Raw genomic sequence first — 72,089 nt, forward strand, 5'->3', positions numbered from 1 at the left:
CTGAGTCGTTTTCCAAGACATATGACAGAATATATACATTACTGCTTGCCAGACTTGTCTCATTTGTAGACATACATATTTATTCTGTAATAGTTTTTGTTTATCATAACTCATCTCCTTGGTATCTTTTAAAAATGATAATAAAAATAATAATGATGATGATGATGATGATGATGATGACGACGACGACGACAACAACAACAACAACAACAACAATAATAATAATGTGCTACAGCAAATATTCTGCTCAATACCACAGATTTGCTTGTCAGTTGTTTGACCTTAACCAGTTGAGCATTTCCCTTAGTGGCTGACAATATGTGCATCTCTGATCACAAGCAGAAGTAGTGGGGGAGCATCATAGCCACGTGTTGAGAGGGATTGCTTGGGGTTAGAATAATTCACCTCTGGAAACATGGGTGTTTCATTCAACATCCTTAAACAATCCTTATTCAGGGACTTTTTGAGCGGGATGGGTTACTCGACCTGAAGAAAATTATAACTGGGCCCCACCTGCAAGGTCATGCACTGTTAATCTTGATATGAGATCACCATGTCGCACACATATGGTTGTGACGCATATGTGCCCTTATCAGATGGGTAGTCATGATGGGTATATTGGGCTGCGTATATTTTATCCCAGTGTCACTTTGATGGCATGCACTGGTCTCTCAATAATAATAATCATAATCATAATAATAGTCGACGTCGTCATCGTCGTTGTCATCATCATCATCATCACATGATCAAACCAGTGCAGTCTTCTCTTATACACAGCATCTAATGTCTCTTATACTTAGTTTTCCTCTTAAATCATTTGCACTCTTTCTTGTGTAAATACTGACATTACCCATCCAGCAGAGCTTGCCAGCTTCATTTATTTCACGACATCGCAAATCCTTTGTAGTCAAAGCCCATGTTTCACTTCCATGTAGCATAGCTTTACATACACAGGCATCCAATAATCTGCCTTTCACTCTGAGGAAGAGGCCTTTAGTTACCAGTTTTCATAAAATATGCATACATTGCATACACACTCACTTGTTTGAAAAATAAATAAATAAATAAATAAATAAATGCGCCTTTTTAAAGCCTAGCCAGGCTCATTGGCCCGGTTTCCCGGTTTCAATGGCATATGTATTCCCCAGCTGGACAGGACGCCAGTCCATTGTAGCGTTACTCATTTTTGTCAGCTGAGTGGACTGGAGCAACATGAAATGAAGTGTTTTGCTCAAGAATACAACACATCGCCCAGTCTAGGAATCGAAACCACAATCTTATGATCATGATGCTGACACCCTAACCACTAAGCCAAACACCTCCACACCACCTGTTTTTAAGTAAGGTAATAATCCTCTAGTCTACCAAACAATGAATAGCTCAGACATAAGTTATGTGGTGTGCTGGAAACAAATGACTTACTTTGAATGAATCTTTTATTTTCTGTAAGTGAACACACATGAAGATGAGAGGGGTAAAAATGAACTCTCTCTCTCTCATCATCATCATTGTTCGACCGTGGTCGAGACAATGGAATTTACTATGTTACGCCAGACTTCACGGTCCATCATAGCATTACGGAGGTCCTGTTGCTGGATGCCTGTATCCCTGGAGATTACATCAGGGTAGGAGAGTGTGCGCCCTCTGGTATTGCGAGTAGATGGCTTCCAGAGGAGAAGAGTAGAAATTACTTCTTTTTCAGCTCTACAACAATGTCCAGCAAACTGGACTCTCCTACCTTTCACAAGAGATGACACAGGTGGTAGTTTCCCATATATTTGCATTTTGGTTGGATGGCGCTTCCACGAGAGATTTTGAGCTCTCATAAGGAGGCAAGTGTAGGTTCCATCCAACCGCCTCTCAAGCTTCTTTGATAACGTCCAGGTTTCTGAGCCATATAGTAGAATTGGTTCGACTGTGGCTTTGAATATTTCAAGTTTGAAGTCTCTACTTAGATTTGATGACCAGATCTTATGCATGTCATACACACACACACACATACATGCACACACTTATATATACATACATTTGATAGAATTCTTCAGTTTTTATCTTCCACCTTCATTCACTCACAAGATATTCTTTTCTACTCTAGGCACAAGGCCCGAAATTTTTGGGGAGGGGGCCAGTCGATTAGATCGACACCAGTACATAACTGGTACTTAGTTTATCAACCTCGAAAGGATGAAAGGCAAAGTCGACCTCAACGGAATTTGAACTCAGAACATAAAGACAGGTGAAATACCGCTAAGCATTTCACCCGGCATACTAACGTTTCTGCTAGCTTGTTCCCTTTTCACTCACAAGATATTGGTTGAGCCATGGCAATTGTATAAAAGCCAACCTTGAAGACACATGGCATATTATATAAATCTGCCATATTATTGTATTGCTATAGCATGAAACTAATAGTAGCTCTTTTTTTAAATATTAAATGATATTTATGTCTCACTGGATAAAATATTTTATTTTTGTTGATCCTATTATTCTTTTGTTGATCCTACCTATAACAGAACAGTAAGCTATATAATGTGTGTGAGTGTGTTGTCAAGCAATATTTTACTGGTTGTGACATATAACTAGTCAGAATGTAACAGTCAGTCTTGTGACAAATATTGGTTTCAAGTTTTGGCACAAAGGCTAGCAATTTTGGAGGAGGGGTTAAGTCAATTAGATCAACCCCAAAATGCAACTGGTTCTTATTTTATTGACCCCTCCCCCAAAAGGATCTAAAGCAAAATCAAGCTCAGTGGCATTTGAACCCAGGATGTATGGAATACTGCTAATCATTTTGCCCAGTGTGGTAATGATTCTGCCAGCTTACCACTTTTCTTGCAAAAAATATTACCATCAGATAACATTATAACATTCTAACAAGTTATAAACAATTAGCAGTAATATATTAATTTCAAATTTGATATAGGGCCAGCAGTTCTTTCGTGGAAGGGGATAAGTCGATTACATTCACCCCAGTGTTTATTCTTTTATTCTTTCACTCGTTTCAGTCATTTGACTGTGGCCATGCTGGAAAATATAAAGTTAAGTCAAAAGAAAGCCATACTAATAAAGAGGAGATAAAAGCTGCTATAGGACTGCTTTATCTCTTAGGAGTTTTCAGAGCTATCCAAATGAATATGGAAGATGTTTGGGCAACTGATGGTACAGGAATTGAATTTTTTCTAGCAACTATATCTCTTGCAGTGATTTTTTTTCCTGCTGAGGTCTATGAGGTTTGATGACATCCACACCCGGGCTGAAAGGAGGTTAGAAGATAAGTTTTCACCTTTTAGAAAGTTCTTTGAGAAATTTGTTGATAATTGTATCTCCAATTATAATGTCTCAGAGTATGTGACAATAAATGAAATGTTGGCTGCCTTTAGAGGGGACTGCCCATTCAAGGTCTACATGCCAAGTAAATCAGCAAAATATGGCATGAAGATATTTATTTTAGCAGATGCTAAAACTTTCTATGAGTCATGTACGGAGGTAGGTCTACTTGGAGAAACAACCAGAGGGCCATTCTATAGTAGATAATTCTGGAGCAGCAGTGGTGAAAAGGTTGGTGTCTTCTATAATTGGGTCTGGAAGAAATATTACAATTGGTTTACAAGTTACGGACTTGCAGTTGATCTTTTGAAGAATTATAGATTAACATTAGTTGGCACTCTGAGAAAGAACAAGACAGAACGTTCCCCTTCAGTTTGTTGCCATAAGAGGCAGAACTGAATACACAAGCTCGTTTGGTTTCCAGAAGGAAGTTACACTGACCTCATATCTTCCCAAGAAAGATAAAAATGTTGTTCTAATGAGCACAATGTATCATGATGCTGCAATTGATGAAAGTACAAAAGAAAAAAGAAAACTAAAGATTATTACCTTCTACAACAGTACTAAAGGAAGGGTAGATACTGTGGATCAGTTGTGTTCCGTCTACAATGTTTCCAGAAATACTTGATGTTGACCACTTACAGATTTCTACACCATACTCAATGTTGCAGGAATAAATGCCTACAATATATTCGTGGTGTGTACTGCCCGGGGTGGTCCTTCAGTTTGCCACCTCAGAACCCCACAAAAAACAAATATTGCCTCCAGCAGATCCAAAAGTGGTGCCACTTTAAAAGTGCTACTCAGGTCGGACTGCTCCTACGATCCCCCTAGGCATGCTAGTAGTGGAGGACTGTATCCATCATTGCAAGACAAACTCATATTTGAGGAAAGACTTGAGAAGGAAGATTCAACATTTCTCAGTACCTAAGGAATTACCTCCAAAGATTCCATACAAAGATGGTTATTGTGCCCCAGGTCAAAAAGATCATAGGACAAGAAATTTCTGCCAGAAGTGCGATAAGCCCATCTGCTTGGAACATGCCATGCACATTTGCATTGTCTGATTTGCTCAGAATGATGAGGTTGATAGTGCAAATAATGAGTAGACAGTAAATATGAAAGTAGCACTCTCCCCACCACAAAGTAGTTTATTTTGTTTAACCTTCATTTTAAAAGACTACTCTTTTGTTTTTGTTCACATATTAAATAGATACATTATATCAGAATACGTTTTTTGGTAATATTATTGCTTAAGAACACATTTAGAATAATAAAAATTACTAAAAATAGCTAAAACTCTGAGTGGAGTTCTCCATACTCCACTCCAAAAAAAAAATGCAGAACCACACAACCAGAGGGTTAAGAACTTTCTAAAGGGAACTTTTACATATCTCACACAATTTATACTAGTTTATGAATTTTCTTTTCTCTATATGTTATAGAAATATATGTCATAATCTGACATCATACCTGTTGCTTACCTGTCTGTATTTTTGTTCTGGTATACATATACCAGCTTGATTGATACATTGACTATAAATCAAACCATCATTTAAGCAGCTACTGCATTCCTGTATTTAAAGTTGGAGTTTAGACACAAATTTGACTTGAGCTCTGATTATATTTATCTGTTATGTGTCAATAAAAATAAGTACCAGTCAAACACTGGGGTTGATGTAATTGACTAGTTCCCTCCCACTAAATTTCAGGTCTTCTGCCTATCATGTTATGTCATTTGATATGTTACCCACCCCACTATATATACATATACATATACACACATATATACATATATATATATAATATATATATAATATATATATATATATAAATAAATAAATAATACATATATATATATATATATATATATATATATATATATATATGCATTATTTATTTATTTATCTGCCCTTTTCAAGCCTAGCCAGGCTCATGGGCCCGGTTTCCTGGTTTCTTTGGCATATGTCTTCCCCTCAGCTGGACGGGCCGCCAGTCCATCGCAACGTTACCCAAGAAACAGGGAGAAAGAGCGAGAGAAAGTTGGAGCGAAAGAGTACAACAGGGATCTCCACCACCCCCTGTCGGAGCCTCATTGAGCTTTAGGTGTTTTTGCTCAATAAACACACACAACACCCAGTCTGAGAATTGAAACTGCTCCCCCAACCATGAGTCCACTGCCCTAACCACTGGGCCATTGCACCTCCACATATTTATATTTATATATATATATATATATATAGAGAGAGAGAGAGAGAAAGAGAGAGAGAGAGAGAAAGAGAGAGAGACAGAGAGAGAGAGGGAGAGAGATCAAAATAAAAACGAAAAAGAAAGACATTTAGCATCACTTGAAAAATACAGTTAATTTAAATAGAGAATATAAACATATAGAGTCTCTTAAAGTGGTTTCTAGGACAGCCAAGCTTATAGATCATGATATTGAGTAAGGATTCCCAAAGTTGATTATTCCGTCATCAGAGAGGGAGAAGTCAAAGAAAAGCTTCTTCCCAATGTCCATCAACCAAATCCATGTACAAGGTTTCTATAGCAGAAGAACACTTGCATAAGGTGCTGTGCAACGGGATAGAACATGAAAATTACATGATTGGAAAGTGTGTATCTCATCTTCTTCTGCTTTTCTTATGCCTGCTTTAATTCTAAAAATTTTCCTTTTTTGTTTTTTTTTTACATGTACACAAAAGAGAAAATGAAACATCAGAAAAATATTTGGAATTTATGGCCAGCAGTTGTATATTGTAGACATTTATCAGACATACCAATTTTATGGAAATATATAGGATAATTATCTATTGCATTATATATATATATATATATATATATATATATATATATATATATGTACTTACATACATATGCCGTGTGTGTGTGTGTGTGTGTGTGTGTGTGTGTACATGTCTGTGTGTGTATTTAGAGAGAGAGGTATGTAAATATATTAAGTTAGTGTCTTTTTGCAATAATGGCATGTTGTTATATAGATAGTGTTGTTTATTTGGGAATGACAGAAACTCAAACTAAATTTGTCAGTAGACATAAAGATTATTATTCAATAATTTAGAAGAAAAAATCTGTCTTTACTTTCTGAGTTCAAATTCCGCTGAGGTCGACTTTGCCTTTCATCCTTTCAGGGTCAATAGATTAAGTACCAGTTGCGTACAGGGGTCGATCTCATGAACTGGCCTCCTCCTCAGAAATTTTGGGCCTTGTGCCTAGAGTAGAAAAGAATAATTTGGAAGAAAATAAGCACAACCAAATTTTAAGAAAGCAGTATGTAGACAATTGATAGTATATGACCCATACCTTTAATATTTGCATTGTGTAATGTAAGGGGAGTTTTGAGTAACCAGGTAGGTTTGAAACCAGCCATACCTGGCCCAATTTATGTTCAAACTAGTCAGATCTCACCTTTCGTACCAACCCTACAATGTCAGTTTAAAAATATAGTCATATCATTGAAATCTTTAAGCTATGAGATATTGTATAATTAATTCAAAACAATGTGAATAAATAAGCATTACATTAGCCAGAGTAATCTGAATGCTGAATTACTTTAAATAGTACTTTAGATTATGTTTTAAATAGAGTAGGCTAACATTTTAGCTGCACTTAGCATACATTTCCTTTATATGTAGTAATTAGATTTTTTTGTTTAAGTAGCTTTGTACTAAAAATAATGTATTTTTGTGACATTCCAACAAAACTAATAGATAAATTCTGTCATATTGGCCCATATTATTGTTCTTGAAGCAGAACCAGTAATAGTTTAAAGTTTTGGGAAATGTTACTTTTATTGATAACATATAAATGGTAGATTTTATTGTTCATACCAAATACGATGGAACTAAGCATAAATGTGTTGTACATGGATTAAAATAAAAGAATATGGCTGCGTGGTAAGAAGTTTGCCTCCCAACCACATGGTTCTGGGTTCATTCTTATTGTGTGGCACCATGGGCAAGTGTCATCTACTCTAGCTTCAGGCTGACTGAAGCCTTGTGAGTGGATTAGGGAAACGGAAACTGAAAGAAGCCCATTTTGTGTGTGTGTGTGTGTATGTGTGTGTGTGTGTGTGTGTGTGTGTGTGTGGTGTGTGTGTGTGTGTGCGTGTGCATGTGTTTGTGCTTGTCCCCCACTATCACCTGACAACTGGTGGTGTGTGTTTACATCCCTGTAACTTAGTGGCTTGGAAAAATAGATAGAATACAATACGTACCAGACTTTTAAAAATAAGTATTGGGTGTCAATTTATTCAACTAAAAGTTTGTCAAGGTGGTGCCCCAACATGACCGTAGTCAAATGGCTGAAACAATTACAAAAAATAAAAAAGCATACTTTTTTCCCCATCTGGATAGGATGCTGGCCATTCACAGGTTTACTCATTTTTGCCAGCTAAGTGAACTGGAGTTAGCATAAAATGAAGTGTTTTGCTCAAGAACACAACACATCACCTGGTCCAGGAATCGAAACCCCAATCTTAAGATCATGAGTCCAACACCCGAACCACTAAGCCACATGCCTCCACTCAGGGTTGGAGACTGATGCAGTGAATGACCAGATTGTCTTTCTTGCCTCATCTTGCTCTCTGCACTCCACAATGTGACTCCACTGCAGCTGACTTTCCTTCTGTTGAACCGTGAAGGTTTCTTCAGTAGAGTTTGCTCGATCCAGTCTTCCTGTGCATGGGTAGATAAGCGCTAATATACTAATTAACCCAGAGCCAGGATCTCAATGAATGCTACTTCTCTGGTTCAGAGTAGCCTTGGGAACAGTAGTGGTTTGGAGATTGTTCCACACTCCTCAAAACCCTGGAACCAGGCCCCTCACTACCAACAATTTATACTGATTATGTAAAGATGGTGCAGGCAAGGCTGTGTGGCAGGTGCAAGAGTGCAGGTGCAGGAGTGGTAGGGGCAGGAGTGGCAGGAATTTGCAAACACTGGCATGATAGGTACAGGAATGACAAGTGAAGGAATGGCTGTGTGGTTAGCTTGCTTTCCAACCATGTGGTCTTAGGTTCAGTCCCACTATAAAGCATCTTAGGTGAGTGTCTTCTGCTATAGCTCTGAGAAGAGCAAAGCCTGGTAAGTAGATTTAGTAAATGGAAACTGAAAGAAGACCATCGTATATAAGTACATGTGTGTGTATTTGTGTGTGTGTGTTGCGTTTGTTGCCTACCACTGCCACTTTACAACAAGGGTAGGCTTGTTTGTGTTCTTGTAAATTTAGCAGTTTGGCAAAGAGATTGATAGAATAGGTTGTGGGATGGGGGGCTCTGAAAGGGATCTCAAAGAGTAGCATCCCTGCCTTCCTGAGTTAGTTTTCCACCATATTTCTTAAATTTCGTGGTAGAGGACTTGGTCTCAGGACCACTCATATCTAGAAACCATTGAAAATCCAGCTCTGAGAGAGCCTCCTGATAGCAAAGGAGGATGGGTACCAACCAGCCCAAAGGTTGGGGTGTACTACACCTGCCTACCTCAAAAAGAAAAGTGTAAACCTTTATCCTGAGTTGTGCAAGCACGACTTGCCTTATGATAGCTGACGGCCTGAGAAGCTTAGGGTGAGGTTGGAAAGTTGAAATGTGGCCACTTTGCGTGGAAGGGGAACTGAGGTGTGTGATGAATTGAAGAAGAGGTGGGTGGATGTGTGTTGTGTGCAGGAGGTTAGGTGGAGGGGCCAGGGTGCAAGATTTGTGGAGGTCAAGGGAAGAAGGTACAAGTTGTGGTGGTCAGGAAATAGCAAGGGGACTGGAGGTGTGAGAGTTTAAGTGAAGGATGAAATTTGTGAGAAGGTGGTGGAGGTCAGAAGAAAGAGTGACAGAGTGATGACAGTGGTGTTAGCATTTCTGGAAGAAGTGGTGAGGGTGATTTGTGGGTATCGTCCACAAAATGGAAGGGGGATCATTGAGAAAGAGCGGTTTTTTGATGAAATTGGTGAATGAGTGCAATTTACATAAGGTCGATGAATTGGTTTGGGACATGGGCGATTTTAATGAACATTCAATGGGCGATTTTAATGGACATTTAATGTCATTTTAAAAATATAGACATGTTGTTATTTGGAAGATAGGGTGGATGTAAGTGATGGATGTGAAGCATATGTCACAGCAAGAGTGAGACTTGGTTGGGTGAAGTTCAAGGAATGTGGAGTGTTATATGGGAAAAGGTTCTCTTTGAAGATGAAAGGAAGGATCTATAGAACTTGTGTGAGAGCTGCAATGCTGTATGGGAATGAGACATGATGTCTGAGGGAGAGAGAGATGGCAATTATGAAAAGGACCAAAAGAGCAATGGTGAGAGAAATGTGTGGTGTGAAGCTGTTTAATAAGAGGAGGACTGAGGACTTGATGGGGATGCTGGGGTTGGAGGAATCGGTGGAAGAGCTAGCAAGCACAAATAGAGTGCCGTGGTATGGGCCTGTGTTGAGGAAGGAAGAGGAGCATGTTCTGAGGAGGGTGCTTGAGTTTGAGGTAAATGAACCGTGAAAGTGAGGTAGACCAAGGAAAACATGGAGGGGACAGATGGAGGAAGAGATTGGGATGGTTGGCTTGAGAAGGGAGGACTTCCAAAACCAGGCAAGATGGCGAGATGGTGTGAGGGTGGTTGCTATAGCATTGAGGTAGATCCAGCCATCCCATTAATGGGGACAAATACCGGATTTAAAACACTGGATGATGATGATGATGAGGTCCTGGGGTACCAGGGCTGATTTGTTGGATTAAACCCTTTAAGGCAGTGCCCTGACATGGTTGCAGTCCAATTCTTCTTCTTCTCATCATCATCATCCTTGTTTAACATCTGCTCTCCATGCTGGCATGGGTTGGATGGTGGGACCAGAGCTGGCAAGCAGGAGAGCTGCACCAGACTCCAAACTGATTTGGCTTCATTTCTACATGCTGATACCCTTCCTAATGCCAGCCAATTAACAGAGTGTGCTGGGTGCTTTTTATACACCATCAGCATGGGTGCATTTGTGCAGCACAGGCATGGGTGCATTAATGCAGCACCAGCACAGGTTCCTTTTTAAGTGGCACCAGCACCTGAAAGGACAAGCCTGTATGGGTCGATGTGGTAGACAGTGATTTTACTTAACTTGATGTGTCTTATCCAGTATAGTGAATTATCACATATTCCAGTTGCTTGTCCTTTCCTTAGTGAGGCCCAGTATCTGATGATCCTTTCTTATCACTTTGTCCTTTGTCTTCCTGGGTCTACACCTTTCACAGGTACCTTCCACAATTAGAGCTCTGTACTTCTTTATGCTGCAGCCCTCTTCCATACACATGCAAACAAAAGAAAAAAGATTAAGAAAATCATATTTAGTATATTCTGTTGTGTCTGGGGAGAGTAATTTTCTTTTTGTGCCTTATAATGTAACACACTCACCGGTAAAATTTCCACTTATTTCTTATTTCTACTTTCCTAAAATTTTTATTGCATCTTGCAACCTTTTCAATAGTCTTAACTCTATAAGAAATAAGTGGAAATTTTACTGGTGAGTGCATTACATTATAAGGCACAAAAAGAAAATGACTCTCCCCAGACACAACAGAATATGTTCAACACACGAACTCATATAAAGAATCTTGCAAACCAAATCCAAAAACAAAATGTTTAGTATGGATAAACTAATAATTTGTCTTTTAGAATTTGATAGTAACATGGTAAAAATGCTAAATTATTTTGTTGACATCCTGAAAATGTTATAAACTTTTGAAAGAATGTGATATAATTCGTTTTTTGGACAGTGAATCACAAAGCACATTACATAAAACTATAAATAGTAAGGCCACATCCCCTGATGGAAAGGATTGATCTGTAAGAATCCTGTGCTGGTGTCACGTGAAAGGCACTTGTGTCAGTGTCACATAGAAGTGCTCATGCTGGTGCCATGTTAAAAGCACCAGCACACACTATAAAGTGGTTGGCATTAGGAAGAACATCCTATCATAGAAACCAAGCCAAATCAGATTGGAACCTGGTGAAGTTTTATATGCCAGCTATGGTCAAATCATCCAACCCATGCTAGCAGGAAAAATGGACAATAAAAGATGATGATGATGATGATGATATTGGGTTGAAAATTTTTTTTGGCTAGAGAAAGCTGAAGGTTGCCTGTAGTATAGAAAACCCACATTTGTTGATATGACCAAAGCAATCCTTTGGATTTCTCTATTTTAGAAACTTAAAAACATTCAATTTTTTTTTAATCCTAAAGTGTTTTTCAACCCAATATTTACATGCTATAAGTTGGTAGAATAATTTGCACACTGTATAGAATGCTTAGTGGGATTTTTTCTGACTTTATATTTCTGGGTTCAAATTCCACTGAGGTCAACTTTGCCTTCTATCCTTGTGAGATCAATAAAATAAGTACTAGTTGAGCACTGGGGGTCCTGAAATTGCTGGCCTTGTGCCAAAATTTGAAAGCCAATATTTACATGCTGTTGTTTATAGCTTTTTGTATGCTTTGAGATTCACTGTTCCTGAAAGGAATTACTAAATTGTTACTTGATAGGAATTTGTTCATCATGAAGTTATGTTTTTTTTTCTCTTACTTGCTCCACTTTTAACTAAAAGTGATGAGGAGTGTTCATTGTTTCACTGAAAGTACAACCCTGAACCAATGATAAGACAGGAACTTAAAATGTTTCAAGAAGCTAAAACTTTATCCTATCAACCATTGCAATTTTCCATATAAAGAATGAGCGATGTTCACTTTACCAGGTAGAATTTTGCAAGACCAATCTCAAAACACTGAGCTTTATGAAGAAGATGACAGAGAACCAAGATATGTGGCACATTGCTGTCCTCAAGAAGACTCACCCTTCACAACAGAAGTGAGATCCTAAAACCAAGGTGCCATGTAAAACGTATTGGTGCGGGTTCTGGTGTCACATAAAAAGCACTGGCTTTGGTGCTGTGTATTAAGCACTGGTTCTGGTGACCTGTAAAAAACACTGGTGATGGTGTCCTGTAAAAAGCACTGGTGGTGGTATCAGGTAGAAAGCACCTGGTGTGCTCTGTAAGGTGGTTGGCATTAGAAGGGCATCCAGTCATAGAGACCAAGCCAAAATAGACTATGGAACATGGTGTGACCCCTGGTCTTGCCCATTTCTGTCAAGCCATCCAACCCATGCTAGCATAGAAAACGGTTGTTACATGTTGATGATGATGATGATGATGATGATATGTTCAATGAAAATGTCAGCATTCAAGTGTTGAGTGGAGTCCTGCCAGAGATAAGAAAAATCAAAGAGAGAGACATAGGTTTAGGTTATCCAAACTAATCTGCAAATACTAAATTAGAAATACTCGAATACAAATACTAAATTAGATGAAGTAAGTAAGTGCAGACACACTGAAATGCCTGCAAGTAAAACAAAATGTTATTGGCAACAGGTAAGGCAAATTATATTAGTAATTATAATGAAATTAGTTTTGCTTCACTTATTTCTTTAAACAGTGAAGTGAAAACAGGAAGATGTTATGTTCATACATTCTTATTAATAATACTGTTGCTGAGACAAGGGGAAGTGGATCAAAACTGCAATTAAAATTCAATTCACTGAGAATTTAACAACACATAACGCCATATGCTGCAACAACAATGATAACAGAGTAAATTATTTATAACTTCTGACTTTTTCTCTCAAAGTTTGGAAAACAGAATTAAATTCTTTTGTTTTAAATTGTTGTACTGACTGTTTCTGGTTCATTTTCAGTTAACAGATGAAACTCTACCATTGCCATCACTGCCATCGCCCCCCCCCCCCCATTACTACTAGTGTTATTATTAAGGCAGCAAGCTGGTAGAATTGTTAGTGTGCTGGTAGAATTGCTAAGGCGGCGAGCTGGCAGAAACGTTAGCACGCCGGACGAAATGCTCAGCAGTATTTTGTCTGCCGTTACATTCTGAGTTCAAATTCCGCCAAGGTCGACTTTGCCTTTCATCCTTTCGGGGTTGATAAATTAAGTACCAGTTACGCACTGGGGTCGATGTAATCGACAATACCTATGTCTGTCCTTGTTTGTCCCCTCTATGTTTAGCCCCTTGTGGGTAATAAAGAAATAGGTATTATGTCCGCCGTCACGTTCTGAGTTCAAATTCTGCTGAGGTCGATTTTACCTTTCATCCTTTCGGTGTCAATTAAATAAGTACCAGTTACACACTGGGGTTGATGTAATCGACTTAATCCCTTTGTTTGTCCCCTCTGCATTTATCCTCTTGTGGGCAATAAAGAAATAAGAATTGTTAGTGTGCTGGACAAAATGTTAAGTATTTTGTCAGGCTTTATGTTCTGAGTTCAATTCCTCTGTGGTTGTTCTGAATTATGTTCTGAATTCCTTTAAGGTTGACATGGCCTTTCATCCATTTGAGGGTCAATAAAATAAGTACCATTTGAGCCCTGTGGGTCGATGTAATCAACTAGACCCCTCCTACTTCCAAAAAAAAAATCAATAATATTACAGCAGTAAGCTGGCAGAATTGTTAGAAGATTGGGAAAAATGCTTCGTGGTATTTTTCCCAACTCAGGTTCTGAGTTCAAATTCTGAGATTAACTTCGTTTTTCATCCCTTTACAGGCCTATAGAATAAAGTACCAGTCAAGTACTGGGGTTGATGTAACTTAGTAGTTCCCCAAGTGGGTGGTATTGCTCCCCTGAGGATGGCGGAAAGTTCCAAGGGGATGTTGAAGAAAAGTGGAGCGAAAATGGGGGAGCAATTCATGTAAAAACAACAAAATAATCGGTTCATTAGCTTAAGGTTTATTTGTTAAATACAATTGCTTTGCATTCTGTTGGTCTTTACATTTCCAAGTTCCAATTCTGCCAAGATAGACTTTGCTTTTCATCCTTTCAGAGTCAATTAAATAAGTACCAGTTGAGCACTGGGGGTCAAGCAGAAAGAATTATTATTGTTATTATCATTATTATTATTATTATTATTATTATTATTATTATTACTATTATTATTATTATTATCATTATTATTATTATTATTATTATTATTATTATTATTATTCAGTAGTTTTATTTTTATAGCGTGCTTTCACTTCACTACCGAGCGCAGCTCTGTGTGCCTTGGGTATGTGCTGTGATTTGTTGTGATGCTCTGATGGTTATTGTATGGAAAGTGTTCTGCGTAGGATGTGTGCAGTGCCTAGTAGTGCAATTTTCTGTATGTTATATGTGTTTGTAAGTCCTGGTGTTTTTGTTATGTATTTGTCTGAATATTTTTTTATCATGCCTAATGCACCTACTATGATAGGAATTGTTTCTGTTTTCAGGTTCCACATTCTAGTTACCTCTATTTCCAGGTCTTTGTATTTTGAGAGTTTCTCCATTTCTTTTAGAGACACGTTGTCATCTGCCGGTATTGATACATCAATTAGAAAGCATTTTTTTAATTATTATTATTATTATTATATTATTATTATTATTATTATTATTATTATTATTATTAATATTATTATTATTATTACTATTATTATTATTATTATTATTGAGTGAGAGAGCAGTGCATGCCATCAAAGTGACACTGGGGTAAAATAGACGAAGCCCAGTATACCCATCATGACTACCCATCTGATAAGGATACACCAGGCACATGCATCACAACCATATGTGCGCGACATGGTGATCTCATATCAAGATAAACAGTGCATGACCATGCAGGTGGGGCCCAGTTAGAATTTTCTTCAGGTTGAGTATCCCATTCCGCTCAAAAGGTCCCTGAATAAGGGTTGTTTAAGGATGTTGAACGAAACACCCATGTTTCCAGAGGTGAATTATTCAAGCTCCAAAAATCCCTCTCAACACATGGCTATGATGCTCCCCCACTACTTCTGCTCGTGATCAGAGATGCACATATTGTCATCCACTAAGGGGCATGCTCAACTGGTTAAGGTCAAACAACTGACAAGCAAATCTGTGGTATTGAGCAGAATATTTGCTGTAGCCCATCTTTTATACTAAGACAAAACAATGTACATGATAACACTTCCAATCAGTTAAGATCAGCAGCCATGAGAGCCACTGCTTGGTACTGCACCAGGGCATTTACATGAGCCACTGCCTGGTACTGCATCTGGGCATTTATTATTATTATTATCCTTATTATTATTATTATATTATTATTATTATTATTATTATTATTATTATTATTATTATTGAGTGAGAGAGCAGTGCATGCCATCAAAGTGACACTGGGGTAAAATAGACGAAGCCCAGTATACCCATCATGACTACCCATCTGATAAGGATACACCAGGCACATGCATCACAACCATATGTGCGCGACATGGTGATCTCATATCAAGATAAACAGTGCATGACCATGCAGGTGGGGCCCAGTTAGAATTTTCTTCAGGTTGAGTATCCCATTCCGCTCAAAAGGTCCCTGAATAAGGGTTGTTTAAGGATGTTGAACGAAACACCCATGTTTCCAGAGGTGAATTATTCAAGCTCCAAAAATCCCTCTCAACACATGGCTATGATGCTCCCCCACTACTTCTGCTCGTGATCAGAGATGCACATATTGTCATCCACTAAGGGGCATGCTCAACTGGTTAAGGTCAAACAACTGACAAGCAAATCTGTGGTATTGAGCAGAATATTTGCTGTAGCCCATCTTTTATACTAAGACAAAACAATGTACATGATAACACTTCCAATCAGTTAAGATCAGCAGCCATGAGAGCCACTGCTTGGTACTGCACCAGGGCATTTACATGAGCCACTGCCTGGTACTGCATCTGGGCATTTATTATTATTATTATCCTTATTATTATTATTATTATTGAGAAAGCGGCGAACTGGCAGAATCATTAGAGCGCACCAGACGAAATGCTTAGTGGTATTTCATCTGTCTTAACATTCTGAGTTCAAATATCACCTGGGTCAACTTTGCTTTTCAGGGTTGATAAACTAAGTACCAGTTATGAACTGAGATTGATGTAATCGTCTCATCCCCTCCCGCAAAATTTTAGACCCTGTGCCTATAGTAGAAAAGATTATTGTTATTACTGTGGTGGTGAGCTGGTAGAATCATAAGCACACTGGGCAAAATGCTTAGTGGCATTTCATCCATCCATACATTCTGAATTCAAACTCCACTGAGGTCAACTTTGCTTTTTATTCTTTCGGGTCAGTAAATTAAGTACCAATGAAACACTGGGGTCGATGTAATTGATTAGTCCCCTTCCCCAAAATTTCAGGCCTTGTGCCTATAGTAGAAAGGATTATTATTATTATTAAATAAAAAGGCAGCAAGCTAGCAAAATCGTTAATAGGCCAGGCAAAATGCTGCAGTTCACTCCTCTTTCATTTTGAGTGCAAATGTCACCAAATGCTGACTGCCTTTCATCCTTTTGGGGATCAATAAAATAAATACCAGTCAAGCACTGAGATTGATGTAATTGACTAGCCCCCAACCCCACTCACCCAAAATGCCAGGCAGTAGAAAGACTTATTATTATTAATTGTCTTTCATTGTTTTAGGATCAATACTATAAAGTACCAATTAAATACTAGGATCTATGTAATTGATATTACTCCTCTCCTCAAAATTGCTGGCCTTGTGCCAAAATTAGAAAGAATTATTAATATCATTATTAATATTAGGCATCCCAAGGACAGTGGATGGCAGAATTGGAAATGCTCCTTAACAATGTACCATGAGGTATGTTGTTAGGGAGTATTTGGTATACAAAGCAATGAGGGTACTCTACACACCATTAACATCATCATCATTGTTTAATGTCCGTCTTCCATGCTAACATGGGTGGGATGGCACCATAAGAGCTGGCAAGACCGAAGCCTGCACCAAACTTCTGTGACTGTTTTGGCAAGATTTTTACTGCTGGATGCCATTCCTAACACCAGCAGAGTAGACGTAGTGCTTTTTACATTGTACAAGCACAGGCAAGGTTTTTACAGCTGGATGCTCCTCCAAACACCAAGCACTTTACAGTGTGGAATGGGTACTTTTAAGTGGCACTTACACTGACAGGGTCACTATGTACTTGCAAGACAAAAAAAAATGGTTTACAAACCAATGAGGGAACTCTATGCATTTGCAGTTAGAAATAACCAAGTCCAATCTTATATTATCCAATGAAAAGATACATTGGATAATATAAGCCTAGATATTTTATTTATTTATTTATGCACCCTTTACAAGCCTAGCCAGGCTCATGGGCCCAGTTTCCCAGTTTCTGTGGAATATGTCTTCCCCTCATCTAGACGTGGAATGCCAGTCCATCGCAGCGTTATTCAAGAAACAGGAAGAAAGAGTGAGAGAAAGTTGGGGCAAAAGAGTACAACAGGGGTCACCACCACCTCCCTGCCGGAGCCTTGTGGAGCTTTAGGTGTTTTTGCTCAATAAACACACACAAATCCCGGTCTGGGAATTGAAACCGCAATCCTCTGACCGCGAGTCTACTGTCCTAACCACTGGGCCATTGCACCTCCACATAAGTCTAGATATACAAACATATATTTATTAATGATAGAGGCAGTAATGATACTGAGAGGTAATATTTATTCCCACTTGAGCATGGATGTCCTGTTAGAACAAACAATACTGAAGTAGTTACCACGAGGGAAACTCTCGTGTGGTAACTGCTGCAGTGTTGCTTGTTCTGATAGAACATCCACGATTAAGTTTAGATATACAAAGATATACACCTAGAAGGAGCAGGTACATATTGAACAGTCTAGTCCCTGATAAGAAAAAGATAGATTTCTCATGTGTAGAATATTTTTGATCATAAGTCTATTATTTTGGCAGGGATTGTTAACTTGGGGGCTTGAAATAGCAAGAAAAGAAGAAAGGACATATTGAATAATATGTTCTATGAGAGCTCAGAAAGTCATGGTTGAACTGTTTTTGATTGAAGGTTTGTTCAATCATGATTGACCTATGGCTAAACAGCATCATTGAATTATTGAAACGGTGATTTTGTGGGACTTATTTTCAGTGACTTAATTTCATGCTAGAAAAAAAGAAAAGAAAGGAAGAATAGAAACACATTGAGTAATGTAGTCTAAGAAAGCTCTAAAAGAATGGTGTGGTTCTAGCTGAATTGCTTTTGATCATTAGTTTTGTTCAGTTACAATTGACCTAGGGTTAAGCAACATCATTGTCATGAACGACTCACTGAAAGGTCAATTTTGTGAGAGTAAGACTCAAAGTAGAAGTTGAACAAGGTCAGCCACTGGTCAGTAAGTAATCTGTTGTCTTATTGATTAGAGCCAGTAATGGCATTTCAAATGCATTAACTGTCTCAGGTTTTTTTTTTAATTTGATTAAATGAATTAAATCAATAAACTGTTCTCTGTTACCAAGGTTTCTAAAACATGCAATACAAGACAGGATCATAAAATAGCCAGGGTTGAAAAATACTTCTAATTTCAGATATTGGAAATGAAGTGAAAGTATCTGCTATCTGCTAATATCTATGTAACTCGTTACATCACACAGCCATTCAGCATCACTGAGACTCTGAGTTACCATAGTAATTCTATTTTGGTAACAACATTCTGTATACAGCATATACATGTTATACATAAGCTGATCACTGGAATATGTTAGTTTTCATTTTATAAATTTAACATTCAAAAGGTTCGTGTTTGCTTTCTTTCTATTTCTTTCTTTAAATTTTATTCCTTTCTTTCATGCTTTTCTAATATTTCTCTATCTAAAGATGGTGAACTGGAATAACTGTTACTATGCTGAGCAAAATTCTTGGTGACATTTCATCTGTCTTTATGTTCAGAGTTCAGATTCAACTTTGCCTTTTGTCCTTTCAGGGTTTCTAAAATAAGTACCAGTCGAACACTGGGGTTGATGTAATCAACTTATCCCCTCCTCCGAAATTGCTGACCTTGTGCCAAAATTTGAAACCAATATTTCTTTCAAGCCTTTTAATTTTATATCTATTTTATTCACCCTCACTTTAACATGCTTTTTCTCAGCTTCACCAAAATATGTTTATCTCAAGCCTTCTTCTATATCTGTTATATTTATCTTTGACTTTATATGCTTGACTCATAATCTTTATATCTGTTTTGCTCAGCCTTGCTTTTATATCAGTTTTGCCCAGCTTGGCCTTTATATCTGTTTTGCTCATCCTTGCCTTTATATCTGTTTTTCTGAAACTTGTTTTGTATCTGCTTCATCCATCTTCAAGTTGTTTTAATGATTCATATTTTTATATCTGTTCTTAAACTTGTCTTTTATATGCTATTTTTAAAACCTTACATTTACATCTTCACAAGCTTGCTTTCATATCTCTTTTATTCATGTTACTATCTAAATTGCTTTCTTACCCCTCTTATTATATCTATTTTTTCTTACATTCATACCTCTTTTCCTTTAGCTTTTACTCTTTTCATACCGTAATATAAATTTCTTTTCTAGTTGCCCCTTTAAGTTCTTAATCCTCCATCTTTATCTTAATCTATTAGCTTTTAAACAAGCCATTTTAGCTCACATATCCTACCTGTATTATGTTCAAATTGGCCAGATACAGCCTCTCACAAACTCTACAATGTCATACAAATATTAGGTTGTCCGGAAAGTTTGTGCTAATTTTTGAAGGAAAGAAAAAGGTCAATAAATACTTGCCATTACATTTTTAATCAACCAAATATACACCATTTTGTTGCACAATGCGTCTCCATCTTTCCTTTAACTTGAAAATACCCTCTTCCCAGAATTGAAGTGCCTGGGATGATAAGTCGAAAGGTAAGCTACTATAAATCGACACAAACTTTCCAGACAACCCAATATATCATCAAAATTTCAAAGCTATGTGATAATGCCCAATTAATTCAAAACCATGTACAGTAAGTGAATAAGCATTACTTTTGACAGAGTGATATGATTTCTTAAGGGTTAATATGCTTTTTAATTCTTTTTAAAATAATGGTTATATTCTACTTCAACTCTGTTTTCTTTTACCTTTTATCCTTAGATATTTATATTTATATGTTTTCCTTCTTCCATTAATAGCTATTTCCTAATTTTTCTATTAATTTTACTTTCGTTTATTATTGCTATTATGTTAAACTGTCGTATGTCCAAATTTAGCCAAATGCATTTTTTTTTCAATATTTATTTTTACTTGCAATAGCTGGTTCTTTTGGTCAAACAATTGTATCTCCTGCTGCTTCAGATGCTATGATATCAAAAATTGTTGAAGTGTTGTACAACGGCTTTGCTATGAAATGGTGAAACTATTTTCTTCGTTTTCTGAAAAGCAATGTTTTGGACTTACAACACTTTTGCATAATAGCAACGATATGTTTTCTTGTTTTTATATCTGTTTTATTTACCTTACTAGGTCATCCCTGATAAAGTGAATCTATGATAAAAACCATTTACTTGCTTGTCATTCTTATTGGTCATAAATATAAATGTGGGACTAAGAAGCTTGTTTTGTAGTCACTTGATTTCAGGTTCAGTCCCATTGCATGGCACTAAGACCAAGTGTCTTCTTTAGTGTTAGGCCAACCTAAGCCATGTGAGCAGATTTGGTAGATTGTATGTGCATGTGTGTGTGTGTGAGTATTTATGTTATGTTTCCTTGTTTGTATTGTATGCTAATTGTAAACAAACATTGCCATCATACAGGCAAGGTCATTCATTTGCAATCTTCTGTGGGAACATATCTGGCCATTGTACTGGTTGCATTCGATAGACTAGTGGAAATATTAATTTGCTTTGAAACAATAGAGGATTGGTGAGAAGGAGGTCATTTCTCCATGGAAAAACCTGTTACAATAAATTTTGTCTGACCCATGCAAGCATGGCAACGTAGACGTTAAATGATGAGAGTAGCTGGACTACAGAAGCCAATGTGTCTTACCTGTTATTGCTTCATCCTGGATCAGTTCTGATTAATTACCTATATTTAAAAGTATTTCAGCTGTGATTACTCATCCTTTTCAAAATCTGAGATTTCATAGTCATATGAATCCATCCTTTTTTCTTTCTTCTTTTTTTTTTGAGGGAAATTTGGTTGCTATTTAACTGTGTAGTGGTTATCTGGTTGTCTCAATGTTATTTTACTTTGCTTTTGGATCTGTGAATTCGTGTGTTGAAACAAATTTTGCTGTGTCTAAATGTTATGGTAGGGTGTGATTTGAACATCCTGTCTTTTTCTTTGTAGAAGCTATATTGTTCAATCTGTCCATTTTTCTAAGAGTGTTTTTCTAAGAGAGTAAGCTGTGATTTTGAGGAGTTTTTGTCTGCTGTTTCTTGCTGTTGAAGCAATCACATAGGAGCCCTCTTGTTTACCCATCAAGCCTGTATGTCTTCCTCTGATAAAACACAGCAAGTCCACTTATTATAGAATAGATTTATGAGTTCCATGGACTATGCCTCATACATACTAGAGACATGATCTTAGAAAATGATTCTCAACTTCCCATTAGACAGCAACCTACGACACCAAAGTAAATCGAGAAAATTAGGTTAATTTTCTTCTCTTAGTTTTTTTTCTTCAACTTACTTTATTTTGTCAGAGGAGGGCAATATACAGATTCTGTTGAAATAAAATATATTTGAAGTGAAATAAAATATAGACTTGGTCGATAATATTTTCAACTTTCTACAAAAGTAGAAAGTACTACTTTAAATAGATTGAGCTTTTGTCTCCAGCAGGTTAGCAACCACATAACAACTCTCTCTCATGGGCCCATTATCTTTTCTTTCTTCATCCTCTTCTCTTTATAGTTTCTCTATAAAAGCCCTATGGCTCATGGCTCAAGTATTGGGCTCACTATCATGAGGTAGCAAGTTCAATTTCTGGACCAGGCTGTGTGCTGTGTTCTTGAGCAAGACATTTTGTTTCATGTTGCTCCAGTTCACTCAGCTATAAAAATGAGTTGTGATGTCACTGGTGCCAAGCTGTATTAGCCTTTGCCTTTCCCTTGGTTGATATTGTTAGTGTGGACAAGGGAGGCTGGTATGCATAAGCGAGTGCTTGTCTTTCATAAACAATTTTGCCTGGTCTTGTGTCATGGAGGAGAACTTTCTTTTTACCACTTATAGAAGTGGTAAAAAAAGTTTCCTGTACATCGTATGTAAGTTCCACTAGTAGTTCTTGTTTAGTCATTTCAAAGTATGGAGCCATGAATTCTGTGTTGCTCATATGAAAGGGTTTTGTGGTGTGAATGAAAATTTGAGAATGTATTGGTAGTATTTGTGGATAGATGGTGGGGGAGATGTGTATGATTAAAATGAGGAGATTGGTCAAATGAAAACAGGAAGAGAAAAGAAAGAAAAAAGTGAGAGAAAAGTGAAAAGAGTGAAAAAATGAAAAAAGTAAAAGTGAAGAAAGGGTGAAAGAAGTGAGAAAAGGAGTGTAAGTTGGTGGTCAAGATTATGTGAGGGGAGAATGGGATAGGAGTGGGGGAGGGATAGGAAGAGATGAGAAGGTAAGAAGTGAGTAAGTGTAAGATATGTGAATAGGGGTGATATGATAGAGCTGCATTAAGGGATGGGTAGAGAAAAGGTATGGGTGGGGTGATACCAAAGTGAGTAGTAGTTTTAGTAGTAAAATTTTAAGTGGAGGGAAGAATACAAGGAGGTCCAATTTTTATAAACGGATGTGTGATAGGTTAGTGTGATTGGTAGGAATCAGGGAGGAGGAAAGAAGGTATAGTGACATATGTACGTGCACACACATACATATACATGTGTACATGTGCATACATACATGTACACACACACATATATATACACCTATATACATATGCATACACATACATATATATACATGCATGCTCACACACATCTGTAAATGCATATGTGTGCGCATACATATACCCATACATACACCTGCACATACATACGTGCAGATGCAGACGCGCTTACACCCATAGCAGTAATACACATCGTTGATCGGGTAATTACTTTTACTCTTTCTCAGGATCCACATTCAAAGTTTAATTATCATCATCATCATCATCATCATCATCATCAATACACTAATGGCAATTATATAATACACTTCATTTAAAAAGGTAATTTAGTCATTCTTGAATGCAACGATAGTAATGGGAAATTAAGTTATTGAAGTATTCATGTTGCATCAAGTGTGAATATTTCTTTATAAACAATGTTTTTGTTTTATTTCAAGGTGCATAAGCACAAAGATTTGCTTTTGCTCCCACACGTGATGCCTCTACATAAAGTTGGTCATGTGAAAAGCATGGTTCTTGAAGTTGCAATCCAGCAATTTTTAGTGTTTGGCCTTGACTTTTATTAATGCATATGGCAAAAGAAATTTGGATAGGAAACTGTAACTGCTTAAGTTGGAATGAGACATTAGATGGTATGCAAGAAATTCAGACAGTCTCACCTTTACGACTACCAAGGAGAATATTTGCCTCAATGCAGTTCATAATAAGTTTATGCACAATTAATTTTGTACCATAGCATAATTTTGGTTGAGACAAATTATGCAATAGCATAATAGGAGTCCCTTTTTACAGCTGAAGATAATGTGGAGCTGTACCTGGTGGTTCTAGTGAGTTCAAAAATTCGATGTGGTAGTTAACACTATCCTGATCATCAACAACACTGTCAACTGAGTTATAAGTGAATACTTCTCCTGGAAGTTTATTCAATAGCATTTTATTAATGCTATTTACAGCAACATTTTTTGGAGCCAGAATAATTAGCTCACAGATCCAATCTGCATTGTTGTAATTATGAAGAAGATTCGGAAAGATTTCACCAAATTATCAATGGAATCATATTGGATTAAATGTAAAAAACTGTTCTTCATCAATTGCAACTCCCACTTCACTGAGTTTCAAAAGCTGATCTGCAAATAGTTCAACTGATTGATCTCTTGAAAGCTTCAATCTCATATTTATCAAAATCTGAAGTGCTTTTACATGGTGCCATAATACAGAAGACTTTATCGAAACATTGAGCTCATCCACTTTTGTTCCTCTTGGAACAAATGTTTGTTGGAAATCTCCTGACAATAATACTGTGATATTTCCCATCATGGAATTAAAATTTCTAATGTCTTGTAATGTTCTGTCCACAGCTTCAAAAGCTTTTTTGTGGACATGGTACATTCATCCCAGACAATTAAGTGACATCTTTGTATTAGTTCACCCATTCTAGAATTTTTAGATATATTACAAACTGGATCTTCTTTGCTAGATAAATCTAAAGGTAACTTGAATGTTGAATGGGCTGTACAACCTCTGGGTAGTAATGTGGTTGCAATTCCAGAAGTAGCAGTAACTAAAGTTATTGTTTTTTCTTGATGAACTTTAGCCAGGAGGAGTTTAATTACAAATGTTTTTCCAGTACCTCCTGGAGCATCTAAGAAATAAAGTCCCCATATGCTATTGTTAATGCTTTCTATGACAGCGAAATATGCACGACGTTGATCAGGTAGAAGCTTGGGACAATTACCATTTATGTCCATGGTCAGTTCCTCCATATCATAGGAAATTTCCTTCGTTAGTTCAGTGGACAAACTGTTGAGATCCCCTCTATTAGTTAGTGGGAGACCTAAATTTTCTATAGGTTCACCTTGAATTGAAATAATTTGATCTCCTATTTCAATCAAAGACACATTGTATATAGCATCAGTGAATACTCAACTGAACTTGGTGCTTGAAATCTTCAGCAAGATCATTTCTGAACTTAATCCACAATTCAACAAAATTGCTTCACAATTTTTGAGAATAACAGCAAAAAGACCTCTGAAACTCTTTGGTGTTTTTGATATTGAAGCTTCTTCCAGTGTTGCTTCCCATTGCTGATCATTTGCAAGCAAACCTAACTTCAAACATGCTTCTCGTTATGTTTTTCAAATCTTACCATCAACTTCTTTCAAACATTCCCATGACATTGGTCCTCTTTTTACATGAAGATGCATTCTGAGATGAAAGCATTAATTTTCATTAGGATGTACAATTTATACTCAACCAATTGTTGTACCAAACTTAATCTGAGAATGACCTTGAACTTTTGTACCTATTTTGCATCTATTCCATTTATTATTATTCCATATGTAATAAGAAGGAACCTCATAATATAGCAGCATTTTTGCAAAATTGTCCACCTGACAAAGATTGAAAGAGGCTGTTAAAGTGGTACCCTTTGGATTTGAAACTTTATTTGCAGCTGTCTCAGCAGTAAACTAAACCCTTTGACCATTTTCTAAATGCACAGAAAGTTGTTGAATGGCTGGGTGCCTTTCGTGAATTGGGAATCCAGATATGCACCAAAAGGCCTCATTACTGCTTATATATCTCCCTAATTTGGTATTGTTTAACTTGATAGGCTGAATTCCCAAGGAGAATTGAAATATTCAGTTTTGAATCTGAACCAGAGCGAGACTACTCCTACAGATTTGGTGTCTCTACTTTCATTTTGACAAACAGCTTTGAATCCAAACCAATGTGAAACTACTATAGATTTGCTGTTTTTACTTTCATTTTGACAGACAAACAAACAAACAAACAGACAGACAGAAATTCAATTTTATATATATATATAATCAGTTTGAGGAAGTTATATCCTCATTAGGGATTATATAATCCAAGATATTTCACTGGTTAATTTCTATCATATAATGCAAAAGTCAATGGTATATGTTAGGGATTATTGTAATTAAATGTATTATTAATATTGAAGGAAAGAAAGTGGAGAAAAATATGGATGCATGAATAATTTAATTGTATGTTATAAAATGTTGAAATTTTCTTTTCAAAAAACCTAACAATACAAATAAATTGAGTTTAAGTTGTAAAGCTCAAATAAATAAATAAATAAATAAAATATAAAATAACCTACGTATGATTCAGTACTATCCCCTAGTTGACCAGAAATTCTAAGCATTTGGTTAAATGTTAAGAATGGTATCATATTCTAACTATATGGGGTAGAACTTCTTCAGGGTTATTATGAGCTTATAGAACTTAGGTTATCATTTTTCCATTGAAGGATGCATTAGTGAGTTTCAGAAGTTAAATGCTATATATAATAAGTGTATCTAAGTGTTGAGTTATAGATATTCATGAATATACCATATATTAAAAAATAAAGAAAATATACATAAAAATTTTTAAAAAAAGATGAAAAATAAAAATATAAAATAAAATAAAAAATAAAAAGGCTATAAATTTTTCCTATTGGTTTGGTAATAGATACAGCTGAGGAAAGGTATAGATGAGTAGCAATATGTAACATGATCAGGATTGTGGATAAATGAAGGTTTGAAAATTGTCTGTTATAATGTGTATCTTGTAAATCTTATTTATAAACTGTTATTCATTAGCATATGGAAGTATATATAAATATATGTGCGTCTATAGAGTGTTTGAAGTGGTGTACTGCTATTGTATATTGAGAAAAAGGAGGCACTCAGAATTTTGGATAGTTCTTTATTAGCGCTTTTGTTCGTTTTTTTTAACTCATCAAGACAAAATCAAAATGGTGAAAACAGAACGTTTCATCGTTCATTTATATGAATCAAATCCATTTTTTTTTGTTTAGAAGAGGAGAATATTGTTTTTGTTTTGTTTTTTTTTTGGAAAAAAGGAGGGAGAGAAAGAAAAACAAAAGGGTGGGGAAATAGACAGAGAGAAAGATTTCAGGACAACCAAGAAAGAGGAGAAAAATAATAAAGGATGGGAAAAGGATAGATAGACAGATAGATAGATAGATAGATAGATAGATAGATAGATAGATAGATAGATAGATAGATAGATAGATAGATAGAGATAGAGAGAGAGAGAGACTGGTGTCTTTCAAATTTGATGTGGTCAATTCATTGAAATTTCATTACAGAGCATTTTTCTTTTTTCTTTCTCCTTTCTTTTTTATATATGCATTTATGTTTGTATATATATATATATATATATATATATATATATTATATATATATATATATATATCATCATCATCATTTAACGTCTGCTTTCCATGCAAGCATGATATATATATATATCCATATGCATATACATATATATATATATATATATATATACATGCACACACACACACACACTCTTTATTTCCTTCTTTATACTGTTCCATAAATTTCCATTTATTTACTTCTACTTCTCATCTGGTTCTCTTTCTTCATTCTCTTTCTCTCCTTTACTCCCCTTTCTCTTTTTTACTCCCCTTTCTCTCTTTTACTCCCTTTCTCTCTCTCTCTCTCTCTCTCTATCTATCTATCTCCCTCTCATCACATTCCTCCTTTCTATACATTTTATATATGTTCTAGCAATACTTATCTTAAGAGTATTTTTGTAATGATTGCTTATGTTACTTTGTAATGAAGCCAGCCATTTATGTTCTATTGTTGGACGTGTTTGCTTTTATCTGCCTTGTTCCATCAGTTTAGCTTTCGAAGATTATTAGACATGTGTTGCACTGAATACTTTTTTTGTTTTTTACATTTTTATGATTCCTTCCTTGTCAATATTCAAGAAGCTAACAAGTGCATACATACATATATACATACATTCATGTATGTGTATGTATGTACATATATGTATATTTATATATATATATATATTATATATATATATATATATATACATAAATGCTTATGAATTTGTGTATGTACTTATTAGCTTCTTCAATCTTTGCAAAGAAGACACGAGGAAAAATAGAAACAATTTTTATATGGATAAAAATATGTTTCTGAGCTTTTTTTTTTTTATTTGTTTCAGTCATTGGAGTGCAACCATGCTGGAGCAATATCTTGAAAGGTTTTAGTCAATGAAATGGATCCTGGTATTTAGTTTAACGCTGTTAAATATTCTTTTGGGGTTTTTATTATTTTCTTCAGTTACTTGTGGCCAGGTCTTATTCTTTGTAACCCTAGTACTTATTCTATTGGTCTCTTTTGCTGAACCATTAAGATATGGATACGTAAACACACCAATACTGGTTGTGAAGTGGTGATGGGCAGACGAACACAGACACAATGACACACACACATAGAAATATTCATATAAGTATGTGTGTATATATATATATATATATATATATACAGTGGACTCCTTTCAGTTTCTTATTTCTTTATTGCCCACAAGGGATTAAACATAGAGGGGACAAACAAGGCTAGACAGAGTGATTAAGTCGATTGCATCGAACCCAGTGCGTAACTGGTACTTAATTTATCGACCCCGAAAGGATGAAAGGCAAAGTCGACCTCGGCGGAATTTGAACTCAGAACGTAGCGGTAGACAAAATACCGCTAAGCATTTCACCCGGCGTGCTGACGTTTCTGCTAGCTCATCACCTTAACTTTCAGTTTCTGTCTACCAAATTCTTCCACAAGGCTTTGGTTGGCCTGAGGCTATAGTAGAAGACACTTGCTCAATGCGCCACATAATGGGACTGAACCCAGAATCATGTGCTAAATTGCTAAGTTATATGGGATATAAACAAACTAACACAAAGATACATACACATATAAATACATACACATATACATACATACACATATACATACATTTACTTACAGACACAATACCACACACACACAAACACAAACACACACACACAAACTCATGAACAGACACACACCCACATCCATATTAATATATGATGGGTTTTTTGCATTTTCTATCTACCAAATTCATTTGCAGAGTTTTTTATTGGCCGAGTGCAAAAACAGAAGAGTCATATAAAGCAACCACGTGACCATACCTACACACACACACACACACACACAAACAATGTACTTGCTTTAAATCTTGACAAAGAAGGCATAAACTAGGCAAGTGTGCGAATGTGTGTGTGTGTGAGTGTGAGTGTGTGTGTGTGTGCGAGTGTGTGTGTGTGTATGTGTGTGTGTGTGTGTGTGAATGAGTGTATGTGTATCTGTTACTAAACGAACTGAAGAATGGGTGCTCAACATCAGTGTGGTTGTGTGGTAAGAAGCTTGGTTTCCAAGTACATGTTCTTGGGTTCAATCCCACTGTTTGGCACCTTGGGCGAGTGTATTCTACTATAACCTTGGGTTAACCAAAGCCTTGTGAGTAGATTTGGTAGATGGAAACTGAAAGAAGCCCATTGTATATATCAATATATATATATATGTGTGTGTGTGTGTGTGTATAAATATATTTGCACACACACACACACACACACACACGCATACTTTTCAAAACGTAGCCACATGTGAATTGTTGGCGACTTTTTTCCTCCTTTTTCTTTTTCTCTTGGACTTTCCTCTGTCTCCTGTTTCTGAAGTAAAGGATACAAAAATTCTTTTTAAAAGAATTATTGTTAAATTTCTGATACCTAAGGTTTCATGCTCACAGTGATCAGCATTTTTCAACCAGAATTCAGCTCACAAATGGCATTCTGTTGTGTAATTTATTTAAATAGATACATCATTAATACTAATGACTTTTCTTTTCATTGATGGTGAAATTTTGATCAACTTATTTTCAGTTTTGTAGAGAGAGAACTATTTTAGCCTCCATTAAGGTATTTGCTTTTCCTGGAGAAGGCATTATTTTGAATTGCATAATAAGCGTATGCTTTTCTTTAAAAGCCTATATAGTCTCAGTAATTTGTAAGTCTAGTAATTACAAGTAAGACTATGGTTTACTGAGGAGGTTTTGTAGTGGCACAAGCAGTCAGCGCCATATTGGATGAGATCTTGCGGCAGCCATTGCAATCTCCGAGACTGGAGTGAGACCTCACCTGCATCCATTTGCCATGCATGAGATAACAACAAGGCTCACGATAGAAATTATATAATGGGAAAGCCCAATTCGAATCTCTCTCTTTTGGCACCACCTTCACAGCAACACTGGCTGAACAACATCACTGGCTAGAGGTAATGCGCCCGCACTAACGGAGCTATGTACACAACACACACAGCTAAAGATGGTAGCTGAGAGCAGCACACTACACCTATCCTGTGAATCCTGTAAATAAACCAGTTGTAAATAGCAGTTGTATTTGAAGTCTTCTCTCTTCGCCTGCCAAAAGCCTGAACTACATGAAGAACAAAAAAAATGATGGAAGGAGACGATATTCTTCCGATATTGTAAACCTTGCCTTTCATTATTAAAATTTAAAAGAACTGAAAACATGTCACAAACTGTCACTATACTTATCAAATTCACTACATACCTCACTCAATTTTTTTATCAGTTTGAGTTCTAGTGTTGTCTCCTTTGCATTTGATAAAAATTATCGTTAGCACTAATGATTCTCTCTGTTGTTTGTATAATTTTAATTGGTTAAAACTTTGGGCGGGTGTCACTATATTATGTATGCACTTAACTATATGTACATACATACATATATACACACACACACATATATATGTATACACACACCAACACACACACACACAAGACAAAGCATAAATAAATATATACATATATATATATATATATATATATCTGCAGAGTAGTTGGTGTTAAGAAGGGCAATAGCTATAAAAACCATGCCAACACTGACACTGCCTGGCCCGCTCCTGTTAAACTGTCCAATCCATGCCAGCATGGAAGGAGGACGTTAAACAATGATGATAATGATGATGAGGATATATATATACATATATACATAAATGGCGGTGCCCCAGCAAAATGGCGGTGCCCCAGCAAAATGGCAGTGCCCCAGCATGGCCACAGCTCGTGAGCTGAAACTAGATTAAATAAAATAAAAATAAAAAATATTTTATTTGGGTGGTGACAAGGCTACCATTGGTTTCATGGCGAGAGAAGTTTCTCAACAATTATCAAGCCTTCCATGTAGAATTACTCTTTTACTCTTTTACTTGTTTCAGTCATTTGACTGCGGCCATGCTGGAGCAACGCCTTTAATCGAGCAACTTGACCCCAGGACTTATTCTTTTTGTAAGCCCAGTACTTATTCTATCGGTCTCTTTTGCCGAACCGCTAAGTAATGGGGACATAAACACACCAGCATTGGTTGTCAAGCAATGCTAGGGGGACAAACACAGACACACAAACAAACACACATACATATATATATACATATATACGACAGGCTTCTTCCAGTTTCTGTCTACCAAATCCACTCACAAGGCATTGGTCGGTCCGGGGCTATAGCAGAAGACACTTGCCCAAGATGCCACGCAGTGGGACTGAACCCGGAACCATGTGGTTGGGTAGCAAGCTACTTACCACACCATGTGGTTGGTTAGCAAGCTACTTACCACACAGCCACTCCTGCTGGTAATCATCTCCATCTTGGATGAGAATATGAAAATACCAAGATTGTTGAGAGATTTCTCTCAGCATCAAACTAATGGTAGCCTTGTTAACTCACAAATAAAGAACATTTATCCATCAATGAGGTATTAAGTGCTTATTTTCACTGTTCGATATTCGTGCACACACACACACACACACACACATACATGTGTGTGTGTACCTTTTGTGTGTGCATATGTGCACAAACATACTTAAGTACATTTGGGTTTACAAATGGTGCAAAAAAAGGGAACTGAGTGTTACATAAATGTATATATGACTGTATATATATATTTGTTATTTTTTAAGTTGAAAACATTCTTTCAAGGGCTTCAAGCTTCCTGCGTAATAATACTTAAATTCGAAAAGTGTTACAGGCAAAAGAAATTTGAGGTTATTGCACTAAGTTTTGAAGTGTTTACAGTTTCAGTAATAATCATGTGCCCCCACCTCTCTCTCTTTATATATATACACACACATATATATATGTATATATGTATGCATGTATGTATATATACATGTACATATGTATATATATATATATATATGTATGTATGTGTGTGTATATATACATATATATATATATATGTATGTATATATGTATGTATATATGTATGTATATATGTATATATATATATATATATATATATATGTATATATGTATGTATATATGTATGTATATATGTATATATATATATATATATATATGTGTGTGTGTGTGTGTGTGTTTGCATGTATGTATATGTGTATACACACATATAGGAGAGTATTGTAGTTTGCTTGAAGCATTGTGTATGTATTTGTGCATTTGGTAAAAAGCTGCAGGAATTTAAGATTGTGGAGTTTCTTCTCTTGGTCAACGTAGTGGTGGTAGCATCAGTCAATAGCTGCAGTAGTGCTTCGGTATGCATGCTCAATGGATGACATGACATTGCATATTATTTTGGAGAGTTTGCATATGTGCTCATGTAGTTGGTGGTGTAGATGGTGTATGATTTTCCTGATGATGAACGTATGTATGTATTTCAGTGATCATCGAAGGGTAAGGCTGTGGAAGCATATGGGTAGATGTATGTTCCTGATGGTGTTAGAAATTATGTTAGAAAGGGGAATTCCAACCACTTTCTTTGGTTCGCTACCTTAACAGCTCCTTTATAGGATCCGGGGGCTAAAAACATCATCAGGGGGAATCTCGTCCAGTTTCGGTCCCTACTCCTCTACCATTTTCAACGTGGCAGACCCCACCCCACTAATAGAAGTGTCTTCAGTTCTGGTGTTGAGTGCATTTCTTCTTTCTCCTTTTTTCTTTTGTTCTTTGGTTTCTTCGATGCAGCATCAATGAATGTCAATGGGTGACTGACCATCCTGCCAAATATCCCTTTAAATACTCGCCGGTGGGCTCCAGCAGCTAACTGTCATGTGACACTGTCAAAGTTTCAATTGACCAATGGAGGGGAAGGGTACATAGTTTTAGCCCACACCCTCTCTAAACCAGCCTTCCAACAATGTTGTGTTAGTTTCAGTTCCAGCAGCCAGAGCCAACTAGTTGTTTGGTGGTACAAGCCTTCGAACAAGGAGGAGGGTGTGCTATGAACGAGATCACTACCTTGGCCCACCTGTCAATCAGTGATGCTGCTTAAGTGTAAGCCAGCCTCACCTAGCGATGCTTTTTCCCAGTCGGCATGTTATGGCTTTCAAGCCATTTTGCATCTTCTCATTTCAGCCATATATAGAAGCTGACTTTCGACTGCCTCCTGTATCCTCCTTATTACTTTTCTCAGCTCTGAACTCGAAAATGCAAACCTTCTTTTAAATAATGTCACTTTCCTTTCAATGAAGCCTCTAGCTTTATATTCAAACTGGCCAGATCTGGTTCTTCACACCTACCCTAAAAAATTAGCAGTTGCCACATCAAAATCTTAAAACTACAAGGTGATCCTTGATTAAACCAAAACAATGTGAAAAAGAGCACTCAAAGAGTGAAAATCTCCACCAAGGCCACACCAACATCCTCTCAACGATTAACCAGAGATGATTTTTAAAATGGGAGTGTAAACCCAACTGCTCTCACAAACAAGAATACTAAAAATGAACCTGACTGTCCTCAAAAGTTAAGTAAAAAAAAAAAACAGGAAAAATAATTCAGAATCCTTGTCCAGCACCAGATTGATCCCAAAGTCTAATCACTTTGTGTCAGTCACAAGGCCAAACATCCCTGAAAGTTTCATCTGAATCCCTCCAGCAGTTCTTGAGATATCTTGTCCATGGACAAACAAACAAACATGACTGAAAACAATACCTCCACCTTCGCTAAGGTGGAGGTAATAAACAAGTATTACATTTGACAGAGTAATCTTAATACTAAAGGGTTAATACTTCCTCCCATGTCTTCCAGGGTCGCCATTCTCCACAAATTCCATCCACTTTAAGTGATCGGCATATCTTTATGCAACTATCCTTATTCAAACACATCACATGGCCAAACCAGGAAAGACTTCTCCCTTGCACACTGCTTCTAATTCTTCTTGAAGATGATAATAAATGAAATTAAAAATATGAAATATGAGGCTTGATATGAGTAAACTGATAATGGTTAACAAACTGAAGATGAAAAAAGAACATTTAGCATTTGGATAACTGTGTCAGATATCTTGTTTATTTATTAATGTTGTTATGAATTAATCATACATTATCTTTTAACTTCACAGTTTCAATAATGTGATTGCTTAATTTTAAAGTAGGTGTAAGAGGCTGGATGTGGTTAGTTTCAACATCAAACAGGTAGAATATTTTGGGACAGATATCAACCAATTTATGTGTTAAAGGGTTAAAATGTCTTGTCTTCACTCTAATACTTGACACACCTATTAATTCTTTTATCAGAAGTTAGAAGAGTTACAAAGTTTTAGTAGCAAATGTGATTTTTTAAGTAACATAAAAAAAGATTTGTCAGATAAAAATAAACTGAGATTTATTTGTCTAGGCTTGAAGAGTAAATTAAGGTATCCCAAAACAATGATATTAACATATGTAATCTCTTGTCTGGACTAAATATTGCAAAAGAATTATTTGTTAAGAGATGTAAAGCTTCCAAGAGAAGCTGTCAGATTCATCAAGAACAATAAGTTACAGGATGTCATGCCAAATCTATGGGTTGGTTTAAGAATAATGCTTATGATATATAAATATCTGTTGCTATAGGAGAGAGGGAAGCCTTAGTAAAACAAAGCTTATAGAGATATATTTAAAGTCATCCATGACATGTTACAGATTAAATTCATCTGCAATTTTGTCAATAGAAAATGATACTGTGAAGAAGATATATATGGAAAATGCTATGTGCTACGGAAATGTACAGGTCTAAAGTTGAGAAAGATATTTTACCATATTTTCCAGCATACAAGCTAATGTAGTATATAATGTGAACATGTAGTGTAAACATTCAAACATTGTCACTATTTTTCCTCCCAATCCTCCCATATCCTCTTAGTGTAATAGTTGACCTACCATTTTGGCTGTAAATTTTGGTAAAAAATCTTTGATTTGTATGCCAGAAACTACAATAGTTAGGATAATGCATAATTTGCAACATGCTCTTCACTTTAGTTTTTATTTGTTAATTTATAATTAGAAAATTAATTACAATTACAAGAGAGTATCAGTGCCTCTTGAACTTTTTTTCACTAGTTCTTCACACAGTGTGATCATTACCAAGTATGTAGATAAAGCCTCTCTTCTTTCTACCATCTAGTTGTATCAATGAAAAGATTTGACACTTTCATACTGTTTCAACTGTTTACATTAGCTTGTATATTGTAATAAACAGTTTATTTGTAGTTTGGGCAAAATTAAAAGAATTATACTTGTAAGAACACAGAAATTCAATTTGTTCTAGGTTCCAACAATCCTTGGGCAAATCATGATATATATATATATATATATATATATATAAATGATCTGCTTACATACTGTTGAAAGCCTTTTGAACTGCTGTATTGTTCTCAAGAAAGCATCTCTTATGAGGTATATCATCATCATCATCATTTAGCATCCGCTTTCCATGCTAGCATGGATTGGACGGTTCAACTGGGGTCTGTGAAGCCAGAAGGCTGCATCAGGCCCAGTCTGATCTGGCAGTGTTTCTACGGTTGGATGCCCTTCCTAACGCAAATGCCCTTCCTATATAGTATTAAAAACACCGAGTCTCAAAAATTAACCAATGGAAAGGCAAAAAAGCAAAAAAAAAAACAAAAAGCCAACTAATTAACAGATGCAAAATAGGAAACCAGTATTAAAAAAAAAAACAGCAGAAAAATAGTAGTAGCAGTGGTAGCATTGTTAGATCCAGATTTTTGCTTTTTAGTTTTCCGTCAGTAGTAAATATCTACTGTCACCAGATGCCAAGCAAACACCAACTGCTAGCTGATGCAGTTAAACAATGATTCAAAAGTTACCAAGCATTTAGCTGGCAGACTGAATAAAACCTTCATTATTAGTAATGATAGGTGTATTAGTTCAAATTAGTGATCTGTATACATATTTAAAGTTCTTTTATACATTCCAGTCCAAAGGCTGTGGCAAAGCTTTGGCATTGCTCGTATTACCACTTTTTCAACGGCCATTCTTTTCTGATTGACTTTTGGTGAAGGAAGGAGTTTGATATTGCTACCCTCTTTTGAGTTGCTTGCTGTGAAGTATGTTCATTTGGGATCTTGGACAGTGGAGGTCAAGTTGTTTTTTGAAAATATCCATGTCTACTTCATGTAGATCTCTCAAATATTTTGGCAAGATACAAAATAATAGCTGTAGGCTTTTAAATCCCAAGCTATTGCTGTACATGGTCCTCACTCTAGACAGGAGGGGTTTAACTTTTGGATCAGTGCAGTAATGTCTAGTTTGGAGGTTGGTATAATTATTGATGCCAGTTTAGTGCCAACCTCTTGAGGATTTTCCATATATGTATCACTATATATCTCTCCTGTCTTTGCTCCAGAGATAGAGTTGTGACTCATTCACTCTCATCCAGTAGTTCAGCTGCCCTATTGATGCAGTTTTCCTAGTGTAGCACCACTGAACTACAGTAAGTTCTGCTATTATCCTCAATAGAACTAGTATAGTTTCCTGGTCCCTTGTTCTGAAAGTTCTCAGAATCTGCCTAACCACTTGCCTGCACCACACACACTTCACTTGGTTCTGGGATTGCTATTCCTTTTGGTCCAAAGTATCATTGCAGCATGTGACAACAAGCCAGCTGATAGTAGAGGCCTTGGAATTTTCCTGCATTAAATTGCATGTTGTTTTCTTCAGCCCATTTATATAGAGAATTTAGGTCTTTCTGTAGAAGATTAGCATTGAAAGGTTCCTTGACTGCTAGTACTGCTTTTACAATGTCCACATTTTCCACATATATCTTTTTTACAGTATCATTGTCCTTGGAATCTAAACCCTTTTTCTGCAAGTACTTGACAACATCATGATGCCAAATTTTATTGATTTTCAACAGAAGTTGCCACTAATTACTTTTGAAGTCTTCTTTGAACAGTCAGATGTCAGTTTACCTAGAAAGAAACAATGCAGTTATTAATAAGAAAAGTTGAAATTAATGCATGCAAGGTTTCACAGCTCTAGCATCACTCCTTCATAGTCAGCCCATGAAATTTTCAACCCCCACCCCACCCCTTTTATTCCTTGGTGTAGTTTCTTCCTAATGTCAGTACATTGGTTTCCTATTTTGCATCTGTTAATTAGTTGGCTTTTTTTTTTTTTTTTTGCTTTTTTGCCTTTCCATTGGTTAATTTTTGAGACTTGGTGTTTTTGCTATCCTTGAATTTGTTGGTGAAAAGCATTTGCTATTGGCTGTTTTATTTGCTAGATTTATCAGTTAATCTCATTAAGGCTGTTTGTATATTTTATTGGTCAAGTTAGATTTGTTTATCAACTCCTAAAGTTCTGCACCAGAAGTAACTGCAACTGTTATCTTGTCCAGATCTGCATATAACTGCAATTCAAATAATGTTCTTGGATGGGAATGTTAACAAGAATGAAGCACACTTTTGTGTGAGAATCAATGTTTAGATTAATTTAACAAAGAACTTTCTGTCAAAAGATTTCAAGTTCTCAGCACGTTTGCTTTTTTTGTTTTATTGAGTAAATTCCTTCAGATCTTTCTTTCTCTTGATTTTTGAGCCTCGTGGCAGTTAATACCTTAAATGGTGAGTTTGAATTTGGTGATGTTATTTATTAATCATTCAATTAGAGGAAGAGTTTGGACTTGAGAGAAAAATACAGTGATATTTCAATGTTATTTGTACACACCAATTTCAGTGTTATTTGCAGGCGCAGGAGTGGCTGTGTGGTAAGTAGATTGCTTACCAACCACATGATTCTGGGTTCAGTCCCACTGCATGGCACCTTGGGCAAGTGTCTTCTACTATAGCCTCGGGCCGACCAAAGCCTTGTGAGTGGATTTGGTAGACGGAAACTGAAAGCCCTTCGTGTATATATATATATATATATGTGTGTGTGGTGTGTGTGTGTGTGTGTGTGTGTGTGTGTGTGTGTGTGTATGTTTGTGTGTCTTTGTTGACAACCAATGCTGGTGTGTTTATGTCCCCGTCACTTAGCGGTTTGGCAAAAGAGACTAGGCTTACAATGAATAAGTCCTGGGGTCAATTTGCTCAACTAAAGGTGGTGCTCCAGTATGGCCACAGTCAAATGACTGAAACAAGTAAAAGAGTACCAGTGATCTAAGTGACATTGGGAGTTATGGATTCTGAGCAGGAGTACATTTATAATGTAGTTGATCATTACATTGATGCTTTCATTATTGATTAGGGTCCTACAAAACCTTTGAACTTAGAAACAAAGCCTGTTGGGTATTGTTTTCCCAAAGAAATTTTTGTGAGAATGAATGATGAGCTATGCACATTAACAGGGCAATGTATCCTTCATTACTTTAATACAGGAGACGTCAGGTGTAGCAGCATTCAAGTTACGGAGACAACTGAAGCACAACTTTAGCTGAGACAGAAAATCAATGTCCAGGAATCATCATCATCATCATTGACATCTGTTTTCCATGCTGGCATGGGTTGGATGGCTTAACAGGAATTGGCAAGGCCAAGGGCTGCATCAAGTTTCATAGTCTGTTTTGGCTTGATTTCTATGGCTGGTTGTCTTTCCTAACACCAACAACTCGATAGACTACTTTCATGATCAATATTACTACCATCTTGAAGCTTTCTACTAACATATCCATGCATAGTCTTCTGCTCATATAGGTTCATTCTTTTCTCTGATGATACACTGCAGTAGAGTCGTGCAACTTCTTTGGGCATGTATTTAATGTTATCTGACAAGCAATGTTGCTCTAGGAGCTGCCTTCCAAGTCTTATGATCTTATCAGCCTCATGTATGTGAACTTGGTCGAGGGGATGCACTTTGACACTTGATGGTTAAAAGATGTTGACAAAGGGATATGATATGATATTCAAAGGCATTTTGGATCTATGTTAAGCTTCTACTGCCTTGTTTTCATTTTAGGTAGAGGCAGTCTATATCACTGTTGATGTAGAAATTATGTGTGCTCATTAGTATTTTGGGGGTTTTCACATCAATGGCTTGGATCTCATCAAGCGTTTAATCAAGCAGTCCAAATGTCAGCATGAGTACTGATTCTGCAAACACATTGTGGGCCACTATTTTATTGAATGCTGAGAGTTCTGAGGTCCAAATTTTGTTTATTCAGTTGTAATATTCTTTAGTGACATGTGTTTTGTTACAGGTGCCATTGTAAAATATGTTTTCATCCACCCCTAGATTCCTGTAACATTCCTTGTCAGATATAGGGGAAACAGTCAAGTCATTGATGGTGATGTTGCTACTCTGCTTTACAGTTTGTCCCCCTTTTCACAACCATATAACATTTATCTTAACCAAACTCCAACCTTATATCCTTTGAGAATGCTGTAATTAGGTGAAGGCTCTTTTTTATCTCCTGCATATTCTTTGCATAAAGTTTCAAGTCATTCACAATGAGCAGTGTGTAATTTTGGTGTTTCTGTTTCCTTGTAAACCAGTGAAATATCCTTCAGACTTCCTTAGCATGAATGACATGGGGTTTATAGAAAGTATAAACAAAATCACAGAGAATCTGTCCCCTTGGAATATGTTTTTGTATATATATATGTATGTCTGTATGTATGTATGTATGCATGTATGTTTGTTTGTTTGTTTGTCTCTCGCTCTCTCTATTTTTTCCTCTCATCTTTTTCTTATTTCTTTATTGCCCACAAGGGGCTAAACATAGAGGGGACAAACAAGGACAGACAAATGGATTAAGTCAACTACATTGACCCCAGTGTGTAACTGGTACTTAATTTATCGACCCCAAAAGGATGAAAGGCAAAGTTGACCTCGACGGAATTTGAACTTAGAATGTAACGGCAGACAAAATACCGCTAAGCATTTTGCCCAGCATGCTAACATTTTTGCCAGCTCGTCAAAGAGTGTAGGCTTGAAACGTCAAAGACTTTTCCACTCTTCCCAAGTGTCAAACAAATACACCTGCTTATTGTTCTTTCACCTGCCTCTGTCTTCTATTTTCTGTACATTTGAACCATATCTGTATGTGTGCGTATGTATATTTTTGTGTATATATGTATTTATATATATGTGTGTGTATGTAATTATATGTATATGTGTATGTATCTATATGTATATATGTGTGTATATATATTCATATGTATATTTATGTGTGTATATATATATATATCTTTGCCATTATTTTACATCCACAAAACCACAGCTACTGTTTAAAACAAAATATCAGGCATCTCTACATTAAAAACAAACCAAACATAGATAATACTTAAATTTAATGAATCCACTCTTGAGATGTCAACATTAATATAATTTTCAACATTTGATACAGAGATGTTTAATACATTTCTCATCATGAATATTGTTATTTACTCAATTGTACTTCCATTCGCGTTTATATTATCTTCTTTTTATTTATTAGTTTCCATAAATTTTTGTCATGTTTTTCTTAACAGACAGCAAATTACAATGTTATACTTAGTCAAATATTATAAATGTGATGTGTGGCATGTGTATATATGTCTGTTAGTGTATGAGTTAATTCATGAATGCACACACATATATATGTCTACACACACATCTCTCATATATATATATACATGCATACATGCACAAATATGTATATTACATATGTATATTTATAGATATATGTATGTAGATACATATGTACTCATAAATGCATATTATATATGTATATACATACATGTATATGTTTATATGTCTTATGTATTACATAAATGTATATATACATACACACACATACATTCATATATGTACCTATTATATATACATACATATATATATATGTATATACATGTATATATATATGTATATATATATGTATGTATGTATCTATCTATCTTTATATATATATATATATATATATATATATATATATATATATATATAATATATACATATACACAGACTCAAACACACACATACATGTGTATTATAGTATAACAGCTGTAATTTTAGTTTTAAGGTACATCTCACAGATAATCTGGGATGCACTGTCAGTGATACTTCTGGAGTTTCAGAGTATTTCAAGCTTTCCAACATGTTTTTCTATGCCTATGTCTGTATGTATGTATGTATGTATGTATGTATGTATGTAGTATGTTGTTTGTTTGTTTGTCTTTCTCTCTCTCTCTCTCTCTCTCTCTCTTTTCCTCTCATCCTTTTCTGTCGAAGAGTGTAGGTTTGAAATGTCAAAGACTTTTCCACTCTTCCCAAGTGTCAAACAAATACACCTGTTTATTGTTCTCTTGCCTGCCTCTGTCCCATCTTGACCCATCTAGGGTAAATCAAGCCCCAGCCTGCATCCCAGTCACAACAAGCCACTGGTCTTCCCTCTTTATGGAAAGCCACCTAATGGCCTTCTCTAAATTTCAGTGATGGAATTTATAGCCGTCCTTTTTGCTGTGCCAGTAACTCCAAGCCCAAACAGTGCTTTGCAGAATGAATGCCTTACAAAGTCACAATGGCACACTTCTATCTCGTGGCAATGGTCTTGTAGTTTATTGAACTGAATGGCCATCAATATTGCCTCCAATTAAGAAATTAGACACCACACTCTCACTACACTGGTGACTTTATAAAATGTACCCACACTAAATTGGTGACCTTTCTCAGCTTCCTACAGTCCTATTAGCACTGATTTCTGCACTGCTCTACCATCTCCTGGTATTTGGCAAGCTTCCTCTTATGAGCTTCCTCCATTTGTTCCTCCCAGGGCATGGTCAGTTCCCACATGATCACCTGTTTGGTGGAATTTGAGAAAATCACTATATCGAGGTGGTGTGTTGTAGGTATGATGTGGTCTGGGAACTTTCCCTTCCATGAGATTTGCTCTCAGCTGCCAATCTAGAGCTGTGAAAAGTGGCATGGTCATTGAAGTTTCAAAGAACTGGACTTCTCTCCAGCTCTGAGAAAAGTGATAGCCTCTTCCCTGGGGTTGTTGTTTATTGAACTGAATGCCCGACAATATTGCCTCCACAACCACTCTTAGCACCTGGTCATGTTACAAGCAATAGCAACCATCAACTAAGGCTGTGGGGGCAGCTGCTGCAGAGATGTTGAAGGGACTCTCTTTTAATACACAAGGGACAGGATGGTGAATCACAACAGCCCTATGTGTGAAGACAGCTTAGATTAGAAATATGATACACTGGATATCAGTCCACCAGTGATCTGACCAGGTATGTCTCACTGTTGTATATTGGCTCACCTTGTCTATTTCCCTTGTTGGCCAAGTCCCACCATCCTGCTAGCCCTTGCTTCTACTCTTGTGCAAAATTCTTACAGGAGATGATGCTGCTCTGTTATTATTTTTTTTTTTTGGTGCTTCTAATCTGGAGGGTTGAGAAGTAGTCCAATCCTGAGCACCCTGTCTTCACACTCTCAACCAGATCCCTCTGATTTAACAGTTCCTCTGCAACCTGCAACTCTCTGGCAGCACTCTAATTCATACCTGTGTGAACTTCAATGTTAGCTCCAGCTACTTTCATGTCACTTTAATCTCTGTACTTCATGACTTCTCTTGTTCTTGTCATTATGAATTCCTCAGAGAGAACACTGCATGGGTACAGTAAGGCGTTGGTTGAGTTCCACTAAATGATGCTGCTTAGGATTCTTGGTAAGCCAAGCCACCTCTTCAAAAAAAAAATGCTAATCTTCCTTTCCAGGATTTCTACAGTTGACATGCTGACATCATATGACAGGGATCACAAAATCATAGGCAATAAGGCATGCTGGAATATCCAAGCTTTGAAGCAGCCAGGCAATACAGATGTGCCTTATATATGTATTATACACCTCCCTACACACATATACACACGCACAAACATAAACATGTATACATACACATATCTGTATATAAATATGTATGTGTGCATATTATATAAATGTCAATGTTTTATATATATATATTATATATATATATATATATATATATATAATCTGTTATGTATATATAGATGATTATGATGATGACAATATCTATAAATATGCACATTTGTATATGAATATATATGTGTGTATATTGATACTCTCTCTCTTTCTCTCCCTTTCTCTCTTTATATATATATATATGTGACTGTGTATGTGTATATATATATAATCTATGTTGAATATAAGTATATATATATATATGATGATGATGATGATATATATATATATATATATATATATATATATGCAGATGTTTGTATATAAATATGTGTGTGTATATTGGTATATATATATGTCTATGTTACTCTCACTCACTCACTCTGTGTGTATATAAACACATATATGCAGATGTTTGTATATAGATATCTATGTGTGTATATTGTTATGCAGATTTTCATGCTACTCTCTCTCTCTCTCTCTCTCTCTCTCTATATATATATATATATATATATATATATATATATATATATTATATTTCTGCATAGTATGTTTGTATATACTCACACACAGAAACATACATATGAGTATATAGTTATGTTTCATGCAAATATTAGCATATATACTTATGGTGTATTATCGATGTTAGAAATTATTTTTTCTTCTGATATTTATTTATTTAAACATTCATTTCGTCTTCTTTATCGTATTCAATATTGCTATCAAAATTTTGTTTCCCAAAATGGATAAAAAATTAAAACAAAGAAAAGCAGTATATATATATATATATATATATATATATATATATATATACACACACACACACACACACACATACACACATTATATATATTATATATATATTTATATACATTTACACACATACAGTCAATACATGCACACAGAGACACATGTGTATACATGTATATGTATACTGATACATGTGTGTGTGTTTATATATATACATATATACATACAGGTGTATGTGTATTTAAATATATACATATATACTTACACATGTGTATGTATATTTATTTATATATATATATATACATATGCATATATACACACATGTGTGTTTATATACATATGTATATATATACATATGCATATATACACACGTGTGTGTTTATATACATACATATATATATATATATATATTTTTACATACACACATATATGTGTATGTGTGTATATAAAAATAATTTCTAACATTGACAATACTCCATAAGCTTATATGCTAATGTTTGCATGTAACTTAACTTATATACACATATGTATGTTTGTGTGTGTGGGTATTTACACATATATATTATGCACAAACATGTCCATATATATATTTATATATACATATATATATATACACATGCATATATGTCTATGTGCGTTTATATAAATTTATACACACACACACATATCATATGTATGACTTTTTTTAAAGAAATATTAGTGTGTGTAAAGAAAAATAGAAATGTAATAAAAGAATTATAATCACAGGAAAATATATCTACCCTCTCACTTAAAATAACTCCAAGAGAGACCAAAATTTAGAAGAATACAGTAAAAAAGAAATAATATATAAAATAAGATTGGAGAGACAAAAATGAAAAAAAAATTAATTGAGAAATGTCTTTCATAGAAGAGAGAAAGAAATAAAAAGAAAAAAATATGATGAATAAAATATAAGATTATTACAAAAATATAAAAACAAAATATATTAAGAGATAGGGGAAAGTGAAATACAAGATATTTGGAAAACACTTAAATTACTGGGAAAAAGGCAATAAATAAATAGATAAATAAATAAATAAAAATATTGACATTGATGTCTGGTGATTATTGTCTTATAGCTATAAGGTAAACATGTGCACATATAGATACATGCATGTGTGTGTATATGTATATGCATATATATATATATACACACACACACATGTATGCATGTGTATATTTGTGCATGTGTGTGCATTTATATGTATATGCATGTGTGTATATATGTGTGTATGTATGTATGTATGTATGTATGTATGTTTGCAATGTTGTATACATATGTAATTTCATATATATACACACACCCATACATAAATATATGTACATGTAGATATATAATAGATAAATGTAACATTTGTGTATGTGATATATATATGTGTGTGTATATATGTATGTATACACACAAACACATTTGACAGAAATATTTCTATGATGATTGAATTAACAATTGAAAGGATTTAGGAAAAAAGATGGAATAGAGATTGGCAATGGAGGTGGTAGTGGTGGTGGTGGGTGATGTTTGATGACAGTCATGATAATGTGGTGCTGGTAGTAGTGGTAGTGGTGGTTCCAATTGGTGATGACAATAATGATTTCTGTGTAGGTAAGGAGTTAGAAGATGTGAAGAAGAAGGAAGAGGAGGAAACAATATGTGCCGTAGTAACAAGATCAAGACAAAGAATGAATGTGAGCAATCGCAAATGGAATGACTGCAGTAGCTTCATTCCCAACAAGCTTACCTAGGAACTGAACCACTAGCTTTTTTTGATATCAACAACAACTGCAGTATTGCTAACAACTTTTGTTAATGACAGTAACAGCTTCACTAACAGTGATAATAACATTAACCTTAAAACATGAATTAATAGTTACATGAAGTATAATGAAAATTGCTACATCAGAGAACCATATAGTCATGGCCAAAAATTTGGAACATTTTTTTAGAAATTGAAATTGTTCTGCCCATGTAGAATTCAATTCAAATATATACCATGTAGAGATATACTTACCTTATAAATGGTCCAATGGTTAATATCTTCTAATTGAACCTTTGGATTGATTATTAGGGAAGTACATCTCTATGTTGTAGAGATCCAAATCAAATTGTACTTGGGCATAACAAATCTAATTTTTAAAAGAAGGTTCCAAATTTTTGACCACGACTGATCCACATATTCTTTTCTGCTCTAGGCACAAGGCCCGAAATTTTGGGGGAGGGGACCAGTTGATTAGATCAATCCCTGTACGAAACTGGTACTTAATTTATCGACCCCATCCCCCCAAAAAGGATGAAAGACAAAGTCGACCTCGGCATAATTTTAACTCAGAACATAAGACAGACGAAATACCGCTAACCATTTTGCCCAGCATGCTAACGTTTCTTATTTCTCTATTGCCCACAAGAGGTTAAACATAGAAGGGACAAACAAGGACAGACAAAGGGATTACGTTGGTTACATCGACCCCTGTGCATAACTGGTACTTAATTTATCGACCCCGAAAGGATGAAAGGCAAAGTCGACCTCAGTGGAATTTGAACTCAGAACGTAGCGACGGGTGAAATACCGTAAGCATTTTGCCCAGTGTGCTAACGTTTCTGCCAGCTTGCCACTTTACTAACCCAAATATTCTATCTGTTTTACGTTCATTTTATGTTCAAACTGGATAGATCCAGCCTCTCACCTACCCTCCAATGTTATTCTAAAATAAGCAATCACATCATTGAAATCTCAAAGCTACAAGGGCATGCATGATTAATTCAAGAGAATATGAATAAATAAGCATTACATTTGGCAGTGATCAATAGTCAAATGCTGTCAATAGTTAAACCATTTAATTCACAAGGACTAAGTCCACCTGACTGCATATAGGTATCACAAATTGTTTTTTGTAAGCACTGCAGTAACTTATTAATCCTGATTTATAACATAAGTACAGGATCAAACATTTTAGGGCAGGTGGAAAAGTTGATTATATTGATCGCATTACTAGACAGGTACTTTATTCTCTTTTCCTTTTTTCCCCTGAAAGAGGACAAAGTCGTGTACTGTTTTGCTCTGAGTTAAAATCTTGTTAGTACCGTTATTGACTAACTACAACAAAGCATCAAAGCATGCTGAATTTAAGACTGCCTTGTAGAGGAATTTGTTGCAAGTCTTCTCAATTTGAACCAGCACAGGGTTATTTTCCCCTCTTAAGCAAATTTTCATAAGCAAAAACGGGATTTTTCTATTTGAATAATGATGTCAGCAAAAATCTGGCCGCTAAAATTATATGTAACCATCTCTGAGATTTTTGAGTGAAGACATCACTATAGATCTGTCTAATTAAATTTCTTCTGGAATGTACTAAAAAGACCAGAATTACAGAGTGAAAGACAGTGTAAAAGGGATGAGTGGAGGATAGGCAAAAGTACATATCTAACAAAACTAGGATCAAAGACAGACACCACTCTGCAGTGCTCTCTTGTGCAACTGCTACTATGGCCTTGGACTGATCGAAACCTTGTGAGTGGTTTTGATAGACAAACTGAAAGAAGCCTGTTGTGTGTATATACATACATGCAAATAAATATACATTTATGTTTGCTTAGAAGAAGCTTTTTTTGGCTCTCTCTAAATTTCTCAGTAACACACAGAAACATTTGTTATGGTAGTAGAATCTTTTGCTATTTGTTCAAAACCTGGATCTTATGCTTGAAAAATAAAACTTGTAAACCTGAGTTCTCATAAAGCAAGTCTTTGTAAAGTGAGGTATTACTGTACTAGGATCGATCATTTAGACTAAGCCCTTCAAGACAGTGTCCCAGTATGGCCAGTATCCAGTGACTGAAACTAGTAAAAGAGGTAGATATATAAATCTATGCATACTTTTATACTTACAAACCAATATGTAGATGCATTAACATATAACAATCCTATGATGGAGCTTGTAAACATTCAAACACTCATTGTCTTTCTCTCTCTCTCTCTGTTTCTCACACATATGCACGTCCACACACACACACACACACACACACACACACACATACACACACACCATAAGTACATTGCATACATTCCCATTGGCAGAAACACATAATACTCTGTAAACACATATACCTGCATATTCACAAACATCTACAAATATGCACATGCATATGTATGTGAGCACACACACATACACATACACACACACATACACACACATTTTACAAATTCTTTAAGCAGTTTTCCAAGAAAGAAAATGTAAATATCTAATCAATTTTTTCCCTCCATCACCTTTCCTCTTTCCCGTTGACCAAATTTAGCAACAGAAGAACATTGTGCAAAAAGATAATAAAATAAATGAAAACAAATGACAATAAATCTAAGAAAAAAACATTGAGTAGAACTGGCAGGAAAAAAGAAAAGGAAAGTAAATGTTGGATATGTCATTTAATGGGATCAAAAGAAACTGGGAATTAAGGAAGAAAAAATTCTTTGTTTCTTGATTTTTATCATTTCTTTAAATCTGTCAAAATATGATGGCAGCCTTAGAAACAAAAAAAAAATCATTTTGTTTCTTCCTTCCTCCTTCCATCTCTCTATCTCTGCCTCTCCTTCCCTCCTCTCTCACTCTCCTTTCTTTCTTTCTCCCTTATTCTCCACTCTCTTTCTCCTTTACTCTCCTGTCTCCTTTTTCCTTCCTCTCATCCTTTCTCTCTCCGCATGTGTCCCTCCCTCTCCTTCCTCCCTTCTCTCTCTCATAAACAGATAAACAAACTTATTTTCACTGATTTTCTATTTTTCTAAAAATATAACTTTCCATGTAACTATTTGATTAATTGATTATTTAATTAATTAACAACAGAATTAATTAATAATAACTTAAACAATGATAAGCATTACATTTATTTATTTAATTTTTTTTAGTTTTCTGACATAGGTCAGAATGACATTCAATATTTGTGTGTGTGTCAAATCCCGTTCAGGTTGACTTTGCCTTCCATCTTTTGGGGTTGATAAATTAAGTACCAGTTGTGTACTGGGGTTGATCTAATCATCTGGCACTCTCCCCAAAAGTTTCAGGCCTTGAGCCTAGAGTAGATAAGAATATTTGTGTGTGTTATTTTGAGTTGGTTCATGTATCTTTGAAGAGGGCAATCCCTTGGTCTTTTCCCTGAAGTGAGCTCAGAATGCTAACGTTCACTCTTCCATTGAAAGGCAGTATTTCAGGATCAGCAATTTGATACTTTGACTGCTGGCTCTTTCCAGGACTTTGGTTTTGGTCACATAGTGTTGCCATTTGATGCTGAAGATTGAACAAATCCTACATCTTTTGAAACACAAGTCTGAAATTGTACCAAGTGGTGGTGTTCTATCACCACTGGAACTAAAGACTTCGAAACCACAAGAAAAGACAATGAAGAAATCAAATGACTGGAGAGAAAGGCTGAATAAAATAAATCTCGTCAATCACCAGTTATTACCATGCAGTCAATGCCATCATCTCTACTATTTAAGAATTGATCGACTTTGTCATTAATGCTATCACCATAAAGGAAGCATTCACCAAAAAAGAAAGTAAATTCTCAGATACAAGATAAAGTCAACAATGATATATATTTACACACAAACACAAACACACACATACACACATCTATATATAATAATGATGATGTATGTATATATGTGTGTGTGTGTATACATATATAAGATATGGGTTGACAACACTAAGTAGTGATGTGTATGCATGAATGTATGTATATATAACTTTTATATATATATGTGTATATGTATATATGTATATATACATTTATATATATATGTGTGTGTGTGTGTGTGTATGTTTGTATGTATGTATGTATGTATGTATGTATGTATGTATGTATGCATGTATGTATGCATGTATGTATGCATGTATGTATTATGTATGTATGTATGTATGTATGTATGTATGTATGCCTGCATGTGTGTGTGTGAGTGTGTGTATATATATATATATATATATATATATATATATATATATAACTGGCTCTCTGCTGGTTATGACAAGAAGGGTTCCAGTTGATCTGAACAGGAGAACAGCCTGCTCATGAAATTAAAGTGCAAGTGGCTGCGTATTCCATAGACATATGTACCTTTAACGTATTTCTCAGGGAGATTCCACATGATATTGTGTGTGACAAGGCTGGCCCCTTGGAATATAAGTACTACTCATTTTTGCCAGCTGAGTGAACTGGAGCAATGTCTTGCTCAAGGATACAATGTGTTGCTGGTCATTGAACTCATGACCTTATGATTGTGAGCCGAATACCCTAACCACTAAGCCATGCACCTTCACACACACACACATGCACGCACACACTCAAACACATCATACATATATATATATGCTTACACACTAACATACACACACATACATACACATACACATGCACACACTCACACATATATATATACTAGTCTAAGAAAGTGTTTATACACTTGCAGAAAACAAAAAATACACAGATGTGTACATATGAATGAGTATTTTCTTTAACAATATGCTAGAGTACATTATAACTTACAGTTCTTTCTGTATGATGAGTACACAATTTTGTAATTACTGTTTTGGTTCTAAACCCCATATTCACAGTAATTCTTTTTTTCGTTTGAATTTGCATCAAATAAGAACCTGCATTCATATATGTAGATGACATATGATGAAAAGGAAGCCAAAATCTTTCATAAAATGTGGTGATTAAATGTAATATAAAGCTGAAAAGAAAAAGTTAGTATTTGAAAAAAAAATATCTCCATCAGCCTTACTAATTGTTTTTACTATAAGCACAAGGCCAGCAGTTTTAGTGGGAAGATGTATGTCATTTATATTGACCCCATTGCTTGACTGGTATTTCATTTTGTCATTTCCGAAAGGATGAAATGTAAAGTTGACCTTGGCAGAATTTGATCTCAGGATGTAAATCAGAATCAAATTTGATGACTGGCATCCATGCTAGTGGAGCGCTCAGAGCACCATCGAAGTGTGATCGTTGCCAGAGCAGCTAACTGGCTTCTGTGCTGGGGCATGTAAAAAGCACCATTCAAGCGTGATCGTTACCAGCATTGCCTTACTGGCACTTGTGCTGGTGGCACGTGAAAAAGCATTCGAGCGAGGTCATTGCCAGTGCCACTGGACTGGCTCCTGTGCAGGTAGCATGTAAAAAACACCATTTAAGCATAGCTGTTGCCAGTACCGCCTGACTGGGCCTCATGCTGGTGGCACGTAAAAGCACCCACTACACTCTCTGAGTGGTTGGCATTAGGAAGGGCATCCAGCTGTAGAAACTCAGCCAGATCAAATTGGAGACTGGTGCAGCCATCTGGTTCGCCAGTCCTCAGTCAAATCGTCCAACCCATGCTAGCATGGAAAGCGGACGTTAAACGATGATGATGATGATGATGATGATGATGATGAGGATAATGATGATGATGTAAAGCTGAAGGAAATAGTGCTAAGCATTTTGTCATGCATGCTGATGGTTCTGCTTACTCATTGCCTTTTAAAAATAATTCTTTCTTTTTCAATAGGTAAAAGGCCTGAAAGTGTAAGGGAAGGGGTTATTTGATTACATGAACCCCAGTGCTCAACTGGTATTTATCTTATTGACCCCCTCTCCCACTAAAAGGATGAAAAGTAAATTTAACCATGGCAGAATTTGAACTTACTACATAAAGACCTGGAAGAAATGCTACTAAGCATTTTGTCTGGTGTAGTAATGATTCTGTCAGCTCAGCATCCTCATCTGCATTAATAATTATTAATCTTAGCAAATTTATCAATCAATATAATGAATGAACATAATTCTTGATATGTTTCATTGAGAAAGAAAATGAAAGTGAAAGTATCACACAATAATCTTCTACTCGTGTAAAGCATATTAACTATAAGTCAACGACCTCAAGTCCAGCATATTACTGATTTTCACACACACACACACACAGATACACATATGAGACGGGGAGTAAGTTTAGATTGAGTTAAGCTTAACTTTTTATGATACTAACGCATCAGAAGCTATCTCTTTTTCTTTGATGAGAAACTTAGCTAAAGTAATCATATTTACATACAGTCATCTTCTTTGCCCACTATTTCTGGGAGTGTCATGGGAGCAGAGAACTCAAGCACCTCCTCTAAAGATTTTTCCAGCTGGATTCTCAAGCTCGACCAACTGAAACTATGGGTATTATCCAGCCATTTTATTCCTGGGCTACCCTTAGGTCTCCTGCTGGTTGCTTTGGCTTAAAGAAACTGTCTTGTAATTCTTTCCTGTGATATTCTAATCACATGTCTGTAATACCAGAGCTGTGACTCTTGATGCACAGGAGTAGTGACTTAACCTGGAGAGATTCCCTGCTCTCTGAGCTGTGCATTCTGTTGAGTAACATTACTCCAAAGAACCCCATTTCATTTGCTTATTTTTCTGATCTTCAATTCATCATGAATGCTAGCTACATTAAATTCTTCCATTGTAATTTCATACACAAAATTTTTGATGCCCCAAGCACCAGTTTAATAATGAAAAAAATTGGTTATTCTGCTAAGCATCTTTAAATTCTTGCTTATTTTCAAAATTAATTGAATTGTGTTAGCACTTTATATCTTGTTATGTGAAGGCACATGGCTCAGTGGTTAGAGCGTCAATTCTGTGTGTTGTGTTCTTGAGCAAGACACTTTATTTCATAATGCTCCAGTTCACTTAGCTATAGAAATGAGTTGCGATGTCACTGGTGCCAAGCTGCATCAGCATTTGCCTTTCCCTTGGATAACTTTGGTGGTGTGGAGAGGGGAGGCTGGTATGCATGGACGACTGCTGGTCTTCCATAAACAACCTTGCTTGGACTTGTGCTTTAGAGGGTAACTTTCTAGGTACAATCCCATGGTCATTTTTGTCCGAAGGGGTTCTTTATACATCTTGTTAAAATACGGTTGTGAAAGTTTTTAAATTCTTGAGCTATTTACTTTTTAAGTATTCTGCAAATAATACAAGAGGGTTTAGGTACTAATCATTTCTCACATAAGCACAAGGCTAATAATTTGTGGGGAGAGGTTGGTAAGTTAAACTGACCAATCAAATGGTGTGCTTGACTGGTGCTTTTATTGATCTGAGTGGGATGAAAGGCAATGTTGACTTCAACAGGCTTTGGACTTTGAACAAGTTTGTTAATAATGATTTCAAATCTTGGCACAAGGCCAGAAATTTTAGGGGAGGGGTAAGTCAATTACACTGACCCCAATTATTTATTTTATTGACCTCAAAAGGATGGAAGGCAAACTCAACCACTGTGTTATTTGAACTCAGAACACAAAATCAGAAAAACGCTGAGGAGCATTTTGTCTTGTATGTTATAGATTCTGCCAGCTCACCATCTTGTTTGTTAATAATGCGAATAAAGCATTGCTTAAAGAAAAAAAAAAACAATGAAATTTGTAGACTTAGGAACAATATACCTTACAAGTTTTATCTATGTGCGTTTTATTGCATCAAAAGATCAGCAATTAGCACTACCAATGTCAAGGAACACATTTTGTTGTGTCTTGTTGGGGTCATTTTGCCAAAATTAACAACAGATGCACAGGTTCAAATCCACTTCTTTATTGTTAGTCAGTTGGTTAAAGATCTAACTAATTGATTGTTTGTTTAACGAGCTGGTTAAACAATCAATCAATTGTTTGTCAACATCATTTTATCCATGGTCTCATCAATGATATGCTACACATGAAGACAATGTGATGGATGGTTTCAGGTTATTTTTTACACACTCAACATGTAGCAGTGCTACCATTCTTTAAGATGTTATCCTGATAGCACCTTAATGGTAGGCATTGATTCTAGGCCACAAGATAAACTCTTCTGTCTCTGATTTTAAGCCAGCAGATACTGGCCACTAATGAGTAAGAGTTTTGTCAACTTATTATTATCATTACTATTATTATTAGCAAGCTGACAGAATGCTTAGTGACATTTCATCCATTTTTATGTTCTGAGTTCAAATTCTTCCAAGTTTGACTTTGCTTGTCATCCTTATGGGATTGATGAAATAAGAACCACCAGGGTTGGTATAATTGACAAGTCCTTTCCTCACAAAATTCCAGGCCTTGTGCCTATTGTAGAAAGGATTATTATTATTATTATTAGTAGTAGTAGTAGTATTTAGCTTTGAGGTGAATGGCATAGTGGTTAAGGTTTTTGCTCTCATGATCACAACATCATTGTTTCAATTCCTAGACTGGGTGATACACTGTATTCTTGAAGAAAACATTTCACCTCGCATTGCTCTGCCTACTCTTCGACACTTGACATGTGGTACACTGTGCTCCTATTCAGGCAACGTCTATTTGGTGGAGAGACTGAGCTAATGTATAGCTTGAACATTTAATCACTATAAACAAATCACTTGTAATCATTTGGCAAAAGCTGAACATAGTCATGTCTGACGGGAGAGCCCATCATTTACATTTGAGTAAGTAATGATCAAACAGACCAATGATTAAAGGTATTCTAGTTGTAACAAGTTTGCCAGTTATAACCCTTTACTGATTAATTACTTGTTTTTACTGGTACCATCAACTCAGTACTTGACAAGTACTTTATTTTATTGACTCCCAAGGGTTTGAACTTGGAATCTAAAGAGCCAGAAGAAATGAGGCAAAACATTTTGTCTGAAGCTCTAATGATTCTATCACCTCACCAATTAATAAATGTTAAAATCTGATTACCCTGCTCCTTCTTTCTCTTGTTCCCAAACAGACTTATATCTGAATCCTTCATCAAACTGAAGGACAGATTGCCAAATTTGAGGTGAACAAGTGCATCAAGACTCAAATATAATTTGAAATAGACATAACCAGTCCCTCCAGTTTGGATATATTTATGATCATTCAATGTTAAGTATGTTTTGGTATATTTCCAATTGAATATATTCATTATTGCACATTTTTAGGTATACTTCTAAAACTGAAAGTTATAATTAGGAGTTTGTATTTACTGTAACATGTTTACTGTAACATATGATTTAGGTAAATATGATTGTATATGTTTGCTATTAAACATATTTACCTGAACATATGATTATGTATTTCATACTGACATATGTTTAGATAAGCATGGTTATATATGGAAAACCTGGGACGAGGTGGTGAAGCACGACCTTCGAACGTTAGGTCTCACCATGGAAATGACTAGAGACCGAGACCTATGGAAGTATGCTGTGCGTGAGAAGACCTGGCAAGACTAGTGAAGCCATAACCCGTGGCCCCTACCTGGGACGTAGTCAGTCCACCTGTGCATACCTTCCTGCTTGTGACACTTGTGAAGACCTGTTGAGGCAAATCAAATCAAAGTCAAATCGAATCAAGTCAAACCAAATCAAAATAGATGAACATCAATGGAATTTGTATCCTTGTGGTACCAGTGCCGGTGGCACATAAGAAAACCATCCGAACGGGACCGTAGCCAGTACCGCATCGACTGGCCTCCGTGCCGTGGGCACGTAACAAACACCATCCGATCGTAGCCGTTCGCCAGCCTCGTCTGGCACCTGTGTCGGTGGCACATAAGAAAAACACCGAAAACACCATATCCGAGCGTGGTCGTCTGCCAGCCTCGTCTGGCACCTGTGTCGGTGGCACATAAAAAACACCATCCGAGCGTGGCCGTCTGCCAGCCTCGTCTGGCACCTGTGTCGGTGGCACATAAAATCACCCACTACACTCTCGGAGTGGTTGGCGTTAGGAAGGGCATCCAGCTGTAGAAACACTGCCAGATCTGACTGGCCTGGTGTAGCCTTCGGGCTTGCCAGACCCCAGTTGAACCGTCCAACCCATGCTAGCATGGAAAGCGGACGTTAAACGATGATGATGATGATGATGATGTTATATATATTTAGGAATGTTTTAGATTAAGGGACTGAGGCTTCTGCTAATTTGGTTTGCTTGAGAAGACATATCAAAGCTAAGTAAAACCATGGCTGTCCTTGCAAACAAGCACATCCCTTACATCCCTCTTCAACTGAGCAATCCAAATCTTGCAGGCTTGTGGGTGTTTGTGCCACATAAAAAGCATCCATGCTAGTTCCACATGAACGAGCCTGTGCCAGTGCTGCATAAAAGCACCTTGCATGCTCTGTATAGAGGTTGGCATTAGAAAAAGTATCTAGCCATAGAAACCATACCAAAACAGATATGAAGTCCAGGCAACTCTTCAGTTGGCCAGCTAGTGTCAAACCATCCAACCCATGCCAGCATAGAAAACGGACGTTAAATGATGATTATAATGATAGTTACATATGTTTATTGTTACAGATACTTAGGTAAAAGTGATTATATGTTTATAACATGTCTATATATATATGAATGATTGCATTTGTTTATTACAACTCATTTAGATATATATTTATAAATTCGTATGTGACACCAACTAAACTATATTCATTATATGCAATATATATATAAATAATTTGTTATATGTAATAAATATATATACAATGTCATATATTTGAATTCAAAATAGATGAAAGATCTAAATTGTTTGATACGTCTGTCATAAATTTTATATATTTTCTATTTTTTACTTTTTATTTTGTTTTGTTTCTTAATTGACAAGGCTGGGATAAAAATGTGTTCTGCATTGATCAAACAAATATGCAACTTAGAGAGAGAGAGAGAAAGAAAGAGAGAGTGAGTGGAAAATATAGTTAATGGCTGCCTCGGGGACTGGCTTGCACACTTAGACAAAATGACTCTGTAATCTTATTTTCAACAATAATGATTTATAGAACAGATTGCTGGTGGTGAAGGTAGCAGGGTGTGTGATGTATTCAATTGAATTTATTCTAGCATATTACTACTTTTTATTCTATCAACCACTCAGGAATGGAAATCAACTCTCTTGGGATTTTTGAGCAAAAACGATGCTGATGATAATCATAAAATCCATATTATTTACTAGGCCATTAAACAAAGATAGAAAGGAAGGATGAAAGAAGGAAAGAAGGAAGGAGAAGATGGAAATTTTATTTTTTAATTATTTTAAATACTAAAACAGTGAGCTGGCAGAATCATTAGCATGCTGGACAAACCATTTTGTAGCATTTCTTCTGGTTTTATGTTCTAAGTTCAAATCCTGCCAATACCGACTTTGCTTTTCATTCTTTTGGGGTTGATAAAATAAGTAGCAGTCAAGCACTGGGGTCAATTTTCCCTCAAAATTGTTGGCCTGTCAAAAGTAGAAAGAATTCTTTTTAACACTTGAAATAACAGAGCTGTTTCTCCAGATATGTCCCCAAGAAGATAAAAAACAAAAGTCTATAAATGTGCTGTGTAGAATAGTGCTCCACAACAGGTATACACTGGTGTGCCATGAGACAACGCTAGGTGTGCTGCAGTATAACCTGAATATAATTTTTTCCTTATAGGTGCAGGAGTGGCTCTGTGGTATATAGTTTGCTTACCTCCCACATGGCTCTGGGTTCAGTCCCACTGCATGGCACATTGGGCAAGTGAGTTCTACTATAGCCTCGGGCTGAACAGAAGCCTTGTGAGTGGATTTGGTAGATGGAAACTGGAAGAAGCTTGATACTGTTATTGCACAAAGGGTAAATGTGGTTTCTTTGTTGTAGTGTAATTAATAATATTAGTGTTTAATCCTTCCGAGAATTAAAATTGAATAAATGTGATATTTAAGGTATGTTTGTTCCCAAACAACACTTATTTTAGTGCTGTTAGCACTGCCAGATTGAATGGTACTGCCCAGGTATCGAAACCATAATGATATCCGTGGTGCAGCTGATGATCTCAGTCAAATGACTGAAACAAATGAAAGAATAAAAGAATAAAAAAGAATACTTTTAATTATAATTTTAGTTCAGGTGTGCTGCTGAATTTTGAAAAGAATATAGGTACCGCAAGTACAAAATGGTTGCAGAACACTGGTTTAGATCAGGGGTGGGGAAACACCCCACCTCTGGGTGCAATTATGCCTGCGAGAAAGTGCTTGTACTCAGCCCTTTCAATCATATTAAACATATAGTCTCTTTCATCAACATGTGCTAGTCAAAGGAAAACTGCCTGTCTTTCTCCACCAAAAGGAAGGTGGTAGTGTGATTCTCATGATAGACTCTGCAGCCAGTATCTGGATTTGACCTTCATGTGACAACAGATGTCTAACTAATGTTAGATGTTAGATGTTCTATGGTTAGATACCCATTCTAATGCCAGCCTCTTTACAGAGCATGCCGGGTGCTTTTATCCAGCACTGGCACAGGTGCTTTCATGTGGCACTAGCATGGATGCTTTTTATATGGCATCAGCACCCACAATCCTACAAGATTTGGATTGCTTAGTTGAAGAGGGGTGTAAAGGATGTGCTTGTTTGCAAGGACAGTCATGATTTTACTTAGCTTTGACATGTCTTCTCAAGCAAACCAATGCAATGCTTGGATGCTGAATATGTGCATGCAGAAAGGTTTTGTCATGCTGCACACATTTTACACATGTTTGGCAGGAAACAGTTCTGTGTCAGAGAATTTGTTTTCAACTCACTGTGCCTCATCATTCATAGAACTGTCAGAACTATAATTTCTGCTGATTCTTGTCAGTGCTCAAAATTTTCCTCGGGAACATAGGCTCAGACATGGTTGTGTGGTAAGACATTTACTTGTCAACTACACAGTTCCAGGTTCAGTTATGACACATTAGGACCAGGCTGACCAAAGCTTTGTGCATAGACTTGGTAGATGGAAACTAAAAGACACACATTGTTTGAGTGCTTATATATATATATAAGCAGACACACATTGTGTGCGTATTTATATATATATATAAATGTATGTATGTGTGTGTGTGTATGTGTTTTCCTTTTTTTGCAAAGTTTTGCAAACTGCTGCTTATTTTAATTTTATATATATATATATATATATATATATATATATATATATATATATATATATATTTGTGCTTTTCCTCTACCATGTCCCTGTAACTTAGTAGTTTGGCAAACGGAGATGGATACAATAATTACCAGGCTTACAATGACTGAAAAAAGTAAAAGATAAAAGATAAAAATATTTTCATTCTTCCCCACAACTAGTTTTCAAGAGAAAACTAACATGGAAATTCTACTGGTTGTCATTACCTATTTGGTAGAAGACAGAGTATCTGACAATATTCCAGATGCCAAGGCAGCAAGCTGGCAGAAACATTATCATGCTGGGTGAAATGCTTAGCGCTAGTTCGTCTGTCTTTACATTCTGAGTTTAAATTCCACCAAGGTCAACTTTATTTCATCCTTTCAGGGTCAATAAATTAAGTACCAGTTGTATACTGGGGTCGATCTAATTGATTGGCCCCCTCCTCCAAAATTTTGGGCCTTGTGCCTAGAGTAGAAAAGAATATTCAACATAATATTTTCTGATTTTGGTACAAGGCCAGGAATTTGTTGGGGAGGAAGAGTTGGTTACAATTGACTAAAGTTAACTCCATCAGAAATTCATTACAGAATCTAAATGAATATGATTAAAACTTACCAAAATTGTTACGCTTGGGGATGGTCATATTTTACCAATTAAACACATGCGCCATATATTTGGTCTTCACTTCAGCTTTATTATCGTTACTTTAGTTTCTTTGCCTAAGCTCTTTTGTCACACATCATGTGACCTCTTCAGCGATTCTATCCCACATGTTACCTTTTGTTCTACTTGAAGACCAAATATATAGTGCATGTTTTTGATTGGCAACATCTGATCATCCCCAAGTGTAACAATATCTGTTTCAACACATGATGATTGGCATCTGTAATCATCCCCAAGTGTAACAATATCTGTTTCAACACATGATGATTAGCATCTGTGCTAGTGGAGTGCTAAGAGCACCATCCGCGTGTGATAATTGCCAGAGCAGCTAATTGGCTTCCATGCTGGTGGCATGTAAAAAGCACCATTCTTGCGTGATCGTTACCAGCGTTGCCTTACTGGCATTTGTGCTGGTGGCATGCGAAAAAAACATTTGAGTGAGGTCATTGCCAATGCTGCTGGACTGGCTCCTGTGCGGGTGGCACGTAAAAAACACCATTTGAGCCCATTTGAGCGTGGCCGTTGCCAGTACTGCCTGACTGGCCCCCATGCCGGTGGCACATGAAAGCACCCACTACACTCTCAGAGTGGTTGGCATTAGAAAGGGCATCCAGCTGTAGAAACTCTGCTAGATCAGATTGGAGTCTGGTACAGCCATCTGGTTCGCCAGTCCTCAGTCAAATCGTCCAACCCATGCTAGCATGGAAAGTGAACATTAAATGATGATGATGATGATGATGATGATTTCACATCAAGAATTTTGCAAAACAAATAACATAAATGTCATAAAAATTGATCATAACATAAGTACATATCTCTGTATATGTTACTAGAATTCTAAACAACCTTTACGATCAATATAATACTGTAGAAAAGTTATAGTAATTCCAATTGCGTTATGTTTTAATAAAACATTTTTTTCCATTTCCAAGACCATTTTTGTTCAAAACCCACAGCTCACCAATTAGAGATTACATTCTCTGTGATCATCTCATCTCCTACTTTTTTGGCTCCATCTTTGAACTTAAATTCACTTCATTGTCATTTTCACCTGCCTGTCTAACTTTTACTGTCGTGTCAGTATTGTTATAGAAATTACACTATAAAAAAGATTAGCAGGAAATATTATTCTGATATTGCAAAGAGAACAAATCAATGACCTTTTTACATTTTGCTGTTATTTTTATTATAAATGTTTAAAACTTCTTAAATATTTTATAGTTATTTCACGATCTATTTATTTCAGTCTTTGTTATGAATAATTGAAAATTTGTTCACTATTTTTGGCTTTTTATTAGATTACATTATTTCGTATGCTTTGACATTTCATTAAAAATTAGGAAAGAATGCATTGGTTAATATTGACCTATATTTCTAAAATGATGAGGTAAAGTAAATATTACATGACTTATGAAAAAATCCACTCAGAGATTAATCTTTCTTGTATTAATCCTTTCTACTAGAAGCACAAGGATTCAAATTTGGAGAAAGGGATTAAGATGGTTACATCAACTCCAGTGTGTAACTGGTACTAACTTATTGCCTCTGAAAAGATAAAAGGCAAAACCAACCTCGGCAGAATTTGAACTTACAACATAATGTCAGATGAAATATTGCTGAGCAATTTGCCCGGCATGCTAATGCTTCTGCTAGCTCACCGCCTTTGGTTCTTGTAATAATGATATCTAGTTTAGGCTCAAGGCCAGTAATTTTGAGGGGGCAGAGGTAGTCAAAATCATTGGCTCTAGTACTTTAACTACTACTTTATCAACCCCACTGAGAGTTGAAAGGCCAAGGTGACTTTGGTGGGATTTATGCCCAAACTGTAAAGAGTTGGAATAATGCCACAAGGCATTTTGATATTCTAACAATGCAGCCAGCTTGCCATCCTAAATTGTTCTCTTATAATGGTTTCAAATTTTGGTACAAAGCCAGCAAGATTTTGGTAGCATAGGTTAGTCAATTACATATCTTCATACTTGACTGATACTTTATTTTATTGACCCTGAAAGAATGAAAAGGTAAGTTGATCATGTTGGAATTTGAAATCCAAATATAAAGAGCTGGAAGAAATGTTGCTGAGTATTTTGTCCAATGCTGTAATGATTCTGGCAGTTCACTGCCCTAGTGGTTCTCCTGATAATAATAGTCCTTTCTACTATAGGTACAAAGCCTGAATTTTGGGGGATTTTATCGACCTCAGTGTTTCACTGGTACCGAATTTATCAACCCCAAAAGGATGAAAGACAAAGTCAACCTCAGCAGAATTTGAACTCAGAACGCAGTGATGGGTGAAATACTGCTAAGCATTTCATCCAGTGTGCTAACGATTCTGCTAGCTTGCCACCTTCTAATAATAATAATAATAATAATAATAATCCTTTCTACAATAGGCACAATGCCTGAAATTTTGGGGAAGGGGACTCGTCGGCTATATTGACCCTAGTGCTTAACTGGTTACTGACTCTGAAAGGATGAAAGGCAAGGTAGACCTCAAACGAATTTCAAAAATAATAATAACAATAATAGTGACTTCAAATTTTGGCACAAAGCCAGCGATTTTGGGGAAGGGTGTAAGTCAGTTAGACTAACACTAGTGTTTGACTGGTACTTATCTCATCAACCCAAAAAGGATGAAAGGCAAAGTTGACCACAGCAGAATTTGAATAATAATAATAATAATAATAATAATAATAATAATAATAATATTGAAAGACATCATATTGAAAGACTTCAGACAAAGAACATGCCTCCTCATTGATATGACTGTCCCAATCGATATAAACGTATCTGTCAAGACCTACCAAAAACTGAGCAAATATAAAGATCTTGAAATAGAAATCAGCAAAATGTGGAAGCTGAAGACTAAAACAATACCTGTTGTCATAGGTGCCCTGGGAATGATAGCGAAAGGGACTGATTGCTACCTAACTCAGATACCAGGAAACCCCAAAATGGCAGGAATTCAAAAGATAGTGCTCATGGGAACTGCTCATATCCTACGCAAAATACTCTCTATGTAATCCCAAGGTTTAAAACAAACTTTTTTTTGTATTTTTATTTCTTTTTTTATTTTATTTTATTTTTTTAATTTTATATATTTTTTTTTTATGTATTAGACATTCACTAGTACAACACCAAAAAAAAACCAAAAAGAAACCCCCCAAATATATGGCACAGAACTTCCAACCTGTTGTCTCTTGAGGTCTCTGGGTGAGACTTGGAGCCAACTTGTACAGACATAAAGCAAAAGTCAAACATAGAATAATAATAATAATAGTAATAATAATAATAGTTATAATAAAAATAATAATAATAGTAATAATAATAATAATAGCAATAATAATAGCAATAATAATAATGATGATAATAATAATAATAATAATTATGGTTTCAAATTTTGGCACAAGGCCAGCACTTTTTGAGTGGGGTGGTAAGTTGATTACATCAACATCATTGTGTAATTGGTTCTTTTTTCTTATTGATGCCAAAAAGATATAAGGTAGAACTTGATTGAATTTGATTAATAATAATAATGGTTTCAAATTTTGGCACAAAGCCAGTAATTTTGGGGGAGGGAGTAAGTCAGTTACATTGACCTTAGTGTTCAGCTGGTACTTATTTTATTGACCCTGAAAAGATGAAAGGCAAAGTTGACCTCAGTGAAATTTGAAATCAGAGTGTAAAGATGAACAAAATGTTGCTAAGCACTTTGCCCAGCATACTAATGATTCTGCCATCTCATTACCTCAACTAATGATAATAATACCAGGCAGTGGCCCTCATAGCTTCTGATATTAACTGTTTGGAAGTGTTATGTACTTGTTTTGTCTTGATATAAAAGATGGGCTATTGTGTGGGAACATCATAGCCATATGTTGAGAGGAATTCTTTAAGACTTGAATAATTCACCTTTAGAAACATAGGTGTTTTGTTCATCATCCTTAAACAAACCTTATTCAGAGACCCTCCGAGTGGGATGGACTACTTGGCCTGGAAAGAATTATAACTGGGCTCCACCTGCAAGGTCATGTGCTGCTTATCTTGATATAAGGTCACTATGTTGCACACATATGGTTGTGATGCATGTGCCTAGTGTACCCTTATCAGACAGGTAGTCATGATGGCTATATTTGATTTTGTATATCTGTACCCCAATGCCACTTTGATGGCACGCACTGCTCTCTCACTCAATAATAATAATAATAATAATAATACAGACAAAGAACATGCCTCCTCATTGATATGACTGTCCCAATTGATATAAATGTATCTGTCAAGACCTACCAGAAACTGAGCAAATATAAAGATCTGGAAATAGAAATCAGCAAAATGTGGAACCTGAAGACTAAAACAATACCTGTTGTCAGAGGTGCCCTGGGAATGATAGCAAAAGGGGCTGATTGCTACCTAACTCAGATACCAGGAAACCCCAAAATGGCAGAAATTCAAAAGATAGTGCTCATGGGAACTGCTCATATCTTACGCAAAAATACTTTCTATGTAATCTCAAGTTTTAAAACAAACATAATTTTCAGATGGCTTTTTAGGCATTCACTAGTACAACACTAGGTACAAAACCAAATATATGGCACTCTAGGCATAACACCAACATGAACTTCTAACTTGTTGTCTCTTGAGGTCTCTGGGTGAGACTTGGAGCTAGCTTGTGCAAATGTAAAACAAAAGTCAGACATAGAATAATAATAATAATAATAATAGTAGTAGAAGTAGTAGTAGTAGTAGTAGTAGTAGTAGTAGTAGTAGTAGTAGTAGTAGTAATAATAACCATGCATGGGTGAATGTTTTTGCCAATCTATAAACTATTTATCTTCAAATTTTTTTTTGCTTGTTCTCATTTATCGTTGAATCAGAAATGTACTCATATTGTTTTATTTTATTTTACATTCATACACTTAGCTCTGGTATTTCATACATTAATTTGCACCATATTTTTTTATACATTACATTATCAGTTTACTTTCTGTCACACTCAAAATTTATATTCTTAAAGCTGTCATACTTTGCTTCTTGCTTTATTATTTTATTTTATAAAGTTGAATACGTGCTCATGAATCCGACAATTTATCTATAAAATGTTATCTTGTGTAATATATTTTTTTTCCTTTTATTTCCACTTTTATTCCACTTTATTTCCATTTTATTCGTTCATGACATTCAGGTATGTTTACTCTAATTTAGTAGTGTATTCTTAAATGTGTATATTCATGTGTTTGTGCAAATATCTGCACACAAACACAGATATATTTAGCATCATACATATGAATAAACACATATTATATATATATATAAGTTTGTATGTCTTATACATATAAACGTGGGTATGTGTGAGTATAATGCACATAGAAATACATACATATTCATAAATATATGTATGGGAATAAGAAATTTCAGTAGTACAATTTGTTGTATTAGATAATCATTTTTCATATTGTCTGTTTCTGGTTCATGTTAATAATATACTTTATGTCAAACTCAACATTATTCATATACTGGCTGTAAAGTGGTTGGTTGGCATTAGGAAGGGCATCCAGCCATAAAAACCACACCAGAGAAGACACTGGAGCTCACTGTAGTCCTTGGACACAGCCAATCCTGTGAAACTGTCCAACCCATGCCAGCATGGAACATGGACGTTATATGATGATGCTGATAACGATGATGATGATGATGATTTATAACATTTCAAAAACCATGTGTTAAGTGTTAGGCTTAGGTTTTAGATGATATACTCAGCAAGATTTTAAAGTCATATAAGATGATCCACATTTTTTAGCAGCTCCTCCTCTTTTATTTTTATTTTGGTAGTTAAATATCCAACTGAACTACTTAATCAGAAAATAAGAAACCAAATATTTCTCCTTCTCTCTTTCTTTCTATCAGTATAAGTTGGAATATTACATGGCATAAAGTAAAATCTAAATACTATCAGAGGAGCCCCATTGTGGGAAGAACAAAAATGTGCAGTTCAGTATTTGAACACAAGACTTCAACTGAATTAAAATTAGTTGTTTCATTTATTCATTTTTTTAATTAAGGATCTATTTATAAAACTGAACATAATAATTGAATTTACAATACATCATATATGCAATGGAACACAAATAGAATATTAGTGTACTTACTATCACTGATGGAAGAAGATGTATGTACTGGGATATTTTTTTCATTGATACATTCAAGGATTCATACACATATATACAAATGTAAAAAGAAAATCTAAGCATAATGCATATGCATTTGTATATAAATCTTTTTGTTTGATCAGAAAACCTTTCATATGCATTTCTTGATTTTAAAAAATAACAATAATAATAATGATAATAAATAAAACCAGCAACACACAAACTCTAGAGAACAAATGTACAAAAATATGTTGACTTTGTGCACAAAACTGCATGAAAGTATTTCAGAAAATGGTCTAACATGTAAATAACCATCTATATTTAGGAAATTGATTGAGAGGAACCACAAATTAAATGTAAAAACAAAAACAAAAAATAATTATAAACTAAACCATTTAACACACATCAATATAGTATGCATGCTTTTTTTAATCATGACATATTTATTTTAATTACAGTCATTAAAAATAGGGTAGATTGAGGCAAATTATGATGGGCTTTTTTTGTGAGGTTTAGATTTGGAATGATTTATAAATCTATTTTTCTTATATGTATTTACGTACATACAATAATGTGTGCATGCATGTTTAACCGTGTATGGTCTTGCATGAAATGTTTTATTTTTTAATTCCTTGTGTACTTTTTGGTGAATGAGGGAGTTTGATGCTGCTGCCCTCATCTGTGCTTTTTGCTGTAAGTAGGCTCAGCTGGAACCCTTAACAAGAGGTGATCCGGTTTTGTTTCAAAGACACCTACATCTACACCATTGCAGGTCTCAGGCATTTTGGTAGGATATTCAAGAGGTGTGGGCCCTTGAAACCCAAGTTGTTGCAGTATCTGGTCCTGTACTTTGATGGTGATGCTGGGATCTTTGGTACTATGTGGTAGCACCCCATTCTGCTGTTTGTGTAACTTTCAATGCCAAAGTTTAGTACAAAGTCTTCCAGGATTTTCCAGATGTATTTCACAGCATATCTTTCCTGCCTTCATTCAAGAGAGAAGAATTTTAACTCTTTCAGTCTTCCCCAGTAGCTAATATGTTGCATTGAGATGAATTGTTTTGTGTAGCTTCGTTTGATTGCTTTGAGTTTCACTGTTAATTTTATATACCATTGTTGGGAGTAGTAGTCCAAGCAGCAGAGGACTGTTATTGTTTCCTTTTCTCTTGTCTTGAAAGTTTGGAGAATCCGTCCAGCTAGCCACCTGCATTTTATTACCAATATATATATCTCCTTCTCCTTTTTTGAGATCATCGACAGTTTGTTGCTGGAAAAAGCATATAGTATTTTGCAAGTGGAATGAGTTTTCATCACTAGCTGGTGATTATCAATCACTGAAGATGGGTAACTACTCAGAAACCCAGGTCTGTGTGTATCACATAAGGCTAGAGATGGGAGTGATGACTTCCCCTCGCAAATACTAATTGGACAAAGACAGTGTGTCATTAGCCAGCTGGAAGAGATGTCCTCCTGGGGCTAAAAACAACAGTAATATCGTCCTCTATGGGACTGCCACATTTAGTTGGTAAATATATTTTACGATGTGTGTATATATATATATACATACACACATACATATATATAAATACATATATTTACATTTACACACACATATATAACCACTTATACACACATAAGTTTTTGAAAAATAATAATTTTTACTAGTCTCAGTCATCTTCCTGTAGTCATATCATTGTACCACCAACAATAAATATATATATATCTTTATCTATCTGTATGTATGTGTGTGTATATATATATATATATATATATATATATATATATATATATAAATGTAAACAAAATGCTATTTGACATATATCTACAGATAAACATTAAGCAACATCAGTTAGTTTTCACACTAGACTGATTGTGTGTGAATGTGTGTTTGTGTCAATGTGTAAGTGTACATGTGTGTATATTGGTTTGTATGTGCAGGTAATGCCTTGTAGAATATAGATTTGATTTAAATGTCATTGTTTCACCTTTAAAATGACAGACTATTTCATGTGTAATTCTGAGCTCTTGTGTTCCAGTTAGCTTAGAGAATGTTGTCTGAGATTGGTTTACCTTTCTTGAAAGTAGTTTTACAAGAATACATCGACAGGCAACAGTTTAGTAGAGTCGTAAAATTGTTGGGTTGAATGTTTTGTAATATTTGTTCCAAGTCTCTGTGGTATGAGTTCATATCCTGCTAAGGTCATCTTGGCTCTTCGTCCTTCTGCAGTTTATAAAAAGAAAGTATGAATCCAGGACAGCTGTGGATTTGCAGAACTGTAGGAATATCAGTCTGTATGCCTTGTAATCTTTGTTCTGACTCTTTCAGTTCAGAGTTCTAATATCACTATTGTCTACTTGGTTGGTAGACAGATTCTGTTGCCTGGCTTCACACAAACACGTAGTGCCTTGGATGCCTCTAACAACATTTCACTTAGTTACAAGCATTAAATTGTTGGGGTTGTATGTCTTGCTGTATTAGTTCTGGCTCTCTGTTGTATGAGTTCAAATCCTGCTGAGATCATCTTGGCCCTTCATTCTTCTGTGGCAGATAAAAAACAAAATACCAGTCCAAGCTAGCAGTGGGTTTGCAGAACTGTGAAAACATCAGTCTGCATGTCTTGCAATCTTTGTTCTGACTCTTTCAGTTCAGAATTCAAATACCACTTTGACCTACTCGGGTGGTAGACCGATTCTATTGCCTGGTTTAACAAAACCTCTCAGTACCTTGTGTGCCTCTAACAAAATTCACTTTCTTACAAGCATTTGGGTCTGGTCACCAGTTTTGGAAACTGTAAAAAGCAATAGGCACTGACTTTACTTTTCACTAAAAGACTGAAACAAAAGATATTGTCAGGGTATCAAATGTAAGCTTTTAAGGATCCATTTTTCTGTTTTTTCTCTGAGCCATAGCGAGAATATTGATTAGTGTCAACTTTGATGATAAGCTTATATGTGTAATTGAAAGTAGTAGAAAGAAATTGTCATGCAAATATTGGCAAAATCTTTTAATTCTTTAAGATGGAAAAGACCAGGACTGAAAAAATGCAAATCAGTTTTAAATTACTTTGTTTCAATATTTGTTTCTCCATTTAGCATTTAGTCTGGCCATACCTGGCCCAAATGTACTAGCCATTTTATATTCAAACTTGCCAAGTCTGACCTCTTCTACATGTCCTACAATATCATTAAAAAAATAAGCAATCACATCATCAAAATCTTGAAGCTACAAGATAATTAATTCAAAACAGTGTGAATAAATAAGCATTACATTTTATGATAAACTGAATACTAAAGGGTTATGTATGAAAACAGTTCTTTTAGAGTATCTTATGTAAATGACACCATAACAACAATATTTAAGCTTATAGTTTATGCAGCTAGAACTCTCCAAATGTCATCCTTTGCAATCAGCGTTTTGACTTATGGTTCTCAAACCTCCTTTACTGCAGTGCATTTAAGAACCCATAAAAATATTTTGATGTACTTTGTTCATAAAATCAATAAATGTATTCAGAAAAAAATTACATAGTTTAACCTATAAGCATAATTTCAATTGGCAGTATGATAACAAATATTCTCCCCAACCACTTGATTTTAGGTCCCAGAAACTGAAAGAAGCAGATTGTGTGTGTACATGTATTTATGCTTATATATATATATATATATATATATATATGTATATATATATAAATATAATAAGATAAGAAAATAAAGAGATAATTAATAAATTATCATTTATTAATTAAAAAATTAAAGAAACCATCTTTTACACCTTTTTTAATTAATAAATAATAATTTTTTAATCAATAAATAATAATTTATTAATCATCTCTATTTTCTTATTATAATAAATAAATATATATAAACTATGGTTTAAATAGTTACCTTACAGTTGAATATTAACTGTAACTGCCTTCAAAGACTCATGTTGTTCAATGCTCAAAATGAAGAGCAGTTGGACAGCTGACAACTGATGAAGGATCATTCTTTATGTTACTTGTCCTGTTTTCCATTTGTTTCTCTCATTGTTTATGTATTCAACTCTTGTTTTCGTATTTCATGTTGTTTATGATTTGTGATGTCCTGTACCCATATATGCATACATGTGTGTGTATGTATGTACATATACATATATATATGCATATATATATATATTATTTATATTATCATTTGATTGAACGCCATGCATCTATTTCCAAGTAAGTTTATGTTATATATATATATATATATATATATATATATGTATGTGTATATATATATATATATATATATATATATACACATACATGCACTCATATATGGATGTGTGAATACATATATCCATAGTGTGTATGTACATATGTAATGTATATATATATATATATATATATATATGGATGTATGTATACATGTATCACTGCATTAGTATGTATATGGATCTATATGTGAACGGCCATGTATGTGTATATTTAGGCCAATTTCTAAAGGTCAGCTAATGACAATCCCATGTGTAACCTACCATGTAGAACAAATCCAGCAATACAAAGAAATGAAATGCCAATCTCTTTAAAACAGCAACCACTTTAACAGTAGCAGAATCATCCCACTACATCTACAACATTCCTTCAGCAACAACACACATTGATAAACTCAGTAACTACTACTAAATTCAAGCCACAACTTCTTGAAGCCAAGAAATTGAACTTATGGAGACAATATTTATATATTGCTTGAGATAACACAACTAGATCTCATAATGCAAGGAAACAGTTGCATAATCAAGTACCTGTACACCTGGAGAATTACGTTGCAGAGAAACAATAGCAGTGATTGAAAAATAAATGTCCAACTGTTGATTCCAAATTTTTTCCATGATTTAGTCACACATGACCAATGCCCAAATGAAAACCTGGAAGTATGTATAATTCTACAACTGGATAGCACAGGGTGAAATCTGAAGGTGAATGAGCTTTAGACTGTACTCTACTACATTCTAAACAGAATATACTATAACTATATATATATATATATATAGGGAAAGTTTACGAAAAAACAAAAGACAAAGACAGGCGGTGTACAAAACAAATAGTTGTATTAGTATAACGCTCAGGAATAGAAAAAGTCTTTTACATTTCGAGCCTATGCTCTTCTACAGAAAGATACACAGAAAAAACAAGGAGAGAAAATATATATATATATATATATATATATATATATATATATATACGTATATATATATACATATATACACACATTGTGGTTGTCTACTCCTTATACAGAGTCTGACCACCTCATTTATTAGCACATTAGATCCATCATGGCATCTGACATGGCTTTTTAAACTAGACAATGTGTTGAAAAGACATCCACATAGATTTTATATCTGATTTGAACCACTAAGAGCAGTAGTTGCCTCTTTTAAGGCCTCCATTAGATTTGCAGACTTTATGGCATAAACAGCATTGAAAAGTGTGCACAGATATATCGGTAGAGTAGTTATTGGAGTTTCACTTTCCATGGGTCCATAAATGAGATTTGAGCCTAGCAAAAGAAAGGCACTGTCTATCACAAACTGTACACACCAAAAGGTCGCTGAGATTCACCTTCTCACTGATCACAACAATCTTCTTTGAATCTCTTTTGAGTCTTGCATGTATCATCCTGGCCTCCTCAAAAGCTTTTACTCCACTCCATACTTTTGTTTACCATCCAGCTCGATCTGAAGCAAAGTTTTCTGTGGCCTCTGGATCCATTCCAAGCGACTTCATGGTAGTCCTTATGCTGTCCTTAAATCTCTTTATAGATTTACACCGATTGCATTTCCTCTCTGCAAGCTCACCATAAAAGAGCTGTTTGCGTGTGCATTATCTGCCATTTGAACAATGTGGCCAGACCATCTCATCTGATTATTCAGAATAATTGGTTTAATTGAAGTGATTCCTGCAGACATAAAGACATCTGTGTCTGGAGAAAAAAAGTCCCATTTAATGTTTAAAATGCAGTGAGGGCATTTTTAGTGGAATTGTTCTAACAATTTGAAATGTTGTACATATATATATATATATATATATTATTTGTTTCAGTCATTTGACTGTGGCCATGCTGGAACACTGCCTTTAGTCGAACAAATCAACCACAGGACTTATTCTTTGTAAGCCTAGTACTTATTCTATTGGTGTCGTTTGCCAAACCACTAAGTTTTGGGGACATAAACACACCAGCATCGGTTGTCAAGTGATCGTGGGGGAACAAACACAAACACAAAAGCACACACACATAAATATATATATATATATATATATATATACATACATATATATATATATCTATATACGCAACAGGCTTCTTTCAGTTTCCATCTACCAAATCCATTCACAAAACTTTGGTCAGCCTGAAGCTATAGCAGAAAACACTTGCCAAAAGTGCCATGCAGTAGGACTGAACTCAGAACCATGTGGTTGAGAAGCAATCTTCATACCACACAACCATTCCTGCACCTATATATATATATAACTTTCACAGGCATGATGGTGGACGGGGA

The 72,089-nt window shown here is 35.5% G+C and overlaps 1 long non-coding RNA gene across 1 annotated transcript; it reads right to left on the reverse strand.

The window, feature by feature from the left end:
- Positions 1–38,644: 38,644 nt before the first annotated feature.
- On the reverse strand, positions 38,645–58,083 carry LOC118767913. Its single transcript, XR_005003826.1, has 3 exons — positions 58,055–58,083; positions 40,173–40,176; positions 38,645–38,764 (listed from the first exon to the last, which is right to left on the reverse strand). It is a non-coding gene; the product is annotated as an uncharacterized LOC118767913 (long non-coding RNA).
- Between the last annotated feature and the right edge of the window lie 14,006 nt (positions 58,084–72,089).

The sequence above is a fragment of the Octopus sinensis genome, linkage group LG2, assembly GCF_006345805.1.
Source record: "Octopus sinensis linkage group LG2, ASM634580v1, whole genome shotgun sequence".
Taxonomy (NCBI): domain Eukaryota; kingdom Metazoa; phylum Mollusca; class Cephalopoda; order Octopoda; family Octopodidae; genus Octopus; species Octopus sinensis.